Consider the following 70,402-nt stretch of genomic DNA (forward strand, 5'->3'; position numbering starts at 1 on the left):
CTCATTCTTGTTTCAGGTTTGCTTAGTTTTTGCATCACCTTTTAGCCGTTTATTCTTTTATCGATCATAATACTCGTTATTATTTCGGGTTGAATAGCTAATCCTGCATAATTAAGTTTTAAACCACACACTGCTGAGCGCATTTCATGAACTGGGACTCCAACCCAGGTTCTACGGCGACATGCAATTGCGGCACCTAGCTAACTGGGCGAGTTTGCACTTAATAATATTTGATAATTGATTTTGATCCCCAAGATTTACCAGTGAAATTAATATTGTGAACACGATTCATATGTAGATGTAAATAAAAGATTGATGCAATTCGACTTGCTATGTAGAAGCCCAATTCAGCAATTGTTAGGCTTAGAGCATCATGTTTGAGATGCGCGACATCATTTCATGAGCTTTCTTTCCCTTGCATAGCTGCATACGAAGTTACCTTTTGCTGGTCAGTTGAATTGTACACATTTAATATTTTTATTCAACACCTTACTCATCTTTTCTATACCCTGGGATGCGCCCTCTTGGTCTACCTTCCTACATAGGTGGGATCTCCTAGATTGCGGGTTTCAACACTGGATCCATTTTTTTGTGTGCATCGAATCCTTTTTATCCCTCTATCTCACACCCTCCGCATTTGCCAGTTGCCACATCCATTTTGAGTCATTATTTATTATTACTTGCCCAAATGGGGTTGATTTTTATGTATAAATATATATTTGTAGTTGTTGCCGAAACTACCCTTAGGGCGTGTATGGTATGATGGTATGTGGGTATGTGGGAACGGGAGAATGAATATTTTATTTCAATCCTTATTCTTTCTTAAATAGGAATTACTTTAGTGATTCTAATTCTTATGTTTGATTACAATAATAATTTGTTTTCATTTCAACGACAAATAAAAATGGAAATGAAAATTAAAAATATCCATACATGAGGTTTGAAATATTTTTTTTTATTAAAAAAAATCCCATGCAGCACATGGTTTGAATTAATTTTTTTTTTTTTAAAAAAAAAAAGTTCCTTGAGAGTTTTTTTTGGTTAAATGATAAAATTGTATTTGGGGGTGTGATTTAAAAATAAAACTATTTTAAAAAATTTATAGTAGTTGTTTTTTAGAAATAATTTTTAAAATAAAGTAAAATAGAGTATTGTTCTTTAGACTTTTTTTAATAAGAGAAAATGAATTTCAAATTAAGTGAGATTTTATATTGAATTTATTAATAAGTTTAATAATTTTTAAAAATAATTTAAAACTTCAAAAATATATTCAATGACTATAAAATATAATAATCACAATTAATGCTTTAAATTATTTAATAAATATTATAATTTTAAACGATTATTTGAAATTCAAAAAACCAATTAATTGATTATAGATTAAATAAAATAATTAAGAATATTATCTTTGCAAATAAATAATAAATATATACATATAATGAAAATTTTTGCTCACTTATACCTTAAAAATTAAATTTTATTTGTTTTTATATTTAATTAAAATAGAATACTATTAACAATGATTAATTTTGAATAATTATCCATTATTTTCAACAAAATAAATTAATTAATGTTAATATCTATATTTTTATAATATTTATAAAAGTATATAAGTTATGATTTTATTATATTATTAATATTCATATATTTATTAAAAACTATTTACTTTTAATTAAAAATTATTTTTATTTTTAATAAGACATGAATTAAATTTAGTTTACGTTATATAATTGAATTTACAATTTGTATTTTTTACAAATTCCTAGGACCAAAATATTAGTTTTTATAGATATTTTGATAGCTTAATTTTATGGATATATTCAAAAAATATTAGTACAAATATCGATAAGACAAAATTAATCAAAATTAATATTAATATATATATATATAGGAAAAAATAAATAAAAAATGATAGAAAAAAATAATACACTTATTGAGGTTGTTTATATATATATATATATATATCAAATTTAATGATATTAATAAGCCTAAAAATATTAATATGAAAAAAAAAATCTATTTCATTGAAAATATATTGTATTTTAATATTTTAAAATTAAAATATATTATTATGGACCCCACATTTGGCTCCATGCATTCCTACTCAATCGCACAACTTACTTTTTATTTATTAAAAAATATGATTTTTTAAAAAAGACTTGGAGTCATTACTTATTTTTGTTTTTTTTTTAAGGGAAAAACAAAATAAGAAGAAAAAAAAAAAAAAAAAAAACCCTAAGTGTAACTCCTGAAAGAAAAATAGATCTGTGAAAAACCAAAGTTGGGTCCGAGGATCAGGTTACTTATTGGGAATGTACGGTAAAAGACTATAACACCCCTCTAAGTCCCTAAAAACAGGTCTTTACTAAATAAAGTGAGGTAAGTGTGACAATTGACAAGAAAATCAATGAATACTAAGGAATAATCATACACTGGAAGCTAATCATGCATAGAGAATAAATAAACAAAGTAGCAGCGAGAGCATACCTTAATGAGAAAATAAAGGTTATGCTTAATTAAGAAAAACACCCAAAAGGGAGGGTGAATTGAGTTTTTTAAAAATTTTTCAAACACAACAAGTTCAAGCACAATATAAACAAAATAAAGAAATGGAGTTAAAGAATTCAAACTTGGGTTTTATAGTGGTTTGACGCTTCCTTACCTACATCCACTTTCCTCAATCTCCTAATCGAGTGAGGGTTCCACTAACTTGAAGATTCAACCAAGCTTCCAATATTCTTACACTTGGATTCCAGCTCCAATGGGTTCTTACACAATCTCTTCAAGATTCAAATATCTTAAAGGTTTTAACACTCAGCTTTTACAAGAATGAATCCCTTAACCTAGCTTAAGGATAGCTTAAAATATAAGACAAAGCTAGGATGACACACAAGAGTGCACTAAAGGATATACAAGTGACGATTTAATGCATTAAGAAAGAAATGAGAGCTTTTTGGTCAAGAACGGATAGGTAGACAATTGAATGCCAATTTTAAAACATTTTGCCTAACGTACATTTGTTAAAACTCGGGTTTTAATGAAATCGAAGTTTTAAAGGATAAACCGAGTTTTCTAAGTTGCATGAAACGGTATGAAAATCCTAAATGTACTCATGCATTCATCTTACATTTGTTTCCTATGATCACAAGTCTTCCAAAAGTCTCGATCTTGTATCCATTTGGTCATTTGATGAATTTTCGGGTTTATGCTTGAGATTCTTAACTATTAAACCAATTGGTCACTTAACCATGGTTTGTCATCATCAAAACCCGATTAGGAAAACCATTGGGCTAACAATCTCTCAATTTTTTATGATGACAAACATTGGTTATCTATGAGAAAAAAAAATCTCCCCCTCAAACCAATCATGGATCAAACAATCAATTTTCAATAGGAAACAAATGTAAAACATGAAAATTTGAATAGGAAACAATGGATCATGAAAATAACATATCATATATATATGGTAATATCACATGTACACAAAAACATAACATATATGCTAATCAAGATAGATATGACAATGATATGCATGAGAGTCTCCTAGATCTTAGATATTTCTCCTCCTTTGGCAACATAAAAAAGAGACTGAAGGGGAACTTTAGATAAACTCAAGGCTGAGGAGGTGGAAGTGGAAACACGGAGCAGAGGTAAGCCATTATCTCTTCATGCTGACTCTCTTGGCGACTCTCAATGTGCTTAATACTCTGCTGGAGATGCTCGAATATAGCCTGCTGCTGATCCATACGCTCCTCTATATGCTCAAATCTCTGCTGGAAGTGCTCAAACTGAGAAGTGAAGCCAGTTTGATACTGATCTATGTGATCCTCCATGGAATAGAATTGAGTATCACTGACTAAGGCAAGCTCCTCCATATGAGTCCCAAGCGAGCTAATCTGAGCTGATAAATCCATCCAAGGCGCATGATCAAGAGCGTGAGGTGCTTGAAATGGTATCTTTGTGTGAGGAAGCTCGGTGAATGATGATTGAGAGGATGGTCCCGCTGTGTAAGACGGCTCAGTCATCATAGGCTTTGAGAAAGTGACCTTAAAATGAATACCTTCTAATTGAGGTAGAGGAGGAATGTCAAGCTCGGGCTCTCTCTGCTCAAAATCCCTCTGAGGGTCTAACCCACCCTTCATCTCTCTGATCTCGGCCTCCTCCTTTACTCCGGGATGCATCTGTCCCTGTCCTCGAGCTTGTACCGGAGGTCGCTCAGCTCTCCTAATCCAGGAGCCATCGAGGGCCTTCTCGAACTTCATCCGCCCCAAGGACTGCTCATCGTAAGTATCATAACTAGTAGGGGCCTAGTTTTTCTTATACATTTGAGCCTAAAGTTTTGTACTAGGATTTTGTGAGAATATTTTCTATATTTATTGGTAAATCTTTGAAAATAAAAATCTAAGTGTGAGGTATAATTTAGGGAGTCTCAAGTGTGGGGTATCACTTGAAAATTTGTTCAAGAGCAAAATATCTCTTAGAAATTGTAAAGGATGCTTGAAGCCAAAAGTCCAATAAGGTTGATTTGAACCATAATCCAATTGTATTACTTGAAAGTTTGGGTTGGAAACCTTAAATTAATGAAACCTCAAGCTTGGGATTGAAGTTAAAGGAGAGTGAACGTAAGTCGGGTTGTGTTAAACCACTATAAAAATCTTGTATTTGCATTATTTTTTCCCTATTCTCTTACTTTATATGCAATTGTTTTATTATATATTTGCATATAATTGTCTTTTGCATTCACATAATTTAAATTTATAAAAAAAGACTATCACCCTATTCACCCCCTTCTAAGGTGATTATCTTAGGTTAGATTAGCCTAATTTTTCTAACAGGTTTTATCTTCATCAATTTAAAAAAAAATTACAATTCATCAATTTAATTTTTTTTTTTACAATATGTGCATTTCTTTTATAACTCAAATAATTATTTCTTGGAATACCCTTTTACTTTATCATATTAAATAAAATTATTAAAAAATTTAATTTATCCTTTTAATTTGATAAAAAATATCTTATAAATAAATATATTGTAAAGTTTTTATCATTAATATGAGATACAAATCATTGTGAAAAATTTCTCTAGGATCTCAAGTGATAAATAAAATCTTTTTAATTCCCTAATTAATAATAATTTTATATTCTGATTATATAAATCCATTCATCTTCTCATCTAGTTTTAATAAAATTGAATAAAATTTTCTTAATTGACATCAACAATAAAATAAAAAAATTAAAATATAATTAAAACTAAAATACTTAAAAATTAAATACAATTAAAACCAAAAAGCATAAAAATTTTAAAAAATAAAATATTCAATTCTCATTATATTTCCAACACTTTGTCAATATTTATATTTTCTACTAGTGAAATAAAAGTTAATATTTTATTTTATATTTTTAACTTCAATTTTTTTTTTTAAATTTTACTTTTATTTTAATTTTTAAAATTTCTTATTTTATTGATCCCAAATCAATTTTCACGATATAAAAAAAAATTTTAGTTGATATTATTAACGTGACAAGTAAAAAGGTATTCTAGGAAATAATTGTTTGATTTATGAAAAAAAATATATGTATTTTAAAATATTTTTAAATGGAGGAAGATAGATCTAAAATTTGAAATTCTTTTTGCTTAATTATTTTATGTTAGTGAGTGAAAACCCATTTTTGCTTATTTTATTTGAGATTTAATTTCTAAAATTTTATTACAAAAAGTGACAACTTTTTGTTGTTGATATTAATTTGTTTAAATAATAAAATTTATTAAAAATTATATTTATAATTTATCTTATTAAGTTAATTTTAACTTGTAAAATATTAAAAATTCATTAATTTTTTTATATGTCATCAAATTTGGAATAAATTTATATTTTTAATATTTAAAAAAAACATTCAAAATTAAATAAAATTAAAAGGATAAATATGAAAAAAAAATTAAGACTGAAATGTTGTAATTTTTAAAAATAAGATTAATGATATAAATATGAAAAATAATTTAAAATAAAAGTATAGTTTAAAATAAAAGACAATATAAATTTAATATAAAAGATATATTAATAAAAAAATAAAAAAACACGAAATGCCTTTTTAAAAACACAAGCTGGGCATTGGACCAACTTGGGATCAAGATTAGACCGAATTTTGACCCTTATCTAATTTATTTTTTTTTTGACCGTTAGATCATGTTTACAAAACACGGGTGCAAATCTAGCCATTGGATCACTCGGTCCAAATCCAGGCTATTGGCATATGGTCAAATCTCTTCCTATTTTTTCCTAAATCGTCATGCAAGCTTCAAGAGATTTACCAATACATTGCCAATTTATCAGCCATTTTTTTGAAAAATCGCTCATTCAAAATTTTTGCCGTGTTTCATGTTGCTTCCCGAAGACACACTATACATCTCCAATATATTGTCAATATATATTTAAATTTTCATACTTGGCTAAAAATTAGTACTCTTTTAAAGAAGAGTTTTGAACGTGATAGAAGAGATGTTTTTTCAATTCAATGTCATTATTCTCTTATTAATAAATGCAATGAAGCTTTTCAATTTATAAAAAATAAGTTTTGGCATTCAAAAAAACACAAAACACCCTAGATTGAAAGAATTCCAATTTCATCGATTGACTAGGACCATTGGGGTCTCTAAGCTTAGCTAAATGTTTGACCAACCCTTGATCAATTGACCTAAAACCTCAATTGGCTATATCCTTGGTAATGGAAGAGAGAGAAGAAAATTTGGACACCTTTAACTGATTGATTCAATTCTCTAATCGATTCAAGTTACCTTTATATAGTTGCGTCTAAAAGTGCATAAAACTTTCAAATATGAGGTTTGAATATTAGAAAACATGTATGACTTTTCTTAAAACCTTTTAAAATTAACTTAGAAACAAAAATTCATCGAAGTTTATGATAAAAATATCGTTTTTAAGCTTAACTGATGATGAAAATTGGTTTTTAAGTGCATGAGAAAAGTTTTAGATCAAAGTGCAAAATTAAATACCATCTTACCAATTTTCTAAAGTACTTTAAGTTTTGAAAAAATTCAAATCTTCGACTTTCTTTCAAAGTTGCTTGAATTTTCTTTTAAAATTTTTTATTTAAACTTGAAAATTTAACTTGATTGATCTTGTTAATTACATTAACCTTATTTGATAATCATAGAAGGTTGATTGGGAGAATACACTGGCTAACTAATACACAAGAAGTTAAAGAAATCAAGGTGGGTGTCTTTGTACAAGATTCAAAGGACATAATCTATAGGACCATGTTGGTACATTTGGATTTTGTCGTAAAATAAAATTTTAGCCAATAAATTAGTTTTAATTATTTTACTTTTAAATTTAATTCAACTTATCATTTATTGTTTTATATAAAATAATTTTAATATATGTATTATTACTTATTTTATCATTTTTTTTAAAAATTTTAAAGATGTTGTTACGAGTTTTGATGAATTTTCATCATAAAGATAAATTTTGATTAAATTTTTATTCTATATTTTTTGATATTTTTGTAAAGTTTAATTATTGGTATTAGCACAGTTTTGATATTTGAATATGTGATTCCGACTTTCTTTTAAATGTATTTTGAAATTTTATGTGTTTTTTTTTTTGGTATGAAATTTCTGGAAATTGAGAAGATGTTTATAAGATAAGACATATATTTTTATATAGCCATGTAAAATTTGAAGTAATTTTTAAAGGAGTTACACATTAGAAGGATAATAAAATCAGGTTGCAGTTTCTAAGAGATATATAAATTATAGATGCATGACGTTTTGAAAGGCAACGGTGGGAGGGATTTATTGAAAAAGCGCTAAACTTTTATATTAAGGTAGAAAGCTTATATAGATTTGGTGGTAGGGTCTGCCAGTCATAGCCCTTATTTTTAGATGGTAATTAATATGGTGCGAAATCAGGATTTCTTGTATGTCGCCAAAATTGACTGCTAATTGTTGGAAATGGTCATGGTCCAGAGTTGCATCTTCGCTTCATAAATTTCGCTCAATCCCTTCATATTATCTTGAATTAATAGAATCGTAATCTTATCGCTAACTGCGAAAATTTCCAAAAAAGGGGAATTCCTGCCAACCCAACCCCACCACTCCTGTGTGCTTTCAGATTTCCCTCGAGTCGGATCTGGGCCAACTTCGAGCTGGCTTTCAACCCATTTTTTAAAAATTTGTTTGGATGGAACGACAGCTTTGATTATTATTGTTATTATTTAGTTTAGTGGCTGATGCGATGAGATGAGCAGGAGGAAGTGGGGCCTATCTGGCTCACGGGTACAAGCTGTCGCATCAGTATCTTAGATCGGACGGTGCAAGATGAGCCCCATGGGAGAATGAGGCTGGGTAATTAGTTAAGTAAAACAAAAAGGAAATATGAAAATGAAAAGGTGGAGCCGAGGCTAGGTAGGGAAGTTGGTGAGGTAAGGTGGATCTCAGATGCCGTCAACTTCGGTCCGACTGGCATTAAGACAGCCTGTACACAGCTGTAGTCCAACCAGCGTGCAACTAATGCCTCCTAACCCTCTCTTTCTCTCTCCGTACCCCTTAGAGTGAGAAGAAAGTTTTTCAGAGTGGGGAAGAGAGAGAGAGAGTGTTTTCGGTTACCAAAAGAGACATCCTTCCATCCATCCATCCGCTCTACATAAAACGACTTTGGAATTTACGAGCAGAGGAAGGGAGTGGGAGACAGGAGAGCCTAGAGAGCAGATGGAGATAGAGGTGGATGGTGGCAGTGCGCAATGCGCACCAGTTCATCCATTATCGGCGCTCGCATCCCTATGGAACCTTGCCCACCTATGCCAGCCTGTTGCAGCCTAGGATATTTAGGTGTACTATACGCATCCCAGGCGCATTTTGTTTGTGCTACGCCACATGTTCTTGACACTTCCTTAAACCTTATACCCCTCCTTTCTCTCTCCTGGTGTATCTCACATACAATCGACTGCTGTTGACCGGTCGCCGGAGGGAGTGGGAGTGCTCCAATGGATCCCTGTCCTTTCGTGCGCCTTCTCGTCGGGAATCTTGCTCTCAAGGTTCCGGTTGCCTCCAAACCTGCTCGCTCCGTCGTGCATCCTTCTTCCTCCCCTTGCTTCTGCAAAATAAAACTAAAGAACTTTCCTCTTCAAACCGCTGTCGTCCCCTTCATTCCTCCGGAGAATCAGTTCCCGGACGGTCAGGTCCAAACTCTAGCTGCCAGCTTTCATTTGAGCAAGGCCGATCTGGAGAAACTCGCCGCCAAATCCATCTTCGCGGGGAAACTTTGCCTGAAGATTGCGGTATACACTGGGCGGAGAGGGACTACTTGCGGTGTAAATTCTGGGAGACTATTGGGGAGAGTTACAGTTCCGTTGGATCTGGCGGGAACAGAAACTAGGCCTTGTGTGTTTCACAATGGGTGGATTTCGGTTGGAAAGGGCACCAAGGGTTCGTCTGCGCAGTTCCATTTGAATGTAAAATCCGAGCCCGATCCCAGATTCGTATTTCAGTTCGATGGAGAACCCGAATGCAACCCACAAGTCTTTCAGATTCAAGGGAGCATTCGACAACCCGTGTTTACTTGCAAGTTCAGTTTCAGGAACACCGGAGGCCCAAATCAGAGATCCAGGTTAGTTAATCTCAGTCTGGTGGTTGAGAAAATGTAGAAAATTTTGCGTGAATCTTGCACCTTTTGCTTTGATATCGGGATAGGAAGAATTCGAGTCAACCAAGTCTGAAATGTGCCCATTTTTGTTATGCGTTTAATTTTTCAGAAGCAAAGACAACATAATATGAAGACTTTCTTGGCCACCAAACAAGAACTAGGATATCATTCATTTAATTCCTTTTTGACCGTTTTAATTAGCAATTCGTCCCTCGGCTGTTTAAACGATGGATCGAATCTCTTTCCTTACCCGTTTTATGTCTAAAAATTAAATGTCTGAAGAGTAAAGCTCTGCCGGCCATTCTCTTTAGTCGAAGGTGGTTCGTTTCACTTTACTCCTTTGAAACGAAATATAAAGCTAAAGTGGCGCGGATTATATTTGTAATTGTAAACGTAACGTCTTCGTTGTAAGTGCCGCAAAGATGAAGGCAGAACTGTGTACGGTGTCGGCACTTTTCACTTTGGTCGATTTAGGAGGATTTGATTCAAATTTTAAGGAATCAAAGCGTTCGATTTTCGAACTATCAGAAAGCTTTACGAAAGCTATGGGGTTACTTTTCGAGTATTTGTTCTTTGCTTGTCACAACTAATTTGTTTCATTCCTTGCCTTGCCTTGCAGATCATTACAGTCCGAAACCATTAGTTCAAGGACCTGGTTGAGTTCATTCGGCAGCGAGAGGGAAAGGCCCGGAAGGGAGCGTAAGGGATGGTCCATCACGGTTCACGACCTCTCTGGCTCTCCAGTAGCCGCTGCTTCAATGGTTACACCCTTTGTAGCCTCACCTGGTTCTGACCGAGTCAGCCGATCGAACCCTGGTTCTTGGCTCATTCTGCGTCCCGGGGATGGAACATGGAAGCCCTGGGGACGCCTTGAGGCCTGGCGCGAGCGAGGTTCCAGTGACGGGCTGGGTTACAGGTTCGAATTAATTCCAGATACTAATGGAGGAATGGGTGCGGCAGGCATAGTTTTATCGGAGTCTACTCTTGGTAGCAACAAGGGCGGGAAATTCGTAATAGACTTGGGCGGTGGGAGCAACGGACGTGCGACTCCTGGTAGCGCAACGTCGCCGGCTTGCAGCCCTAGAAGCAGCGGAGATTTCGGGTACGGGTTGTGGCCATACTGCAGCTACAGAGGGTTTGTGATGTCTGCGACGGTTGAAGGTGAGGGAAAATGCAGTAAGCCATCAGTGGAGATCAGTGTGCAGCACGTGAACTGCACAGAAGATGCAGCTGCATTCGTGGCGCTGGCCGCAGCCGTTGATCTTAGCATGGATGCTTGCAGGCTTTTCTCTCACAAGCTCAGAAAGGAGTTGTGCCAGCACCAGGATTTGCTAGGCTGATTCAGAGTTGTTTGTTCTGATGGCTTTTTTTTTTCTTCCAACCGTTTTTTAAGTGGATTTTTTTTTATTTCCATCCTCGTGAGAGTTATTACTACTAACAAATCACTAGAGACTGTACAGCCGGTGGGGGGAGAGATTGACAGGGCACGCTTTGTTTTTATTTGTGTGGCTTGTGTTCATTTTTATTTTTATTTTTGGGTTCTAATATTGTAGTCGCTGACTCAATATTTTAAATTTTAGATGTAAGAAGAGGATTGTTATTATGGTTTGTCAATTTATTAGTTGGCATCTGGAGGCCTCGTTCATTATCCTTGTTCTCCATTATGTTTTCAATATGCAGTGGAATCTACAACACTCACAAGGAAAAAGCGGGGGTTGTTGAGCGAGCACGTCGGACCTGATCGCAGCAGATACCTGTGTTTTACTTAATTACGATAAATGTGGATGATAGCTGTAATGCGCTATGGGGGACCTTGAATTTAGCGTGGGTTGCATAGAATCAAGCATCATTAAAGTGCTGAGCATGTGTAATTAAATAAGGGATTAGCTGACTTCCAAACTAAAAAGAGTGCTTTTTGAACATGGATTTTAGGTGTGTTTGGCAACAAGATCGGATCCTCATCTGTGCACGAGCAAACTTAGGAAATTAAAAAAAACCAACAAAAAAAGTTATGGTAATAGCCTGGTGGGTATGTGTTGTAGGTTGTGCGTGCGCTGAGCGGCGGTCCCCTCCCCTGCTCCTAGCTTTGTTGTCGTGCATAAGGAGGGTTATTGAGAGGCCCAAGTGGTTACTGACTTTCTGACAAGGAAAATAATAGTAAAAACAAAGTGTGGGGTTGTCAAAATCAGAAGGTGAGAGACGAGTCAGTAAGGCATGTGGGTGTGTGGTGGGGGGATGGGATTGGACAATGGCTGTACGAGCGTGTGACAGGGAGAGGTAAAATTTTACAGTTGAAACAGTTGAGAGGTCACACGCAGTTGAGTGTTGAGCAGAGGTTGTGGCCTTGTGGGCAGTGGGGTTGGCGCTGCGTCGGAACTCGCGGTCAGGAGCCACTTACCTTGCTGTGGGTCTTACAAGGCATGTCTCAGCTTTTATTGGAAAGTGGAAACTGCAGTGGTATGGGCCTCCACAGCTTCTCTTTTTCCAGGTGCCACCTCCCAATAATATTATTTATCAACATTACCTTCTCATTCAGCGTCTTAGATTTGATACAGTTTTACTCAACCTATATAATTTGTACTTACTGTTCCCATAAGATTTCATATTTAAAGGAAGTGCAAAAATTTCTCCCACGACCTCAACTTAAATCTAATCTCTCTCGTCAATTCATCTCTTTATCTAACCACGTTATAATCTTGTCAAAATCGGTTAGCTTAGCCATCAGTGGCATTGACTATTATTAATAGTATAAATTAGAAGGTTAAGAGTTTATTTTCATTGAATTTGTATATTAATTTGATTATTTTTATTTTTTATCTTAGTCATACTAGCAATTTTTTATGTTTTAATTCTACATCTTTATATAAAGTATTTTATAAATAATTTGTATATAAGGGGTGTCAGATGAGGTGAGAGGCACATGGTACTTGGGGGCTGTGCCAATGCTTCAATTGCTGGGATTGATAACGAATGGTTTCTGTACTGTAAAAGAAATATATATGGCTGTTGAGAGAGAGCGCGGAGGAGTGCAGAATCACGGGTGGGAAAGACCAGGGCGTCCAGGCTTCTTAATGACCTGTGCTCCAGCCTCCATCTACAGGGCCATGCCTGTTCTGAGGAGTAAGGTCTCACCACATATGGACCCACTTCCAGATTTAGGGTTGGGGTGGGACCCTGGAATTGTAATCGGAGTTCAAGGAAAGCACAAAGCTTCTTTGCCCATTCCACGCATTTTCATTTTTCAACATTTTCTTCTCATATTTTACAACGATCGCAGCTTTATTCCCCTTTCCCATCTAAACCTTTGGGAATCAGATTACCGTGTGATGACGCTGAAAAGTAAACTCTATCGGGTCCTAACTCCTGAGTTAATTAATTAAATTAGGCTCAACAAATACTGACAAGTGGTGAGTGTATTTTGTGGTCCTCCTAATAATGAATTGGCAACCACTGCAGTGTACCACGTGTCTAACTCTCTCACTAACGTTTTTTAATTTTTATTGAAGCATCAATTTATTATATTTCAAAAGCAATGTCGTCACTTGCCAGTTGTCAAATGAAGGCAAACCATTCCGATTATTTCTACATATTTTTATTTATGAGGGCACAAAACAAATTGTGGTGATGCAAAAATCCAAAACGACGTAGTTTCGTAGCAGTTGCCTACCTGACCTTACAGACTACACTGAAGGAAGAGGAGGGGAAGGGAAAATGAGGGCGTTGGGATGGTGGCTGATGCTAGTGGGCTCCCTTAGATTGGCTTCCGTTTGGTTCGGTTTCTTCGACATATGGGCTCTTCGACTCGCCGTCTTCTCCAAATCCCCCAGTGAGCTTGCTTACCTTCCCCTCTCCATTAAATTTGTTCATCCATTTTCCCTTTTCTCCATTCAACTATCTCTGATTTTATTCCTTTTCTTTTTCCTTTTTACGCTATTCTTTCCCTATTGTAGATTTGATATCTTATGCAAAATTTTCCAAAACCCCATAAAACATGAAATTAAAAAAGAAAAGTTTGAAACCCTTCTTACACAGTAAAACTAAAGTATTATCCACTGATTGACTGAGGAATAATGTAGCTGGCAAGATTCGATCTGGTGTTCTTGTGGCGCTTGAGAGATGAGGTTTTCAACCCACTACTCAATTGCCAATTAGAAGGATAATATGTATTGGATGATCTATCTCCTTGGCACATTTGTCCTCATCCTAAAATGACGCCAGATGAAACTATAATCCTACAGGGATAATGTGAAATAGAGTGATCAAAATGAAATAGCCATCAGAAGTAGTGAATTTACTCTTGATAGATGAACCAAAGATCCATGTACCATCTCCTTTAGTGCTAAATCAATTTTCTTCATTTTAGCACTGCAAGCTTAGTTATTGGAATTGGTTCGTTCTCTTAAAGGTTGCCCATTTTAATGATTTTGTAGTGACTGAAGTTCATGGAAGGACATTTGGAGTTTGGACACTTTTGACTTGTACTCTTTGCTTTCTTTGTGCATTTAACCTCGACAACAAGCAACTCTACTTGGCTACCTTTTTATCATTCATCTATGCCCTTGGTCATTTTTTGACGGAATACCTAATATATCAGACAATGGCCATCGCAAATTTGACAACTGTAAGCATTTTTGCAGGTATGAGTGTTTCTCATATAATGTTACATCATTTTCGACCTCATCTTATATTTTCATTCCTTTTGCTTCGACTCATGTGCTTCCTTGATTTGTTGTTTCCTATACTCTGTTAGTGGTGCTAAATGTTGATTTAAACTGGGAATATGATCCATTTTAAATTTGCAACAGTAAGAATTCAGTCAATTATTGATATGTGATTGCATATTGCATAGATCATTTTTTTCCCTTCTGTTTTAAATTTTGCTTCAGTTCACTATATCTATATAGGATGTGTTAGATGTGCCCATTTATAAGATTTTTATCCAATTGATATACCCAGCAAAGGAAGGACGAACACTAAATTCCTATTTCATAATGAGTAACCTTGGACTCATGTTGGAGATTCTATCTTGCTTAAGACACCTCAATTGGGCCCAAGGATTTGAAAGATAAATTAGATTGTTTATTCGAAACCCATGTCCTAAGATTTGATGCTTAGGTACACACCTGCACCCAAGTCCATGTAACATAGTTTATAAGTGATTATTTCTTCTTTAGACTCCACTTCTACAGCTGCCGTCTTTCATGTTGTTAGAATCTTGTGTTCATTGTGCTGGTTAATACCTCCTAGATTCTAAGGATGGACCAAACAAGATTCTGAAATAGGATGGAAAAATATTTGACCTCCAGCTCATACCTTTATATTTTCTTGAACTTCAGTGATATTGCAGAAGATAAAGGAAAAAAGCAACCATGGGAAAAATCAATATGTGAATCTGTTTGTTATTTATCCTCACATGTAAATCTTCATTCTTCTTGTTGGAAGCTTGATCTCACTACATTTTGGTGTATACAGAATATTTCACCTAAAGTTGGTTTCTATCCATACTGCAGCAAGTCATGTTTAAATCTGCTTTTTGATGTTATCTTGTTTCTTTGTTTAGAAGTTGCTTCCAAAAATTTTTTCCCTTTATTTACACCTAGTTATAAATAGGTCGCTTCATTTTCTTTAACATTTAACTTGGGGTTGAGCCTCCATCAATTCCTAAGTTATCCCAGAATGTTCAAACAGAGGATACCAGGTTCAAACTCTGAGTGTTCTCCTGGTCAACATTTTTATGCATCATTTATCATCATCACCATTGTGGCCATTGGCCTAGTGTTACCACTAATTTTTGTTTGTTTTTTTTCCCAATTCTATTCTGCCAATCCATTGTGTTCTTTGTTGGTTATGTGCTTTTAGGCCTTCCTTTCTAATTTCGTCAACAACTCTTTTTCACCTTTTTCCTTTTCTTTTCCAATGCTTCATTTATCTGTTTAGAACCTTTCACTTCTATTGCAATACTTCTGCCAGTTCTTCCAGAGACCTATGCTCAAATGTGGATACCACTCCCTTCCTTTGTTCTTCTTTTTTTTGTTTTTAATTATTCTCAGTTGGAGATGAAGAAACTGCTTGGTTTTTTCGAAGTTTTACTGAGCTGCAAAATAGATTATGCCTTTTTATCACCAGTTTGTGTGGATGTTCATGTAGATTGCAGCAGTCTGTTGTCCCAGTTCTTGTGCATCTATTTCCTTATATACATTGGTAACATAGATCAATCTATTCATGAACTTTAGTATTGAATATCCATGAACTGTTAGCTTATCTATGAAGCCTGAATCAGTTGCGTCCAATCAAGTTTTGTTCTTACCAAATATGCTACATTTTAAGGTTTCTTGTCCAATATTGTCATAGTTAGAGGCTTAGTTATTATATTATTAAGTAGATGTCAATTCCAGACCTGTATGGTTGGGAAGTAACCTTGCAGTTTCAGTCTTATGAGTGAAGAGACCTTTGCCTTTGCAAGGTTGTGTAGGCTTTCCAGAGGCCAAGACTGATGTAAAATGGCCTTCAAAGATTTGCATGGTTTGAGCTACGGTAGCTTTGGCTTGACTATGATGCATATCGACTTTAACTATGCTTGAGCTAGGTTGAATAATCTTTAAATCTGATTTTTCATGTGCTTACTTTCTTGTTTAAGTGTGCACATTGAAAATGACTACACTTATCTTTCAAACTATTAAAGCATTTTATTCCTATTCAGGCACCTCAATAGTATGGATGCTGTTGCAATGGAATGCACATCAACGTCAACAGGTCAACCTAAAGCATTCTTGAATATGCTCTACTTTTTCAGCATGCAGAGATTTGCGGGATTTGTTTCTCATTCACATTTTTCCCATCCTGTACATGCCTGAGGGCTATGTTTACAGGTGAAAACACTTGCTAAGAATTTCTGGGTGATCAAGTGCTGACTGTTGGCATCTTTGACTATATATGTCTCTTTTTCTGAACTTTCTCAAGGGCCCTTGTTGTCATTAGAAAATTTGAGAAAAAGGAAATTAAATTTGAATCTTTTAACATTTTCTTGAATTTTTTAAGAATGCGCTTTCCTTCCCTTCCCTTCCCTTTACTATTTTTTTTTTCTTATATTTTTCCATGATATCAAAATATAAGAAAATTATTTTATTTTATATTTTTTGTTTTATTGCTTTTCAAGAACTAAACATGAACTTGATGTTTGTATGAACTTTTATTTTACTGGCTCAATACATGTTGTGTTTTATTATCTTTACCTCTTCGGGTTACTGAAGAAAATTTTCAAAAACAGGATTAAGGCTATATGGATTCTGACTTCCTAGTGATGGCAAATCCCAAGTTTATGATTAAGTGTAAATAGGAGAAGGCCAGAGCTCCTGAAAACACTGCTCGCAAAACTTGATCCATCTTGCCAACCACAACTATATATTGAATCAACTAGTTCGGGCTTCAGATTGGCAATCGCAGGAACCTTCAATATGCCAACCTGTGGGGGTAACATCCGGTGCTGATCTCAACTCTGATCAATTTTCTGCTGTATGTTACAGCAGTCCTGGAGTGTTCCATTTTCTAAATGAAATAACCAATGGTTCAATGCCTGAAATGTTTCTAACCATATCACCCGTCAACTGTTCATCAAAAATTTGGAGCTAGGATCTAATGAAAAATATCTCGATAGCACAAGCTTATAAAGGGGGGTTTGTCTTGACTTTTGCTTTATAAAGATGATATTGTGCTGAAAGCCAAGGAGTAATTCATTCTGTGAATTGAAGTTATTCAATTTCATTAACATCCCATTAGTGGTGTCGCAAAGCATTATCTACTAATAAAATTTTGTTTGTGAAATGGTAAATCATTTTGTGTTTTCCTCCACGGAGGTTCGATTGTATTCTGTTGGGCTCAATATTTGACAAAACCTCTAACCCAAGCCTAATATGCCCGCCCCTAGATTGAAGTGTTGAACCAGTCATCATGTCTAGCCGTCAAGCTGATGGATGTTTTTAGGCTTCAGGTATCTTCAACTTGAAATCAGGCTTTATGCCATTCCAATAGGTTGGTCCACCATTTGTCTTTGCAGGAATTTGCTTTATTGGTCATATAAATCCCCATTTGATTATGTATGTGAGGAAATCTGTTTTGAGTCTGTTTTTCTTCGTGTTCTTTTTTGAAATTTTATAGAATGCAGGCCCAGAGAACTGAGAAGATCCTTTCTTATTATTGATGCTCCGTTTCTACATCTCCTCATCCTGTTTCAATGTGGAAAGAGTTTGGAATCTATTACTTCATTAGAACTTCCATTTGAAGTTACATCATGATCTTGAATTGACTACAGAGATTATATGTTTCAATTAAGAAAAAGAAAAAAGAAAAAATAGGGTTCCTACTTGCATTGATGTTAAATTATTGTTCACTTTTGGTTGTCCACTTCATCTTCTTTGATAAGAGACAGCTTCTGTAATGAAGTAAAATATGAGATATCATCAGAATAGGCCAAGTTGCACAGGATTTCCAGAACCAGAAGCACTGTTTCCAGCTGTTTTCCTTGTGGTTTTGGGCATGAGTTATTGTCATCAAAATTAACTTCTGACCTTTTCTGGTGCCATTACTTTTATTTACCTGCTCCAATTCTTCTTTCCAGCATCTTCAACTCTCAAAATGCTATTCCTTCTTTTGAGTAGTCCCTTCAACCAGTTTGACTGCCTTCAACATCCTACCTTTCACTCCCATCTTCCCGATCCTTATCTTCTTCTTCATCTACAAAATCCTCTCCTTGATCAGATTCTTCTTCTTCCAGTCTGTCTTGATCACGCCCATCCATCTCATCATCTCCAGCCCCTCTCGCCTCATCCCCATTCTCTTCGGCTCTGCTTTCCTCTTCCTCGTCTTCTGGGTCTTCTTTTCCCTCTCCATGTCTCTCATTCTCTAAACCTTCCTCTACCAGTTCAGGATGCAGGTCCTTCCTCCCGAGTCTCCTGATTTCATGCCCACTCCCTACCTTTTCTGATATCCTTTTGGTGCTCCCCTTGTATGCCATTTTATCGCCGAAGTGCTTGACTTGATAAAGCAACCATATGCAAATGACAAGCAACACACATATCTGAAGAACAGGCTTCAACTTAAAGCCTTTTGACCTCTGATTTCTACTAGGTGACTGCCTCAACATGATGGATTTCCCCAATTCAATCTGTGAAGGAGGATTTGAATTAGTAATTGCAAGAAAATATTCAGAAAACAACAGTAATGAATTCAAAGCAAATATTTATACTTTGTTTAGAATTCGACATAATCAGTTCAAGAAATCAATATTCCTGAAAACTCAATATCCTCAACCCAAACCAGTTATTATTCTACATATGCAGACAGATGAGTTGAACGTCCCATCTAAATTGATTACCATCTTTTAGTATTTGGATAGGAACAAATTAAAAGGACGCACAAAAAGGGTAGTCGATTTCACTTTCCAGGAAAATTCCATTCATCAACAGCTCAAAATAGCCCAATTCTCCTATATTGAACTAAGAATAACTCAATATTAGACACGTTAACAAGATAGTAGATTGGTCAGTGACAGAAAGGAAATGGCAAACAACAAACCTTTCAGTACCAGAACCAAAAACCAATTATCAAACCCTAAACCTCCAGAAAACTCAGGTCGTATTGATCTCATCCACCTGAAAATCCGAGCAACCATCCATCACAGCGAGGAAGTGGAAGAAACGTACCTGAAGGAAAGTGGGTTATAGATCCGTGAAAAGGGAAAAGAACTGAGGGAAGGTTTGATAGCGCGGAATTGGATGTATGGCGTATGCGTGTAGGTATGAAGCAAGTGAAATTGGGAGAGCAGTGGAGCAAACAGAGGCACCGAAAGCAGTAGCCAGAAAAGGTAGTGAGAGTGAGTGGGTGGTGGAAGGGTTGTGGATGTTGCGAGTTCCCCCCAAACAACACTCACTCCCAGCAACTCCCACACTCTCAAGGAGATTGAGACGCCAGCGAGATGAGACAACATGGCGCTTCCCCGCCTGCTAATATTTTATCCATTTGCTGGTTCCTACACAGGGACAGTCTAAACGACGACGTTTTATAACAAAGTGACAAACCTTGTGTCGGCCCTCCTGCTTCCCCTATGGCTCTTCCCCCAATGGGAATTGGAATTGCACGGCTCCCATTATTACCTCCATGCTAATATTATAGATAAAGAATTATTAAGACAAATATAGAGAAAACATATACTTGTAGAAAAAAAAATTGTGCTGAACTACAATACGCCAACTTGCGAACATCACCTCTACTTCCAAAGCTCTTGTACTAATAAAAGCATGTACAACCTCCAACATTTACAAACATAGCCACCGACCTTTACTATATGATAGATTAGTAAAAGAGATCCAGCTTGACCATTGACATATGGCACTGGATTTATTTCAAAATGGGCAAGACAAGATGTAGAATGAGTCAACCAAAAAGCCCATAGAAGTAGACTACGCAAACAGCCTATAGACCTAGAGAATGTGGATTGAGTTGTCGGAAATAAGCCAAGTGTTCATCAATCTCAAACTAATAATCAAACACATCGGACAACTTTGAGTGCCCCCTAAAGAGTGGAGTTGTGGAGAAACCACTCCTCTTATTCACTGAAAATATAGATGAGGAAATGTCAAATACTAAAAAAGAGCCTCATAATAAAACCACCAGTACCATCTCAATTCAACCCTAAGCAAGGTTGATATTAATTGGAGAATCATTTTAAATAGAAGGAAAAGTCATAAAGAAACTTTCCATAATTCCCAATGATATTAATAATAGTAAAAAGATAAGTCAAGTTCAAAATAATATTAGAAAAGATAACAACCATTTGATAAGGAGTTGGGAAACATATTGGGATCATAACATGACCTACAACTCCACAGCCCATGCAAGATATCTGCATTTAGCACCTTGCATTTGACACATGTAAAAGAAAAACTCTATACATGCGCCCTCTCTGAATTAAAGAACTAATTCCTACTAAATGTTTCATCTTATATTGAAGGGTTTTTGCTTCTTTAAAAATAAATTTTAAAATTTTTACATGATTTTACAATTTAATGACAATGATATAGTACATCCAATGGGGAAAGGAATTTCAAATAATGTAAAGCCAACATATTGAAATCAATCTTCAATATCAATATATGAGTTTATTTGGTATTATAAGGAATATCTATTTGTATAATTATCATGTGGGGTACTATAAAGACATAATAAGGTTTTTAACATTATATATATATATATATATATAAATATATAAGCTTTTAAATCTATATAAAGGACTTTTAAATCGATGATAGTTTAGTGGACTCAAAATAAACAATACTTCTTCAAGGTGGATAATATTTGAAATAAGTCATTATAACTGAAATAATATTTTATTATAAATTTCTCTACTGCCACCACACTCTCGAGATCATTCTTGGAATGTCACAATAGATAGTGAGAATGAGAATTCAATATTAGTTGCATATCAAATAACCATTTTACTGCGCAATTTAACTTATTTCGAAGTCAAAAGAACAACCGGACATCATCACATTTTCAATAATAAGAGTTGACTAAGGATTCAAAGTTCCACTTAAGAGAACGAACTTTCAAGCCATTTCACGCTAGTGTGTTTGAAAGTAGAAGGTCCACTTAATTTTACAGCCCTTTGAACACGACAACTTACCTTTTTCCTTTATCAATTTTTTATATAGGAAAATAGACATATATTATTACTTTCGACTTTGTCTCTTCATTTTTTTTCTCTTTGGCCAGCAATTGAGAATTATTTATTAATTTTTATGTTTCTACATAATATAAAATAAAACTACCATCATTAATTTTTTGAACCTTTTAATTTTTGATAATTGAAGTTCTAAATGATTTTTAACACCCTCCACGCATACCGATAAGCTGTGAAATTACCATTCACTTTCCACTAGCGTCCGCCCAATCTTTTTAATACTTTGAGATATGTCGTCACCCCTTCGTAAAACCAAATCATATAAATTGGAAGGCTGTTATGGAAGCAATAATAATGGTAAAAGAGAATAAGAATATATAAATTTACATGAAAATTCCTATATCCCACACCAAAGTCTTATCGCCTATCGGCCTGATCCTTTGGCCTACCATAGACTGATAGACTTCCTAAAAAATTTTATAATTTTTCTTCATTATATGTGTCACTTGCAAACTTTTTGGATTAAACCAAATATAATTGAAGTCATCAAAATCTAACAATGGCTTATGATATGATTCAGGAATTCAGAAGAGATTTTTTTTTCTTTCTTTCTTTCTGAAGTGCTTGTGGGAAAGCACAGCTATACTACTGCCTTTAAATATATATTATATTAACTGGAAGAGCTTGAAGGGCAGTGGTCACGTCAGACAGCCAAATGGATTTGGGTTTGAGAAAGGAAGTAACCAGGAAAAGAGTTACCATAAAAGATGGCATCATTCTGATTGAAAGAGAGTGAAGAGAAGACAAATGTTGAAATGATGACAATGGATAGTCGGTCCTTCTCCACTTTTATGTATCTGGTATTTTCAGTGCCACATTCATGAGCTCATTTATTGTTGTTTCCTCACCAGTACAAGGTCCAAGGACGCTCCTGAGATTCAAACACCCACAACCATGGCTCAAGGCATTCGTTGTTTAACCATTAGCCTTTTCCCTTCACGGCTGCTAGTGAACTTAAACATTAACTTTTGACGATGAATTTATGCGTCTACTTATAATAATCGAAAAGAAAATACACTTTCCGTTAAATTGAGGGGGTGAAGATAGTAGCCTTGTTTTGTGTTAAAGCAGAATTAATCCGTGGGGCTTGCTAGATTGAATGGTGAATGTGGAAGATTACAGAAGGAAACAGTATGATATCATGAGCTACGTATGGTGTTTTATCCCTTCGAGGAGCTAGGCCATCTGTAGCACAAATCTTGTAAGATACGAAAACAGAACTGTCTGAAATGGTACATCTTTATCTCATTAAAATAAGCATGTCGTCATGTACCTTTCATATTAACCCTGCAAAACACATATTCAAACCAACCCTGTTGTTTTTTTTTTTCTGTTGGGTAACCAAAAATTGAAAAACTAGGCAGCAAAATAATGCAGAAGATAATTTGACCGTTCAATGTGATTTACGAAGAGAAGAAATTGAAGAGAGAGAGAGAGAAAAAAAAAAACAACTCTACATATCATTTCTCTGCCATGGAGTAGGAGAGGGAGGGTGTTGAATTGATCATGTCATATACACAGTTCAAAAAAAGTGATTTTTTCTTGTTCTCAAACACGTTGCTTGTTTGTTTTATACATCAATCAAGGATTGAATATGGCGTTGCCGCACTTGCACTTCCAAGTCATGGGCTTGTAGTTGGATATGTAGTCGCCTCTGGAGTATTCAACCGTAGGGGCTGCATAGAAATGACTTGTTCTGTGGCTGTGAAGCTGCGGAACAATAGGCACCTGAACTGCCTCGCAATGTCCACAAGAGCTGCATCTTCTCTGGCATCTTGGTGGCCTTGAGCCTATCTGATTTCTCATCACCACCATCTCCTCCCTCCCCTTATACGTCTACGGAAAGACAATAATAAAAATAAGAAAAATTAGCTGTATAATTAGCATGGAATTTTTTTTTTTTTTTTTTGCGCAAACCAAAGCTAATGGGTAAAGGGGATAGAGGAGGTTATTGATATAGAATTACAATCTCTCTCACCTGAGCTACTACCCCAACCAGCTTGGACACTAGTCTACCTGCAACACATAATACAGGAAGGTGCAGTTGAGAAAAATGTTTCTTAATGAAACTGCATGAATTTTAACTAGCACCCACATACATACCTTCAGCCATGAACCTTTCTTGGGTGAAGTTGGAAGCCAAGAGAATGAGCAGGGAAATGATTAGTTGCCGATTCCTGTGGCAACAAACCCAATTTTGAACGCAGCTCATTTTTGGACAGGGAGAGAGATTCCTCCGAGTGTAGAACCTTGAGTGGAAGGGAGAGAAGTGGGAGCAGGGATAAAGTAAATAGAGGGGGAGAGAGAGAAGAAAACAAAATCTGAAAAGCGTCCAAAAGAGAGGTTCAGTGATTGAATGCCAGCTCCATTACGCGATAAGATAACTCCTTTTTAATCTTCCAATTCTCAATCAGTGATGGAACTTGGAAGGCAAAAAGACTTGTCCAGAGGCTTAAAAGAAAGAAACTAAAGGAAGTCCGAAAAGGGAAGGACCTCAACCTCGTTTGATGGGCCCCCAAAAAACCAAGGTGGCCAGCAGAAAAGGAACTGCAGTAGCAGGAGAAAGGAGGACAGCAGCAATAAGAGTAGGGCTGTGGTATGGTACAAAGGAGATGTGGATGGAAGAAGTGAATAGAAGAAGGAAATGACCAAAAACAACAAAAAAAACAGCAGAAATGCTAGATGATAGATTGTTTCCCAGAAAAAGCAATCGCAAATCACAGGTGGGGGTTGTGGGGCTTCGTTTCCCTTCTTTCCCCGTCATTTCGTTCCTCCCCTTTGCTGTTGGATTGGGCTTTGGGCACTTGCATCTTTTGTTTTTCCGGTATTGTTTAAATTTCGGAAAGCGAGCATGCATGCAGTTCCATTTCAACACGCCAATCTCTCTACCAAAAGAGCATATTTATTTCCCTAGGGAAGATGTAGACGAGGGTAGGTATCTACAGCGACTATGAGGTTGTTTCATGAACAGTGACACGGAAACTGCACGTGACCAAGAGAGAATGTGGTGGTGGCACTGTGGATGTGGTATTATCTGCCGACCCACACGCAAACTCTTGTGAAAAGGAAGGCTCTCTCCAAAAATCATCTCCACAGAAAGAGCAGTGAACCCATTTTTTTTTATTTAAATAAATTAATAATCAAGTTAATTATATTAAAGTCCATAAATAAATCAATCATAATGACCACAGATATTTTCAACTATTTACTAAATTATAACTAGAAGCATGAGATGAACAAAATGAGGTGATGATCTTCTTGAACGCCTGATTATACTAGACAAGATATATTGTACATTCTTACTGGCCAAAGTTTTAGTACAGTCACAACTTGCAGAAACATAAAATTTATATCTAAAATAGAAACTGAATACTATAAGAATTATTAAACTTGAACAATTTTAAGCATAGCAAATAGAAGAACACCCTCCAATATAAAGTGTTAAGTTATTTACTGAAGGAATCCTGCTTCAACTTTCTAACCAATGCAAGAATTCAAGTGTCAAACCTACTACCAGCAGTGGTATGCAAGATTTTAGGATTTATTTTTACTTCATAGGATGTTGGCCGAGCCTCTAATAGGTGTTGGGACAATAAATAAGACAATCAACATGAATCTAAATAAAAAGCCAAAAAATAACTGGCACAGTTTCCATCTACGTGAAATGTTATTGATCCTGTGCTCCGGTTAACCTTGATTGATAGACCTCTATATCCTTTCTCGCAACTCTACACCCAAACTGAATATGAAGCTTATATTTATTTGAAGGTATGCACTGCATAAAAATTACATGCAAGCATTTGTAGATGCTTCCATTCAACAAACCCCTTTCCTTGGGGTACCCTTTTCCTGGAAAACCTGCATTCTTCGGGAAGCGCCTATTCTGCCTCTTAGATTCTCATTACACAGGCAAAGTACTTGTTTCAAATAATGCAAGCTTTTTAGTGGATTCTCCACCATAAAAACACTTTCACAGCATCCGAGAGACAGCAAAGAGGTAAGGAGTACATGCATAGCACATGCCAAGCCCATCTCGGAAATAAAGAATAATTAGGCTCCTTCATAAGAGAAAATTGTCAACCATGTGTAGGATCACATCCTTCCCATCAGAATTGATACAATAGTTTTTAACCTGAACACAGAAAAAGGAAAATGTCACCTATACCAGCATATTTTCTATATTATGTTCAGGCTACCAGCTTAAGATAGTGATTTTTGCAAGCCCTTCTAGTAAATTCAATAAGCATGAATCTAGTAGAAACTATTATGAATGCTTGATTACATGGAAAGGCACAAGAGTCGACCTCTAGACTGAAATCAATTTGCATTGTGAAAACAAAGGAGGCAATGAATTTTCTTGTTGGTGGCATCCAACAGGACAAGAAAAGGAATTAGATATATATGTAGTGTATGATTTTGAGAGAAAGCAGAACTTACCTGAATGGTATTGTGTGCAAGAAATCTTTGTGTACTTCGTTTGAAGTTGACATCAATCCGTTCCCAGCTCACTTTCATTAAACCTCTGATCATTTCCTCTGCAATTGTTGTAAACAATGATGAAAACAGTGACAAGAGTGTTTGAGGAGCTGGAATAATCAAGTCATTCATTATCTTAACTATTGCTGAGAACACTTGTGCAATCAAGGGCACAGAACTCTTATAAAAGAGTTCTGAGAAATAAGTAACCTACACAGTTCCATTAACTGGCATGAAAGGAAAAATCAGAAGAAAACTTCTCCCAGCATCCAATAAATTGAAAACAGACTTGCAGAGGGTTCTTCAAAATCGAGGAAACTCATGATTTATGGACTCTTTAGAACCCGTTTCTAAAATGCTAAGAATTCATGAATGCATCGTAAAAAAGTTAGATATTTTTCATTTAATACCATATTCAGTGGAAAACTAACTCATAATCAAGGAGAATGAGACATAAAGCAAGGAAAGAAAGCTTAGAAAATCTCACAAATGCTCTCTTAAAGTGTGTATACCTTATTCTGAAGCACATGATGAGCACATCATAATGCTGTCAAGTTGCTATTAAGGTGGATCTCACTGACAAGGTTCTGACAGTGTAATCCTCTTTAATGGCAGGACAAACGGAAAGCTAATGTATATTACACATATGAAGTTCATGAACAACAGTCTAAGCTACTGAAGGGAATCCTCAATTCAAAAATTCATCTAAATTTCTTCACTATGAGAATTGTATTTTCAGTGTAGTTCAAGTACTGAAGAAACACGAAAATTGTGCAAAGGATAGCAATGGTCACAAAGAACACATGAAGAAGCGCGATGCTAACCCAAAAGAGATCACTCTCACATGATGAGAGATCCTTGCTTGACTCTCTTTTAATGACTCCTACCTAAAAGAATTGCAGTTTCAACCCATGCAAAGACATAACACAAACTTACTCCGAAAAGTAAATGGTTTCTCAATTCTGATCCTAAACTCAACTTATGCCTTACCTAAGGGCAAAAATTCTATTAAAAGAATGGTTCTGAAAGCATTGCCTGAATCTGGCTCCCTTCCAGACTTCCTTCACAACCTCCAAATCCCATATGCTATATAATAATGCTGTTGTCTAAAGTTTGTAATTTATCAATAACTCATAAAATATTTCTTACCAAAATCCAGCTGCTTAATTAAAGTATTTCAAGGCCCACAAGTAAATTTTCACATCCTATGCCATATAATAATGCTCGTCTAAAGTTTATAATTTATCAATAACTCAAAATATTTCTTACCAAAATCCAGTTGCTTAATTAAAGTATTTCAAAGCTCACAAGTTAATTTTCACATCCTTCAAACAAGAAGTGTTTTTGAGCCCAAATACTACATCCATCAAGAATCAACCACTAAAGTTTCCCTTATCAAAATCCTATACTGTTACTAATTTTTATCCAATAATAATGTGCCTATTTGGAAAGAGATAGGAACCATATTGCTAAAAAAATATGAATGTTTCAAATACTTAGTCTTGTTTAGAATCTTCTGGCAATTATCCCTCAATATTCACTCATTTGCATGAATTATTAGGCCAAGAGCTACAGTTGGATCTAACTAGGTTGCACAAGTGCAATTTTTATTTTTATTTTTTATGCATGCTGTGTGATTTAGAGCAACAAGACTAGCTACCGGTTTTTTGGCTCAGCATACACTCCAGAAGCTTTGAGTAGGTATTGCCTGAAGTAGACTTTCATTTTATGCATTATTTATGCACCTCTAGCTTTTAAAATCTTCAATATGTAATCTTCTTGTATTCTAGACCAACCTGTTTAAACACTGAAGATTTTACCCTGAGTATTTTTTTATTCCCAAAACAGTACACATGAAACATTAATTTCAACAAGACCTTATGAGCTTGTGATAAAGAATAGCCTGGAACAACTTGTCAAAGAGACAAATAGGTAACAAACCTTCCATGTCGATCGATTTGCGTCCATTGCCTTTGACCTTCAAAGGGACTTCTTGTTGAGGACTTGAAATTTTAGTTACCTCCTCATTTACAATATGTGGGTATTTCTCATTTCGCGCAAAATGTTGACGCTGGAAAAGAAAACACGGTGAGATGAACTCAACATGTAATTCAGCACTTTTATAAGGTTTAAGAATTACCTTTGGGAGCTCATTTCGATGCCGTATTGATGATGTACTCCATCCCACAATGTCTATAAAAGGTGTAAAGGTCTCCCAATTAGCAAGTGGGTATGTAACAAAAAATTAGTTCAGTACACCTAAATGATTAAGCAGTCTCCCTGACTCAAGTTTTCATTCTTGCAGTATTATCTAGGCATGTCAAGATCAGGTCTAGAAGTTGAGATATCCAATATTTTCTATTAAACAAATAGACATCAACATTGAACCATATAACAGATAAATCAGTGTAACAGGATACGGTCAAAACGAGCATTTGCATATGCAACACGGCGCCTGAAGGATTGCAAAGCAGACCTGCAGAAATAAGATGAGATGTGATGCCACGTTTAACCATTTGCTGTCACAGGATGCACTCATATGTTGTTATAGTTAGTTTATGATTATGAGGGCTTACATAAATTTAAGATCCTCACAATCACCAGCCATCTGAAGAAGAAGAGGAGGTTTTCCATTATCACAGTCGGTTAAAAACAGATGTTTCCCACTTCTACCAAAAAGCCATGATGTATGAGATGCTGCTTTTTCCAGGGTGTAAAAGCCACAGAAAACTGGGACCTGAAAAAATAAACTGGTTAAAAATACATGAACCACATGAAGATGAGCTATAGTCGTAATTTAAAAAGCATATCAGCAGTTGGACATGAGTATGTTCTTTATTTTCATGTTGCTCAACTGGCACTGTTATTATAGATAACTATCTCCGTAAAGGAGAAAACATTCCCTATATTGTTGTGTTTTCAGAAGTACTATAATAAACAGAAAAAAGAAGAAGAAAAAAAAACTTAGTTGCAATTGAAGAAACAACTATAAGTAGAGAAAAAACTGATTATAAGCCAAACATTTGATGTAGGGAACCGCATGGTCAGGATGTGGAGTTGAAAGTCTTTCACCACAAAAGAGATCTTGACCTCCCTGAATCTTTCTCATGAGCCCTTTCCAAATCTTTAATGACTAAAGCAGAGTAATCGCAGATGTATTTTTTTTTTATGGTATAGATACTATCTCTCATTGATATCAATCAGAAAAACTTCAAAAACACAAGGAAAATTAATTGATGTCTCACAAGGAAACTAGCAGAAGTTCACTTTTGACTGATTATTATGAAATTCAGAGAATAGAAGTTGACAAACAAGTTATTTCCAGTTAATTCATCAAAATTAAATCATTTACTTAGTTTTCCCATAAGAGTCTCATAGGAAAGTCCATGAACAAGTTAATCAATGAAGCATAACAAGATAGAATAGTGAATCCTAAAAAGGTTTCTTGACAGAGAAGCCATACCTCACATAAGGACAAATTTCAAAATTTCTACACACAAATTTCCACAGATCGATCACAGATAACATCAATAAGGAAAACTCTTGAGTGAATAATATCTCAAAGGAACTTCACATAAGAAAATAAAAGTGGAAGAGCATGCAGAGGATAAATGAATCACCTGTTTATGTCCCCTTGAACCAAGGTGTGGCGTTGCAGAGGTAATAAAATTCATGGGTTCCAATCCAGCAATTTTGCCCTTTAATTTCTCTTGGAGATATGAATCACCAGATCTATCATTTTTTTTATCTCCATTTTCTTGAGAAAGTTCTCCTGTGGCATCTCTTTCATAAAGCCTAGCTATAGCATATCTTGCTACCAGCCCACCTAATGAATGGCCTATAAATGAAATCTTCTGAACATCTGGGTATCGTTTTATGACCAATAGTACCTGAAAGAAATAGTACTTTGTCATTTCTTCCCTGATGGAAGCTTCACATTGCCAATTTTAGCTTGCAAGAACGGAAACCATATATAAGACCAATATTTACTCCTGATAAGAGAAATTTTATAGGCACTTATCAGACGAAGGGAAAGTTGTTTAATGATGTGATTGACACACCTCTTCTGCTAATCGATTGCCCATTACATCAACACCATCAAATGTCGACATTGAATAATTAGCTTTGCTGCCTGCATATTTCACAGTAATCAAATGCAACCCAGATTTAGACAGAAGCCCGTGATGTAGTAAATATCAAAGTTCAGTCCAGGAATTCCCTGTACGATTAAAATATCACAAACCAGCAACATTTTATCTGAGGTCCTGGAAATAAATTATCCACTATCTAAAAGAAAATTTGTATTGATTGAAAAGATTTAAATATCCAATGCTAAAAAATATGATCCCTCCAGTGAACAATCCAAAAAATTGCAGTTTAAATCTCAAATTACAACTGATACTGAAAAAACAAGGTTCCAGGGTAATAAAACTCACAGTGAACAATAACATCTTTGGGATACTTCTTCAACAATTGCTTAGCCGCAAACTTCCAATTTTGAGCACTGCACTATGTAAAAACAAAAGAAATTTACAAATACAAGTACACACAGGGAATTGGAGTCTACTGCAATTCAAAATATAACCTATTAAAATCACTTTAGCAAAGAGGAAAATTTTCAACCAGCAACATATAAACCCTGTAACTTCAAACATAAGCATTTATTGAGCCACATTAGAATAATTCCTAAAGCTAATTAATCAGTCTGTTAATATTAGATTACTGCAGAAATCAGAGCATGGACAAGTGAACTAACCTTCCTATGAGACCGTTAACCGTTATAACAAGGTGAGTTGGATTGGAAGGCTCTCCAGTACAATCGGCCTCCATTTCCAGACCTTCATCGTGTTCTGATCTGAAACATCCAAATTTTGGCACATACTTTGCCCTTCTCTTCCTAATCTTCCTACTCTCCTTGATTTCATCTTTACCGTTGCTGGATCTTCTTCCATACCCTGCTTCATCCGCAGTTTCGGAACTCGTCCGCAACTCCAAAGACGCCATGAATTTCTGGAGAGAGAAAGCGTGTGCGCGCGTAATATATAGGAGATTGTGGTGTGTTGATAAAAGCCTGTACGATGGCAGTGCTACTGCTTCTGGAAGGACCTGTGATTGCTGCCGTGGACCTCTTCTTCCCGTCTCCCGTTTCCGTTCCAACAAACAGGACGCGACACGCAATGCTTTGCCTTCTTTATTCTTTGTTGTCCGCCTTTCCCTTTTTTTTTTCCTCTTGATTTTCTCATTATTCAGTTTTGGCGGTTGATTTAAAAACAAAATATTGATTAAATGAGCCTTCTGCGTGTTGGATTTCAAAATTTAGTCGATTCATATTTATATTATTTATAGGCTTTTAAGTGGTTGAATAATGAGGATCAAGATGTTGACCTTTCGATCTTCTAGAAATCATATTTGGAAAAAATTATTGAGTCAACGGATGTTCGCCCAACTTGAAAAAATAGAAATTGCATTGATCTATAATCGGTGATAATTGTCAGTAATTTAGGTGGCCTGAATTTCGTCTGAAAAAAGCTTGCAAATTAATAACAATTATGTACATGTACAGGTATGTCTTTTAACCAATTAAAAACATTGCTTGAAATGACTTGGTTCTTCTTTGTTACGGGGAAAACCGGTGGAGAAAAGACTCTTCCGAGGCCCATTTAATAGTCAGGAGTTGGGGACAACAGGTGTGACAGTGGGCTTGTTTCTCCCAGGCCCAATTGCACTTTAATGGTTGGACCGGACCCTGTGGCTCTCCGCTGTCCATAATCCAGGTCAGGGAGGAGAGGATTCTTTTATTATGAGAGTCACAAAAAGTTCATTAACACGACGCCGTTTCTCTTATCCTCCTCCAAAAGGGCTACTAGCCCTGTTGCTTGTTGCCGTGGAGATGGGGCTTTTTTTTTGGATTCTAAAAGGACGAAAACTGTTTCACTCAATCTCTTGCTTCAAGAACGCTGCCAAGCTTATGATCGGGAAAGGCGTCGTCTGATGATAATGTCTTTGTAAATGTTGTATCCCAAGTTCAGATTTAAGGTATCACTCTTAAAAAGGGAAAAATCAAATTGGGGTCATTTGTGTTATAGAATATTCACGCGCCGACGGTTCATGGAGACATCTCGAAGTCCTTAGAGTTTGTTACAGCATTAATTTATTTCCCGGTTATTGTTGGGTACAGTCTAGATCCATCGATTATGCACATTGGATTCATGATGATTCTATTCAGCCTCTGATGTTGGAATGTTTGTTCAAATGTGCATCTATTGATTTCCGTGTTCTTGGTCCGCTGGTATGATGTGTTCATGATCCCAAGTTGAAGTATTTTCGGATGATTTACATCAGACTTTTTGAGGAGGGCATGAGGAGAAAGTTCTAGATTGGGATTGGAATATAATCCTTCAATTGAAACCTGGCTTTAGACGTTATAGTATTGGTGCAGGTTTCTACCGGCAAGCTAATGATTTCTTCTTCACTCATTCGGTTGTTTGCTTTAGATATTCTTGGGGTGGTATGGTGGGTTGTTGGAAAAGGAAAGAAACTAGGTTAGATTAGGCACCAAACGATGATGCTGGGTAGAATTTGAATGGAGGGGTTCATGATTCTTAAGCTCAAATCCACTGTCTTGAATCCTTTGTTGTTGTAGGGGAAAGGTGCCGATGAATCGAGTGTATACGAGTCGATTATATATGGATTGTGGGCATCTTTGGAGCGTGATATTTCCCTTTTACGATAGGTTGAACAACTTTTGACAAAATTGTGATGCTTCCCCAAAAATTAAATCCTCGTGCACTTGGCAAATTTACCCGGACACTGTTTGGATAGCCTTTTGAGACATGGTTCCTGCTTTGTATGAGCAAAATTTTAATCAAATGCATTTGAATTTCAGTGCCGGCTTGGACGTTTTGGCATTTTGTCTCTATGCAAGTATTTTTATGTTTTGGCTCGACATTGCAAAACCGAAATATGATGTGAGAATTGTTACTTCAGATTCCTGGACGTTACAAACTCCCACATTGCTGCTCTCTCTCGTGTCTTCGCACCTGCCTGAATGGAAAAGCCGCAAGTGTGGAGCATCTCAGTCGTAACAACACACTTTTCAGGCACATTATCTTGCATCTTTAACTAACTCTTTCCCAATTTTGGACGGATATGAGAATAGATTAGTTTCAACTGAATTCAATTTTGGCTTATTCTTACTCGTAGATCCTTTACCTTTTCAACATGTTTTCAGCAACTTTTCATGAGCTGATCTTGGAGTGTTTATTTCACTTTCATAGTCACCTTATGATTATAATCAGGACTGTTCTTTTGACTATACACAGTATTGTTCATTGTTTTCAATGGGCCCAAATGTAGCAGTGAAGAATTTGGATAAACTACATCTGAAATTAAATTTTTTGCATAAAATACAATCAGTAGCCGTCATATCGCCAACCAATTAAGGTTGGCGAAATGTTACTTCAGATGCTCCTACCATCCGTGTGATTAGACTCGAAATAAAAATGATCTTTTTTAGTGCGTCAGGGATGGCAAGGTGGGATGGTAGATCTAAATAGCAGAGAATGTTGGCACAGCTACAAATGAATCAATTGGATTCATTGGGAATTTGGGATGAACCCAAATATTGGTGGTAGAACAAGTTTGTTCTCTTAGTTTATGTGCATTCCCTGTTGTTGAGGTCAGGATTGGATTGTTCTATGACATGGAAAGTTCCTTTAGAATGGATTGAGAGCCATGGAACGTTCTCCCCATGGGTCATAAAATCCAGGATATCATGGCATCAGCTGAAAGCTCATTTTCACCTAACCAATGAATTTGCAGGGATCCAAGGACATTTGCCTTGTAATCAAAGACTTAAATAGAAAATTATCAAGAGGTAGTAAACTAAGGAAAACAGCGCACCACGATCTTTAACCTTCCATTTCAATTCAAGCTTGCAGAGGGCAAGTGGGCGACAATGGTTGCCCCAACCTGCAAGACAAAGTAAAGTAATAAACAAAAGCAAAGGAAGAGAAGGCTTAGAGCTTTATCCATACAGAGACCTAGAAGGAAAAAACAAATAAACGTTTTTCTTGGTATTATGAGAAGAGTGGATACGTGCTAAAAGAAAATATTGATCGCAGTTTGGACTCTGGATTACCCAGAAAAAATAAAACCCAAAGGACTGAAAAGCTAACGGCTTTGTCGGGAGACCTTTGATTGGTTGGTTGGATGGTCCCGCGCTTTCCGTAGACTTCACTTGAAAACTTCAATACGGACGTATATAATGAGGAGGATCTGGCCCTGCTGCTTCACAAGACGAGTCTCTAACACCCATCAGAAAGCAGAAGATATTCAGGTACTCTTTTGCTCTGTTCTGCATATAAAAGCACTGTTTGTGTTGATACCCATCTCAGAATTTCTCTAATTGGAGCTGTTTTGCTTGATCTTGTTTTGTGCTAGAGGTCCATCGGGACTATGGAGAACCCAAAAGAGGGTAATGCCGACCATGGTGTCTCAGAGGTATGGGTCTATTCATTTGTTCATCCTTGTAAAAGATTATTCTCTTTTGCAGTTCTATTTCTTATTTACATTTTTTTGGATTACTGGGTATTGCGTGCATCGTTCTGTTCGGGTACCTTACTTCTGTGCTCAGCAGAATAAACCACTTTCAAAGGTCATTTGATTAAAATAGCTCTAGTTGAGGCAATGGACTGCCTGTGGGTTTGGCATTTGTATGTTTTAATCCCCAAATTTGCAAAATACAAATCCTATAAGAAGTGGTTTGATTTGTTTAAGTGTTGGAAATAATGCTAGTGGTGGAGTTTGTGGATTCATATTTTGTATAAAGAATTAGAAGAAAAATGGAAATTACATAACATAGAGGCATGAAAACAATTGATGGAGTTAAATGGCTGAGTGTTCAGCAGTAAAGTTTTTGAACCCTAATAAGAATTTTGTGACTCTTTAGCACCTTTGACTTTGAATTTATTTGGTATTCCATAATTTTCTTCTTATTTTTTTGTAAAAATATATTATGTGCATGTACATTGCTATTACATACCCAGCCAACAAGACCATAAGCAGATTTGCATATGGAAATCTGTATAATTTAGTACACAAAGAGTTCTACCTCTCAGAGCTGAGAATTTGAGATAATTCAATTTGGTGTTTCATTGAATCATTGAAGTAGCTTGATGGTTATATCATTCCCAACTAATGTTTATGGACTTTTGTTTTTTGCCTGACAGAAACAAAATGAAAGCACAATCAAATCAAGGGACAGTTTGTCTTCTAATATCATACTGAACCATGATTTCTCTAGAGGTCTGCATTCATGGAACCTCAATTGCTGCAATGGTTCTGTAGTTTCAGCTGAGTCTGGCTTTTTGGAAGGAATATCAGTAAAATCTGGAGGTAATTATGCTGTAATTACAAATCGCAAGGAATGCTGGCAGGGTTTGGAACAAGATATTACAAGCAGAGTTTCCCTGGGTTCTACTTATTCTGTTTCCGCTTGTGTTGGAGTATCGGGCTCTCTTCAGGGATCTGCCGTAGTCCAGGCCACATTGAAGCTAGAATACCAAGGTTCAGCAACTAGTTATTTATTCATTGGAAGGTGATGAATTCTCTTTCTCCTATGGTTTCCCACCAAAAAGCTAAAAATAAAAAAATTAAAACATTATAAAAAGAACCACAGGAGAAAAAAAACCCAGAAAAGGGAATGGAGAAAATTTGTTTTAACAGCAGTTACAACCTACCACTTGCAGAACCTCTGTATCAAGAGAGCAGTGGAAGAAATTGGAAGGGACATTCTCATTGTCAACTATGCCTGACCGAGTTGTATTTTACTTGGAAGGCCCTTCTCCTGGACTGGACCTTCTCATAGAATCAGTTGTTATCTTCTGTTCTAGCCCCACTGAGGAGGAGGTGAGTATTTCCTGTAACCCTGTTTCCAATTTAATATACTAAAAACCACTTCTATATCAAATTCGCAAATTTGTCTGATTTGTTGGTAATATGGAATGGTAGAAAGAGTTCCATAAGAGTAGTGATCAAGTGTTAAAGAAAAGGTTAAGAAGTTTATTTGGTTTGTTCAATCTAGTTTGACTAGCTTGTTACTGATTCATTTCTGATACATGTCTTCCTATCTATTTTGGAAGAGTTCAAGTACAAGATGTGCTGCAGCAGGAGATGAAAACATCATACTAAACCCCATATTTGAGGATGGTGTTAACAATTGGTCTGGAAGGGGCTGCAAGATTCTATTACATGACTCTATGGGAGGTGGAAAAATTGTTCCACAGTCTGGAAAGTTCTTTGCATCTGCAACTGAACGCACACAGAGCTGGAACGGAATTCAGCAGGAGATCACTGGAAGAGTGCAGAGAAAACTCGCTTACGAGGTTGCTGCTGTGGTTCGGATATTTGGTAACAATGTCACTAGTGCTGATGTACGGGTTACTTTATGGGTCCAAACACCAAATCTCCGTGAACAGTATATAGGTGTTGCCAAGTTAGTTTCTTTTTCCCTTTCTGCTTTTTCAAATTTTTAATTTAGTGTATGGATTTGAATGTTGTATGGAGTAATGAGTCAGAATGGGTTTACACTATGCAGAGAACGGTTCTAGTTTGTTTTCATCATTCATTTGTCAAATTTATAACACATACACAAATTAACATCCACCTTATATTTAGAATCCATGACATCCTATAAAAACTTCTAGCTAGCAACTGTGAGACCTTTTTTGTGGCCCTATGTACAGGTAAATGAAATGATTAAAATATTCATATAATTTTCCAATTGTATAGCCCAGTTCCATAATTAATAATGTCCAGAAGGCAAGGATTCCTACTTGCACGACCTAATTATATTGTTTTCTGCAGTTCTTGGCATAATGGGAAAACTAAATCTAGGCATTCAATGTTTTAGGTTTTGCTCAATCTACTACTCACTTCCTTGTCAGCTTCTTACACTCATGCCCCATATATCAATGCAGCACTATATATGCATATGGACTTAGTTCCGGTCTTTACATTTTTTTTCCCTTGATTCAGCACGGAATGCATTTGTTGTTTTAATCATGCTTGCACCATAACAGTTCCTCCATGTTTCTTTAAATTGCTGAAAGGAATTTGGTTTGTTCTGAAGTTCGCAGGCAACAGACAAGGATTGGATTCAGTTGCAGGGAAAGTTCCTTCTCAATGCCTCCCCATCAAGAGTAGTCATTTATTTGGAAGGTCCACCTCCAGGCACTGACATACTTGTCAATAGCTTAGTAGTAAAACATGCAGAAAAAATCCCTCCTTCACCACCACCAGTTATCGAGGTTGGTTGAATAAATGATTTGGATTTAGAAATGTTTTCAATGTGTTTCTCTCAATACCTTTGCCCTAGATATTTGATAGGTGCATTCTTGGACTCAAATTCTGAGTGTCTTAAGGATTCAAAGTTGGTTCTTATTTTGTAGGATCCAGCTTTTGGAATTAATACAATCCAGAACAGCAATCTCAATGATGGCTCCAATGGGTGGTTTCCCCTTGGTAGTTGCACTTTAAGTGTTGCAACAGGTTCACCACGTATACTTCCTCCAATGGCAAGAGATTCCCTTGGAGCTCATAATCCTCTAAGTGGTCACTACATCCTTGTAACCAATCGCACACAGACTTGGATGGGTCCTGCTCAGATGATCACTGATAGAGTGAAACTCTATTTGACATACCAAGTGTCTGCTTGGGTTCGAATTGGTCCAGGAGCAACTGCTCCTCAGAATGTGAATGTTGCACTCGGTGTGGATAGTCAGTGGGTAAATGGAGGTCAGGCTAACGTTAGCGATGACAGATGGTATGAAATTGGTGGATCCTTCAGAATTGAGAAGCAACCATTGAAGGTTATGGTTTATGTACAAGGTCCTGCTTCAGGTGTTGACTTAATGGTTGCTGGACTTCAAATTTTCCCTGTTGATCGACATGCAAGGTTTAGACATTTAAAGAAGGAGACTGATAAGGTAATTGGTAGACATGATTTTTGGAGATGATTAATTATGCCATAGTAGGACTTCAGAATGGGAAAAGATGGAACATTACTGCCTTAACTATTTACTTAAGTGGATAGGGGATATTAGACACTGTTTACCTCAAAATTCAAATCAGTAACATTTGAAATATAGCTTTCTGTCATTAGGAAGTTTCTTGCTCTGGGTCATGGTATGTTCCAAAAAAATCGAGTATAGCACCACTGGGCCTGTATGAGAAATCTCCCTCCTCAACAGCTTAGGCTGCAATTCATGCTGGTAAAATTAGATAATGGAAATGAATTTAGAAACTCCCTCCTATTGCCATGCCCCAGATGACAAGATACTTGATATTTGTCGAATAAATATTTCTAAACTGAAATAAAATGACTTCCCTTTTTTCTTGGGAAGTTTTAAGGACACATTTTTAAGGTACTATGTACTATTTCCAATATTTGTAGCATCCCACACGCCCCACTCCCCAGTAATTATTGGTAGTCCTAGCCTAGGTATTTTATATTGGTGAAATTTACTCCATTTTCCTTTTTAATAAACAGGTTAACCGGTTCTTTTCCATCTTTAAATTTCTTAATTCCAATTGATTTGAACATTTTTCATTTTGCTTCCATGCAGATACGTAAGCGTGATGTCATCCTAAATTTCTCAGGTTCAGGAACAGGAACTTCTATAGGCACATTTGTTAAAGTCAGACAAACACAGAACAGTTTCGGGTTTGGTTCCTGTGTCAGCCGAACAAACATAGACAATGAAGATTTTGTTGATTTCTTTGTAAAAAATTTCAACTGGGCTGTGTTTGGAAATGAGTTGAAGTGGTATTGGACAGAGTCACAACAAGGAAACTTCAACTACAGAGATGCTGATGAGCTCTTGGACTTGTGCAAGAGCCACAACATGGAAACGCGAGGTCATTGTATCTTCTGGGAAGTGGAGGGCACAGTCCAGCCATGGGTCAAATCACTAAACAAAAATGACTTGATGACGGCTGTTCAGAACCGTCTGACAGGCCTTCTCACCCGCTACAAGGGGAAGTTCAGGCATTATGATGTGAACAACGAGATGCTGCATGGATCATTCTATCAAGATCGATTGGGTAAAGACATTCGAGCAAACATGTTCAAGACTGCAAATCAACTAGATTCATCTGCCGCCCTGTTTGTGAATGATTATCATGTTGAGGATGGATGCGACACCAGATCATCTCCAGAGAAGTACATTGAACAGGTTATTGACCTGCAAAAGCAAGGTGCACCTGTGGGAGGAATTGGAATCCAGGGACATATAGATAGTCCAGTTGGGCCAATTGTTTGTTCTGCCCTAGATAAATTGGGTGTTCTTGGCCTTCCAATCTGGTTCACAGAGCTTGATGTGTCTTCCATTAATGAATGTATCAGAGCAGATGATTTGGAAGTCATGCTTCGGGAAGCTTTTGCCCATCCTGCAGTAGATGGTATTATGCTCTGGGGCTTCTGGGAGTTGTTTATGAGCCGAAACAATGCACATTTAGTGAATGCAGAGGGCGAAATCAATGAAACTGGTTGGAGGTACCTCGCTCTTAGAAAAGAGTGGCTGTCCCATGCTCATGGGCACATCGACGAGCAGGGAGAATTCATGTTTAGGGGCTTCCATGGATCATATGTCGTGGAAATCGGTACTGGCTCAAAGAAAATTTCCAAGACATTTGTCGTTGACAATGGTGAGTCACCTCTGGTGGTTTCCATTGGCTTATAGACACCAAGTAACGACTGCTACTTGACAATAAATAGAGAACTCTTCACGGGTTCCATATCATTAAAGACGTTCAGCAATAAAAAGTGATGTGTCGGTTGGCTTCATATGTATCCCCTTGAGTTGTGTGTACACACAAACTTCGTTGTAACTGCCAGGCAAATAATAAAAGAGATGGTCTTGTTGGTTGTGATACTTTGTGGTTTCAACTTGTTTTGCTTGACATCAAATGTGAATGATAATGTTGGACACCCTTATCCTCCCTTGCATTCTTCTCTAAAGTCTCAAGATGCAGGGTGGGTGGCAGGTCACGGACTCATGGCAAATGCATATATGGAACCAGATTGGATCTTTCAGCAGTTCAACTCATTAGTCATTGGTCATGACTAGAAGCCAATGACAAGTCCTGGATAGAAGCCCTGTTCACTACAGCTCTAGGACATGAGGGCCACGCCAAGTCCAAACCACTACTTTTGTATTTCGATCAAGATGGGGCAGGCCCATCTGGTAAAAGTCCGTGTAAGACCCAACTTCACTTTAATGATTGGGTCCATTAGACCCGGACCAGGGTCGTCAAGTTCCAACATTTACCTTGTTGAAATAGACGAACGTATGCTCATGGGCTTTACCAAATTAGCCCAAACCAATATGGAAAAGGCAAAGTCTAGCTTACGCTTGGTCCCTAATAGAGTAGCTTAGACAGGCCCTACTCCATAACAACCGACAGCAAAATACGGGCGGCCTACTTGATAAAAAGTGAAGCTCAACGCCCAGCTACTTGCACAAAATGGCTGAGACATCGAGTTGCGCTCCTTGGCTCAGGCTGTCTTTTATGTCCTTAACCTTTTTAAAATTATTTAGGGTTTATATTATCAGTATCATCCCCACCTACTAGGGTTCAGAAGGCTTTAGGGAATAGCAGTTTCACTCTTCTTTTCCCCTTTCGAACAGCCCCATTACAGGCATGGATGTTTCTGCATGGAAAAGATGTCACGAAGCCCAAAATAACTATCCCCAGCCAAGCCCATCCCAGCCCAGCCCATTAAGGGAGATAGCGAAAGATAACAATAAACATATAAAGAAAGAATAAATCCACGTGGATGGCGAAAAATGTCGGGGAAAACTGAAAAGATGGGCCTGTCAACTATCCAGACGTCTTTGACCTGGCCCACTAAGGGAGAAGATCGTGGGCTGGCAGGAAACAATAATTGAAAAGAGACCGGTACTACACCCATGTCGAAGTCAAGAACAAGGTTAGGTGTGGTTTAGAATTGGTGGGCAGAAAGCTGGTCCGATGAATTTTTCAGCACCGATGCTTACATTGGCATAATAATAGTCGCAAAATGCAGAGGTGGATAGAAGGCGTGTTAGATAAACATCAATGCATAAGAAATAAATCGAGGGCCATTCCTCCAAGTAGTGAAATTGAGTTTAATGTGGAGTTTACCATATAGAGAAGGGCATATCAGGTTAGCAACAATCATTTGAGGCTCTTAAATTATGGGAGGAGGGAGGGACCCACCAAGGCTTTTTTGCAACTTAAGGCCCACAAATCACATCAGCTGAAAGACTCCCACCATCTACTTCTCTAACTATGAAAGGGCCAACGGTGGGGCCCCCACCCACACAGTCTCATCTCTGTCTCAAATTACCTGGTTGCAGTGGACCCACAACCCACATGGGTGTATAGGAACCCTGCCGGGACCCAAGGCGCATAATAGACCAAGCTGAGCTGACGGGCTGAGAAGGAGAGATGGGCGTCAACATCAGAGGAGTTAACATTTGATATGATACAAGGTGGGTCCCAACGAGGTGCATGAAAAATTAAATAAAGAAATGGGGCAGTGGTTGGGACTTGGGAGGGTGAGGGTGAGGGTGAGGGTGAGGGGGAGTGCGAGTGCGAGTGAAGTGAAGTTGGGACTGACAAGGCTATGATGTCTACTGCATCGGGAAACAGCTCTCGCGCTGTTTCCGCGCGCTCCCAACCCCACCCCGAGCCACGTCCTTAAAGGTGCCAAACCACTGCCGCTGCCAGCCTCCACCCAGCTTTTATGATTACTTGATTCCGCTAATTCGCATCCCAACTTCGGCTTCAAACTCTGAGATGGTATTTCTACGGTTGCTGGTAGTTTTGGCACTGCCGCTCTGTTCTCCCTGTATGTCTAGTCCCTGGTTGATGGATGTGGGGGGTCCCCATTCAAACCCTCCCTCAGTCCCTCATCCTCTATTCTTCTGCTCATCTCTCCCTCTCACTTTCTCAGACTACTACAGGGTTGACTCGGTAACAGGCTACTAGAATATAGAGTTCACTTGGTAACACACTAACACACCGATCATATAGTAAATTGCGATGTTCGTTTCCTTATGTAAACACTAAAAATAAAAATAAACCTTTCAGGATGAAAATAAATAAATAATTAAAGAAGAAAATACTACTTTCCATTATTTTTAAATACATAAAACAATTTAAAAAACATAATTCTTATTAAAAAAAATTCATATTAAATTAAATAATCCTAATAAACTAACTAACATAATCTTGATTTATGGAGGACTTCCACAATTCCTTAAACCAAGTTCTTCTACGTTACTTATGCTTATCACCTTTATAAAAATGTCTACAATTTGATTTTTAGAAGAACAAAATTTAAGGATAGTTTTTTTTTATCTTTTACTAACTCATGAATACAATGAAATTCGATCTTAATATGTTTGTTTGTTTTATGAAAATTTGAATTCTTGATGAAAGTGGTTGCTGATTTATTATTGTCATTTTTTTTACCAACTCATGAATATAATGAAATTTTATTATTTCATAAAAAATATTGGATTCTTAACCAATGTAATTGTTGGTTTACCATCAAGAAAAATCTTTATAACAACTTATTGAGTATGTTTTAAATCAAAGAACATTTGACCCAATAAAATCATTTAAGCAGCATCACTAGTAGTCGTGGAACCTAAAATATACTCAATTTCTACATTCAATTACAAAGCGGCTTCTTATTTTTTATTTGATGATTAAAAAAAAAACTTTTGAACTAAGATTAATTGTATAACCTCAAGTGTTAATATGCTTCTCTAGATCTCATTATCCATGCATCCATTAAGTTCAATTTTATTATCATATCTGCAAAGAATACGATTGTGTTGCATACCTTTGATGTACTTTATGATTTGTTTTACTATTTGCAAGTGAGACTCGAGTGAAAACTTCATAAATTTCCTTATAAGCCAAACTCCATATGCAAATTCGATATTAGAAAGTTGAATAATGCGTACTCTTAACCATTCTTAAAAAATTTTATAAGATTAATAAAGTTACATAAGTTATTTTCCCCTAATTTCATCTTGAATTTTTTAAGAATATTACTTGCACAATTCTTTTAAAAAATAAATATTTATCTACTTCAATTAAATTGTCCATATATAAACACATAATAAGAATGTAATAAATTAAATTTGAAAATAAAGTTCGTTCATAATATCTTTGAAATCATTTCTTAAAAAAAAAAAAAAAAAAAAAGGTATTTACGTGTGTTTGTCATACTCTTAGAGTTTGTTCACTAAAAGCATTTTTTTTAGTTTATAAACTTTTTCTTCACTTTTTTTGTTCATATATCTTGCAAATTGCTCAACATGTTTCCCTTCTTCTAATTTGTCATTCATAAAAGCTCATTTGACATTGATTTGAATGATTTTCTAATGATTTTATGTAGCAAGCAATAGAATTATGCCATTAATCATATCAAATCTAGCAATATGCACAAATACTTCAAAATAATCTTTAGTTTGGTTCTTGCTTTGAAGTGATAGCCTCCTTCATTTGACTTGTACTTGATTGTGTACACTCATTTAATATCAATCAACTTCTTACCATTGGGGCGATTTCTAAGCTCGTGTTTATTTCTTGTTTTAATTGCACGAATTTCTTCACTCATAGCTTTAAGTAAACAATCATCACTAACAGCTTCCTCATAGCTTAATGAATCATAGTATACAAAGAAAACAAAATTCATTAATTCTTCACCTATTGGGTTCTTATCATCACTAGCAATGTAATATGATAAGTATATAGGCAAGACACATTGACATTTTGGATGCCTTGATAATTCTAAAAGATAAGGAGTCATGATTGGCGCACTAATAGGCTACAAATTTTGGTATTTACTCTGTTCTTCAAGATAAATGTAAATACTTGATGATATTTTTTCATTATAAGATCAATTTCATACTTCTTTGCTCATCAAAGATTATATCATCATTAACAATCATTTTTTTTTTATTCTTGAATTATATAATTTATAATCTTTCGTTACCTTCTTGTAGCCAATAAACATCACTTTTCACCTTGATCATCAAGTCTCTTTCTTTTGCAATATATCAAATATATGTTTATGTCATGCAACCACACACCTTTAAATAATCAATATGAAGTTTTTTTTTATCACTCCAAGCTTTTTGTAGGATCCTGTCATAAACAATTTAAGTAGGACATTTATTGAATAAATAAACTTCATAAGAAAATGCTTCCACCAAAAAATATTTAGGTGATTGCTTTAAGTACAACATGCATATCACCATATTCATATTTTAAGTAGTAGTCCTAACTATTTTCAAAATTTTAATGGAATGTTCTCTTCATTTTCTCACACAAGCTTTAAAATTTTTATATACATCTACATATATATTTTTTACTTTAAAAAATAAACTCAAACATTTAAACTAAAATCATCAATAAAAGCAATGATATCCATTTAGAAAAACTTCCACCTAACACAAATATTGAATGAATCAAGTCAAGAGACTTCATTGTTCTTCATGATTCTCCTCTAGGAGAAGGGTCCCTATCCTACTTTTTCAAAACACATGTTTTACAACTTCATTTGTTTGTAGAATTAATAAAGAATGACTAAAAAAACTACTTTATCTGCAGTAAGTATACTGGGATTTCTAAACTTTAAATGTCTCAAATATAAATATCATACCCGGATTCTTATCTTTACTTATAGAATTGAAGTAATGTAAATTTCTATACTTAATATTTAATGAAAATAAGTGATGCTTCACTGTCATTTTTATCTTTACTATTAATCACTTGTAGTGATTGTTAATTGTACGAACGCTCTTATAAAACATCCAAATGTTATACCTTATTTTTGAAAGTTGTCCCATAATCAATAGATTTTGGTCTTGGATGAATAATACATTATAAATAATTTTTTTGTGTTCTATACTTCAATTTGATAGAAATCTCATCTTTACATTTAATCGATACTATTGCATCATTCCTAAACTTCACTTCTAAATCTCATTTAACTAAAAGAAACATTTTTTCTTATTGTAGGTATGATTACTCTAATTTGTATCAAAAAATCATGTGCTTTTATTTTCTTTCTTTTGAAATACCTAGTTACTAATAAGTTTTTTGAATTTTCACCTTTTATTTTCTTTAGTAATAGCCTAAAAATTCCTCATACTTGATCTTCTAGCTCTGCATTCAAATTTGTAATGATCATATTTTTGCAATAATCAATTGAATATGATATTTATTATTTGTTTAAATTGAAGTATCATTTTTTCCTTTTTAACCCAATATAAAGTTTCTAACATTTTTTACTTGATTTAGAATTATCTAGGAACTTTTTTTTAAATAAGATTTAGTTGGCTTTGATTAGATTTCATTTTATAGACCTGAGTTAATGTTTGTGAAAAATAATAATAAAAAAAACCCTTTCTATTTTCTTAATTTAAATAAACTCAAATTGTCTTTTTAAAATCTGTAGTAAAGTATGTTTTACCTTCTATACTTTGTAGGTATTTATCAAAATGTTCATTCACCTTTTATTATGGTTGCATTTGTAATTTTTAAAATATTAGGCAATGATATCAATCAATAGATGCAAAGATAATCATTCGTAACTTTTTTCTTTTAAAATTTCATTGTATTATCTTTTTATATTTGTGTGAGCTTTGCTTGATTTATTCTGTGATGTCCTACATCGAATAGAAAAGAAAAAAATTTGTATTATATATTTATGAGTCCCTTTTAATTATGTAAACGTATTTTAAAGTCATGAAAATCTCTTTTATTTGAACACGTCATTAGTATTTGTTGTTCATTTTTTATTTTTTCTATTTTTTAATGTATAAAGAATTTTAAAAATAAAAAATTTAAAGTAATTAATACACTTCCCACCTTACTTTTTATAATAATAAAATAAGAAGAGTTGAAAATTCCTACTTTTTTTTTTATGTCATCTATATGAATTTTAAAAATTAATCATGTAATAAAAAATAATTAAAATCATTTATGGACCTTAGAAATCCAATACCAAAAGTAAAATAAATAAATAAATAAAAACTCTTTACATGGCTTTCTATCAACTCTATAAATTTTCCAAAATTTAATTTTGTAACACATTTAAATATTTATTTAATGCATGCACATATCATATCATTGTTTAATTCTCTTTTAAACATTTTCAAAATTTAACTTTGATAAGATATTCAAAATTTGGATGCATGTGTCACATCATCCATTAAAGATATTGTATGTAAGTTCCACTTTAGTCGTAAGTTCATACATAAAATAAGAAAATATTAGAAATTTAATTGTTATGAAAATATTGAAAATTAACTTGGAAATTAGCAAGGATAAGAAATATAATATTTTGAAAATTAATTATTTTTTAAAATTAACTTGGAAGAATATATTAATAAGTTATTAACCCAATGTTCCATTTGAATATATTTTTTATATTTATTTTTAAAAATTTTAAATAGTAGTATTTCTTAAATAAAATATGACAAAATTTACATACTTACCTTGAAAAATAATAGTTTTAAAATTTATTTAAATTTTTTTGAGGTATTAAAAAAAATGAAAAACATTTAAGATATATATAAAAAAAATTATTATCTTAAATTTTAAAAATTTTAAAAGTGATTTATAAAAAATCTATAACTTTTTATATAAGATGTTCCACTTTAATATAATTTTTTTTTAATTTTAAAAATAAAAAATATATCCAAAAATAATCCTAATTAATCATTTTTAAAAAATCTTAAAGAAATTCGAAACAATATATGTATTATGTTTATTTATTATGGATAAAAATCTTACACGAGAATTTGGAGTTGGTCTTTTATATAAAATAATAAAAAAAAAAACCCCAAAGGACATTTTATTATAAGAAAGATAGAGCATAATACCAAGATTTGCTTGTTTTGGTTTCATCACTCATCCATTTCTTGGAATTTTCTTTCCTTTTAAAGGTTTGTACTATAGTGACACTTTTTGATTGGTTTCAATGATAGTCGAAAAGATATCAAAAGGTTTGAAAAAATCATATTCTCGTGAATGCTATTACGTCGTATTTGTGAAGACACGGATTATTTATTTAATTTAGGTTATACTTGAAAGTAAATGACTAATTCGTCGTATTTGTGAAGACACGGATTACTTATTTAATTTAGGTTATGCTTGAAAGTAAATGACTAACTCTAATTACTTAGACTATGTGAGTAAATGAGACAAAACATTTTATTATATTTTGTCTATTTCATTGCCATCTAGACCAATCCAAAGAAAACGTAAATAAATTAGAAATAAAATGAAAGTAAAACCTAAACAAGACCCTTTATTCTAGTTCTAATTTTGATGAAACTGTACACAAATTTAAAGGGATAAATTCAAGGCTATCAAAGATTTGTTTTGAATAACTTCTTTTAGAAGAAATGCTAATTGGATGACTGATGTCAAGAAGAATATTTTATCAAATATAATTGATCTTTTTAATCTCATTGAATCACAACTTGCTATGTATTGACATGTAGTGATAAATTAATTAAACAGATACCAAACGTGGCAACATATACGAAAAGAGAGGATCAAAAATGGCGTGCTGCCTTTATGGCCTCACATTCAAACTTTGTGGTGGCTACACGTGTCAGCGAGTAGAATTTTACGCACCAGTGACATGGCAAACATGCAAGGGGATTAAGGGGAAAATTCAGATCAAGTGGGCCACTAGAGAATGGAATTAATAAAACAGCAATGAATAAAACTGGGTAGAAAGGTGAGACTCAGATTCTCTTGGTTGTGACTTTGGAGATCAGTAGGGTTGCGTGTGTTATGATGGTGCGGTCTCTAAGTGCATGTGGAATAGAAGTAGATTCTCTGTCTCTAATCTTTTTTATAATTTTTAAGTTCGGTTGGTCTCTGTGATCTTTTCCTTTTAAGTGTGCTATGTAATCTTTTCCTTTTAAGTGTGTTATGCATGGGCATGGGCAGATTCAACAATTTTAAAAGCCCGCCATGCATGTTTGATAAAATTTGACATCTATAATTTATACTTTATCAAAGCATTCAATTGCAGAGACCATGATATTAAGAATTGACGTAAAGTTAATCACAAAGTGCCGAAAAGGGTAAGCTGGTGATTCGCTTCCGTAAGTAAATGTGAGAAACAGAAAGAAAAAGGGAGGTGAGAAGACCAAACTAGAATCAGTTCCTATGATTCACGCTTTAAATAATTGCAGAAGGGAAATGGAGGCCCGGACAATGGCATTTTCTGAAAAGAATGGTTGATTCTGCAATTTGATTTTTGACACGGACGTAAGTTTCTGGATACATGTATTAGTTTTATATGCCTGGCACTGTGTGGCTGCTAAATCTAATGATAAGAAGCATGGATAAAGGAGGCATCAACACCAATTATAGCTGGTTTCCTTTGCATTAGTTGAATTTTAAAATGACCAGAAATGTTTGTCAGTCAAAAATAAATTGGCTTACTCACTGAAAAGTTGGTAACAGTGGAAGTGTTGTTGGGTGACATCTGCTTGGCAGTTGGCAGCAACAAGGAAGGGGAAAAATAAAGGAAAACCTCCCAGGCCAAGTGAGCGCTTCTCTTCAAAAATCGCAACAATCAACGTCATGCTAGCGGGATGCCCATGGCATTTTGCCAAAAAGCTGCTTTCCAATTGAAATGATCGGGGTGCCTCTGTTCAATGACACAAAAGGATAGGAAACTTGGTACTATCCCATATATAATCGTCCTTGTGTGTTCCTTGATTTCTTTACCTCTCACCATCAAATCAACCTCGTGATGGACCTTTAATCACAATTCCCATCTAATCTTCTGACGGAGTCTAGTGCCCCGTTGATGCGTTTCCATATTCAACCATTGATTTTCCTCTTTATGAAAAGGGGCCTTTATTGACTGACTTGCTAATTACCCCCCTCAACCTCCTTTCGCGTTCACTAATAAGGCACAAAAGCCGAATATTTTACCTAAAAAAAGGTAATTGAGAATTGTGTTAGCTTTGCCTTTATCATGTTTTAAAATGCTAAGCAGCTGGAGGGAGGATCAATGACCAATTATGTCAACCATATTGGCCTCGAGAACCTAATTACGTGAACCATACGAGTCCACGTGGCTTGATCTTTATTGCGTGAATTATAATCCAAAGATTATGTCATTGGATTCCCCTCATTAAGTTTGATTGGTTGCTTAAACAAGTGTTAACTAAGAGACAATGGATAGGATACATAGCTGTATGGGATCTACTTTCCACTCGGCTGCACACTCCAAAATTGTAATGTGGAAGTTGACCATTAAAATAATAGCAGAGGCCTGTTGAATAACGCGTGGAAGCAACCAAAAGGAATGTAAAAGGATGTTTCATTCATATTTGATATTACTCGCCCATTAAAAAATGGTACCCAGGTGAAACAGGACGTACGTGCAAATTTGGTGGGCACTTGTGGGCTAACGTGAAACCATTCATTTATGTACCTCAAGTTATCTAGATTATGCATCGCACGATGTCCTTTTGAGTTTGAAATCTTAATTCGTTGGCATCTCCTACAGGCTCAGCTTTCAAACGGTATGGTAAACAAGATTCTAACACTGGGATTTTGCCACGAAACTTGTGGGGAGCATCCTTGAATTTTCACTCCAAATTACTTGGGTCCCCGGCACAACAACTAAGAGTAGGTTCTCGAAATTTTATTTTAACAAATGAATTTTATATAACGATTGCAGCGGCATCACCCCTTCAGTCTCTCTTTTTCTTCGTTCTGAAATCTGCTCTCACTTCATGAAATGACAGGAAAAGCTTCTTTAATAAGTCGGTGATGATGATGATGATGATGGGATGGGCAAAAGTTTTGGAGCAACAATAACGTTAGAAGAGAAAGAAAAAAAAAAGGGAGAAGAAACACAACCACACAACTAAGGAGAGCTGTATTCAAGGCCACAATATGAGCTAGTTAATTAGGACCAGGAATGATTGTGTTACTCGCTCTGACTATTCATTAAAGAGCATGATAAATACATTTATTTATTTATGCTTTGAAAAGGCTTATTATTATTATATTCATGGATAGGTGATGGGTGAAAATATTTGCAAATAAAATGGGTTAAGTGGAGTGGACGCTGTAGGCACATGCGTAATCCCATTGGCAAGGGGAGGGGGAGGGGGGATAAGGAGAATGAAAAGGGGAAATTTTTAGGGGATTGGGAAGTGAGCGTAGGAATTGAAAAAAATAAAAATGAAGGAAAGAGGAGGGTTGGGAGCATTGAATGACAAATGAAGGTGGGTACTCTGAGCAGCTGTGTTGGAAACGTCCAATCCCCCCTTCAGAGAAAGAAAGCAAAGGAGCGGTCGGGGTGGCCCCCACTATTTTAGTAGCGCGGCACATCCGGGAGTATTAGGGATCGTGAGTCCCACCTCTGTTAAACAGTAGCACTGCTAGTGGCAGCTGGTGAGCTTTTGCGTAGGTCTTGTTGACTACTTCCCTGAGCTGAGCTCTGGGTTCTCTTTTTCTCTCTTTTTATCAGTCTTTGCGAAGAGTGGAGAGAACTCAGAGAAATGGTGGACGCCGCCAGCTATTCCTCGTTGCAAATGCAACTCGGCCACAGCTCCACCCATTTTCATTTATGTCTCGCTTTGTCTCTTTCCTCTTCGTGTCTCTTTCTATGCACGTGGTAATCCTGCAACTGGTTATCAGAAACAGTACAACATTACTCCCATAGAATCAGGCCCTTTATCACTGTTTACCGTTGAAATTTCGTACCATAAAGATCTGTCCCTAGCCCATACCCATCGCCCACCGGTACAAACAGAGATGAGGCATGAGGTCCTCCCCCACCCTAATCCAACTTTTTGGGTTTTTAATCCTCGATTTACATTTAATTTTTACAATCAAAACACAGCAGAATAATTAGGTGGTGTCATTGGCGAATGACGAGGATTTGGACACCTCCAACACCATGAAACTAGGTGGAGAATGGAGATGTCCATGACGAGAATCTGGAAACCTCCTAAGACCCTGAACCTAGGTCCTAGGTGAGCTCAACATCCCTCCCTTATTTCAAATGAAGCCATTCAATCATTGGCACGTATGTGGGGCAAAAATCACATGTCAAACTCTTCTCCTGATAATTTCTACGCCTTGAATGCCAGGGACCATGGTGGGTCGGTTTAGATCACGCAGTATTTTCTTTGCTTTGCATTCTTTTTTCCGAGTAAAACTAAGTTGGACAAAAATTCTTAAAATGGTGGATGCAATCAAACAAGTAACCACACAAAAGCAGAAATTGAAGGATAATTGGATCCAACATGGTAACCCCCATTTATAGACTGTCCATAATGGGCAATTTAGCTCACCACACCGACCAAATTAAACCCTAAATTAATGGGGACACGTTTTGCCACCATTACTTTTCATAATTGTACCACGGATGGCATTGGCTTATTTTTTTATTTTTTATTTTTAATGATAATGGTTTCCCCCCTGGACTTGTTGGCAACTTTCTATTATAATAATAAAATTTCTCCCACACTTTCAGACAACTAAATTAGAACTTGATGATGGATTTTTGTCAACTGAATATTTCAAAATCCATGCTTACCCAATTATCAGGAAATACAGTTGATTAATTTTAATTTTGAGTATGATCTATATCATAAAAACATTTGAGTGGAGTATTATTACTAAGGCTCTTAATTTTTGTCGCTTTAATGGTTTTCTAGTATATCTAAAATCAACCAACTACTTTCAATGGATATACGACTTGTGAAAGCATCGTTTTATCAATTTAGTATTGGAAAATAAACTTAGTACACCCATTCTATGTAACCAATGCCACATCCTCTTAATAATACTAAAATAAAAAAAACTAATTAAAAGATTCGACAATCTTTCGAATCATTCATTTAGATGGCAATTCTTGAAATTAGATTACGATGTCGTAGCTTTGCTAAAGATTTAATTATTTTTGAACTGGGAATGGGGTTCCCACTTCCAAATTCACAGTTCATTTGACTTTTGGAATTGCAACTTGCTTGACCTCAAATCCACGTGAACAAATCCAGAATAAAAGTTAGATTTTCGACATCCCAGATAGAGAATTCCACAATAAAATTCAGTCACGCACAACAAAGGACAGCTCTAATTAATTGACAACAGGAAAAAAGCAAGGATATGGTTAGGATGGATGGTTTCCAGGAGCAGTAGTAGGAGGCTGCCCATTCACAAGTTCTGCCCAATAGTTGGATTTCTCAGATTTGCATGAACAGCTCCACCCTATCTCCACAAGGGGATCGCAAATATAAAGGATATAATATCAATTTGGAAAACGAAAAGGCAACCAAAACGGTGAAAATAAAAGCGTCCGTGAGAGAAAAGGAACCAATAAAAGAAAAAAAAATTCTACCTTGTTGCCTTATCTCCTGTCCTGCTTTGCTTTTAATTATCAAGTATTTCTTTTTTCTTCAACAAAGTCAGTCTTGTCAGCCACCATATACACGGGGCCGTTGCCGGTTCCGGCTGAGCTGCTTTCATCCCCACATCATGTGAGTTTGGCCCTCTCCGACATGCCAAAGTGCCGGTGCAACTTCGTTTCCGCCTTCTCTCATACCACAATAATTTTTTGTCTTCAAATTTCTATAGCCATTTATTTTGTCTCTCGCAATTAAAGAATGAGTTTCTCACCCATTTGATTCCACATGGGAATGAAAACACTGTCGTGGTTTCTATTTGGTCGTTTTGAGATGTTTTCAATGGTAACAGACGGCTAGTTGTGCCCATTCCCTAGGGTTTCTGAGTCTTTCTCTGACTATACCTTCGGTTATAGTTTAGGGTTTTGGGTTTTTTTTCCTTACAAATTTTTCTACGAGTAGTGCTCATCTGGATTTGTTGAGAAATGGAGGATTATAATCAACTGGGGGAGAATACGACCTCTAGAGCTAGTTTCTTGTACACTTCTTCGGTTCTTGCACCGAATTCCTCAGTGTATGGGAGAACGAGCAGCGGCTCTAATGCGAATAATCAACAGACCCAGGTGCCCATCAACACCTTTCATCTTCAATCGGGCGAGTGTTTTCAATCTGAAGCACATCCGGTAGTGAAGACCGAAGCGAGCACTTCTCAACATGCTCAGAAATTTCACTACCCTATAATTAGAGGGCACCAAACAGTTGATCATCAGCAACAGCAACAAGGGAACGAAAGCTTCAGTGAAGTTGAAGCCATTAAAGCCAAGATCATCGCCCATCCTCAATATTCCAACCTTTTGGAAGCTTACATGGATTGTCAAAAGGTAATCCCTTCTCCAAAACCCAATATATATATATATATATACATACGCAGAAGAAAATTACAAGCACCAGGGAGAATTCGTCTTAAAGATTTAACTCTCTCTTGCTGGGATTAGGTGGGAGCCCCACCCGAAGTAGTAGAGCGACTTGCGGCTGTTCGCCAGGAGTTCGAGTCACGGCAGCGATCTTCAGTCACTTGCAGAGATGCTTCAAAGGACCCAGAACTGGACCAGTTCATGGTGAATCCATAACCCGTCCCAGTAATTTTACCTAATCGAATTGAAGCTTTGTCTTCAAAGTTTCTCGAGGTTTAGTTGGTTAATTTTGATGTTTGATATTTGAATCAATATGTAGGAAGCTTACTACGACATGCTGGTAAAATATCGGGAAGAACTAACAAGGCCACTACAAGAGGCAACGGATTTCATGCGTAGGATCGAATCACAGCTAAATATGCTTAGCAATGGTCCCGTGCGGATCTTCACCTCCGGTACTCCCTCTTTCCATATATATGTATATATGTATGCCACGTTCTCAAGAATGACAGAAAGAGAGAGAATGCCGGAAGCCAAAGAATAAAAGTTACACAATCGCTGTTGCAGAGATGGCTTTGGTTTGGTTGGGTTTGGTTTTGCTTTTACTGTGTGGAACTGATAGTTCTATTGACCGGACTCCTAGAACTCTCTGGATTTCCATCCACTACCTATTTCTACTCCTACTTCCTCGTGAAGGAAACTTTGACCCGCTAAAGAGAGTGAGGCATCTGATTATAGAATCGCCAGTAGTAAACCCTAATCACGAGTCTATATAGTAAATCATTTGATTTGGGTTTTATATACATAGTACTTACCACCAAAACACACATGAGTGAAGCAAAGACAAAAGGCTATTATTCTATAAACAACGATGAAGTCACACGTTCGCTTCTCTAATCCGATAGCTTTATTGGTTCTGAGCCTCTGACAGGTCATTATTATAAGGGTTCCTCCCTGAAATCTAAACCCTCTCGGTCTTTGATCTCTTTGATTCCATAGCCTCGAGATGGACGGCGTCATCATTGTCGTCATTTCCAGGAGCGTTCTTCGTTTCGATTAAAAAAAAAAACTCAAAATCAATGTGTTCTTGGTTTTCATCATGGCTTAGGAAAATGGAGATGAAGACATAGGATGCTGTTCAAACCAGTGCTACTCCATGTAGCCTGTACGGATGTGTCAGGATTCTTTCCACATCTGATAATTTTTTAACTTCTTTAAATATATTCTCACTTTTGTTTTTGTTTACGCCCCTTCACCACACGAGAGATGCATAAATCAAACAATGTGTTTCCTCATTATTTTATAATACTACACAATTTTGAGGGAAAAACACCTCAATTCTTCCGCGGTATGCTTCGCTGGTTTTTGCTGTTTGATACCAAGAAATAAGAAATGCCTTAAAATACTTCTGAAAGAGAGTAAGCTGTTCTTCATACGCTGATAGATGTAGAGTTGCGGTTGCCGGCTTTAAGTAATTCTTGCTCATTACAGGGTCACATGCTTGGTAAATCCCTCTTGTTTTGTTTCATCTTTTATTTCATCTTTCCTCAGACAGGCCAGCTTGCTTTGTGCAGCAAAATATTACTTCTTTTGATTGGTGGTTACTTAAGTGCGTCCAACCTTGTTAAGTCTGGTTATTTTGTTTTTTTAATGTTTTTCATGATGTGTTTTTTGTCGACCTATACTTACTGGGTTTTTCTTCTTCTTCTTCTTTTTTTCAATTAAACCAGGAATTCACCAAATGAGTATCTTTTTCCCATGCTAATGAACTTGTTCAGGTCTATAGGTATTTGCAGGAGAACCAAATCTACACTAGCAGCAGTTGCTTATTGGCTTGAATTCTTTGGTTGGTTGTGCTATATTACTTTTCATCAGAATTTCTTCGTGGGTTTTATAGTATTGTTGTTTGTAAGTGGAAGCGGTGGACTTTCAAATTGTTCTCTTGCAGTGTCATCTCGTCTTTTTTATGTAGTTCTCCTATTTATCATGTTTGTCGTTGGTAATTGGAAGTTAGATGTCAATGGACCTAACATAGATGATGTTCAGGTAGTGTTCCTTTCTGTACATTTCCAAATTAGTTATAGGTTCGAATTAGGCCATTTTTTATGCCTTGAATCAATTGCATCAAGAGAAAGTCAGAAACGATCGTTCAAGTAACTGCTGTGAATTTCTGGATATAGCCTTATTATTTTAATTTGGCAATTGAAAGAAAAGAATGACAATTTCCTTTTCTTCTATTTCTTTTATTTTTTTGGCTCCAATCTGGAATGACCATGAACATTTTCCTCTCTCAAATTCATTATTAAGTTTCTCCTCCAGTTTTCCAGCTTTTCTCTCTCTTACAAATTGCCTAGAAGTTCGGTCAATTGGCTAACATTAGCATTTCCAATTTGTCGAACCTCGCTGACCTGGTGAGTACCCTCAACTCTTTTCAGGAAAAAGTGCCATTCTCTACTGAGGGAATATGATCCTATAATGGCTGCTGTAAATATTACAGGATTGTAAAATATGTTGAAGGAACCTCATACAAACACTTGTCAATGATCTTCAGGGAGTTAATTATAAGTGAGGGATTGACCCAATTTGAATTTTCATCAATTCACATCTAGAAGTACGTGTATCTTCATGTACATCCTTTCCTTGTATTGTTATCTCTGTCTAGACTTCAAGCTATATTCCAGTGCCTTCTCTATTTTGGTTATACTAAGGTTGAAGCTTCCTCTTTTAGATGGGAAGTGCTCGTAGAGATCACTACATTCTATTGCAAAGCGAGTTTTAAACAAAGTTTTGTGGATCGCATTGTTTGATTTATATGGTGATGTGGTTCTATGAAACTATAGTGGATTATGATTGAATTACCATTGTTATTCATGATATGAAACACGTAGAATCAATCTCGATGTATCTTATTACCTTATTTTTTTTCTTTGGAAAGTCAGAAATTTCATCTTATGCACAGAACACTTACGTATATTATTGGATTATATTAGGGAATCAATATATTTGAATTTTAATTGTAACTTTTCTCATATTATAGTTTCTAAATAACTGCAACTTGGTTCATTTCATTAAGCAATTGCTAATGGAAGCCTTGTGCTTCTTCCTCGTTTTCTCAACCCTTAGCTTTAAGCACAGGACCAAGGAAAAATTTTAACAAGACAATCTACCATAATTTGGACATGTAAAACAAAATGAGTGAGAACACTAGTAAGAAGTAAACGCCCAAGCATGAAGATGCTAAAAAGATAAGGTGAAAGCCAAAGGGAATGTGTTTTACCCTGAGGGCACACTCTTGTCATGGTGAAATCTTTGAAGGTTTATTTGAGCAAGTGAGAGTCACTTTGGTTGCAGGCATTGTCGCATATAAATAAGCAATTTTGATGCCTTGGGATTGTGAGTTTGGGAGGTTCTAGATGTTATTTGAATCTCATTATGGTCAAGCATAAAATGTTCATATTTACTTTTAATATGATTTATGGCACAAAAAGTAGAAGTCCCATTTACGCAAATATCATTTAATGATAGTCTTTTGTAAAATTTGTCTAAAATAACAATGCTTGCAAGCTAATCATTGTGCTCATTACAACATAGGTCTAGCAAGTGTTTTCTAGATTTGAGAATCACTCATGATTTGATTCATATTTTGATTTAGCAGTCAATATGACTGCTTGGAAAGCTGTAGGTCTAGCGAGTGTTTTCTACATTGTAGGATCACTCATGATTTGATGCAAATTCTGATTTGATAATCAATAGGATTGCTCAGTAATATCTTTGGTGATAAAGATCCATACGCAAACAACCTTGCATAATGATGGAAAATATAAGTAGGACATTATTTTCAGTAGATCAGTGCGCTAGACTAGCAGAAGAAAAGGGTTGGCTAGTCTATTTTACTTGGATGAACTTACTACCAAACTGAATGTACTTGTTAACCTTTTTGGTTGAGTATATTTGGTAAATAACTTATACTGCAGCTAGTGAAGAAGATGCATATCCTCTGTTACCTATTGATATGACTAATGAGCATATGATGATAGAAGATGACTTCAATGCATATCCTTTATTGCCTACTGAAATCACATGTGAACTTATAATGTTAGAAGATGATCTTATTTTCAGTAAAAATATATGTTCTTTTAATGGAATGTTTTTTCGTACCCAATAAGGAAAAAAAAATGAAAATCCATTTGGACCTTTTCTTTTTCGTTGGGAGTGTGAACGAAATAGAAAAGGAAAGAAAGTCAAGTAACTGTTCCATGTGATCAAATAATTTGAAGTGCCCTTTACTGTTAAATTTCTATTTGTGTGGCATCAAAAGTACATATCATCAAAGTGCATAAATGGTGAATGTAATGTTGCTATGAAATATCATGCCTTGTGTTTGCCAGTTGTTTAAGACTCTATTAATGCATTTCCAACCAATGAATGTACAGATGAGAAGTGCGAGGGTGTTGGTTCCTCAGAAGAGGATCAAGACAACAGTGGTGGGGAAACTGAACTTCCTGAGATTGATCCACGGGCGGAAGATAGAGAACTTAAGAACCACCTGTTGAGGAAGTATAGTGGTTACTTAAGTAGTCTCAAGCAAGAGCTTTCCAAGAAAAAGAAGAAAGGGAAACTACCCAAAGACGCCAGGCAGAAGCTACTCAATTGGTGGGAGTTACACTACAAATGGCCATACCCCTCAGTATGCATATCCTCTTTGACCTGTATCCTACACTTGGTCAAACTGTTAGAATGATCTTTACATAAAATTCTAAATTGGAACAAAGTATATATGTTACTAAAAAATATTTATTGTTTTTCTTGTTCCTTGTTCTTGAGATATTAATGCAGTGACACTTCTGATGATTTCACAGGAGACAGAGAAGGTGGCCTTGGCTGAAACTACTGGTTTGGACCAGAAACAAATTAATAATTGGTTCATAAACCAAAGGAAAAGACACTGGAAACCTTCTGAAGATATGCAATTCATGGTGATGGATGGCCTCCATCCCCAGAATGCAGCCCTCTATATGGAAAGTCACTATATGGGCGATGGTGCTTATCGTTTGGGGCCATGAATGAACAAGCAGCAGGGAGGAATAGGTTGAATCCACTACTTAAGCAGGGTGGCTATAGAGGACGTCAGCCTAGTTGCATGGTCAGGTGAAGCAGGAAAGCTGTTAGTCATGCTGCCTGATTGTAATTGTAAGAGTCGGGTATAATGTTCTTGACAACCCAGTCTGTCATTTATAAGAACACAAGTGACCCATTATAGTTCTATGTATCTTGTTTATATGTTTTTTGAGATCATTCAAGATGGATTGTTGTGGCCTTTCATGGTGCAACTTACATCAGTCTTGTGACATTGCCATTTGTTTCCTGTTCTCTTAGAAGATGGTGTACTAGTTTTCTGGAGTATGTAAGCAGGTGAGAGTATATATCTCCAGGAGCAGTTTGGAATTCCTAGCATGTGTAATATATTTAAGCTCTTCAAGTTGATGCATGTAAGATCGTTTCTAGCTCTTAGTTGTATATTGTGATCTGAAGGAGAGTCCATATAAAGTTTTACTGAGTAGTTGTTTTCCAGAGAAGTAGTCTGACCATTGGTTTTTACACTTGTGGTGAACCTCAAACATCCAAATGCAAGTCAATCCCTCTTAGAAATGCCTGTTTGATATTGAAAGTGCATATTATAACAGCACATGCATAGCACCTTTGTTAGACATTACCGAAATTTATGGATTTTCAGTTTGCCATGACAATTATGCAAAAGGCATATGTAGGTTTCATTCCACCTACAAGCTCTCTTCCCTTTGGAGCCTTGTTTTAAGATCAGTTGAGGCAATTCTAGCAAGCGCCACCGAGAGATGTCATTTGAAAGGTGTGTGTGACCTCATGCGACCAGTCCAACTCTCCAACTACATACAATGCATACATATATATATATATACATATATATATACACCATGTGGCAAAGAAAGAGTGTTTAATGGCTATGGTGGTGATTGAAGAAAGGCCTCCGGGCCCTCCACAAGGATTTTAAGGTGTAGTCGAATGAATAAACATAATTGGAAATGTAAAAGCTTAATTATAGAGAGGTCCCTGGGAGTGAAAAAGGCTAGTTCAAGAGTTGGTGATATTTGGCTGAGTTCTCACATGCTTTCCTCGATCCTTCTCACAAGTGGCGTTGTTACATCAATTGTCTGATCAGAGTGGCCTATAGGCTTCGACAACTAGCCATGGAATCTGTAACACAACCTCACAGACTCGCAGGCTCACAGCGTCCCTTTCCTAATTTAGAATTGGGCCGTTTCGTCGTGGACCTCCCCACTAGTCTAATGGCGTGGACACCCGTTACCATTTGTCGGCATTGCTGCCGTTGGTTGTCTTGTCAAATGAGTCGATGGTTGAAAATAGGGTGGGCCTAGCAATCAGTTTGATGGGCACCCGAACTGCATTTCGGGACCCACATGGATTCGTGGATCCATAACTTTCTACCCAATCGTCAATTCCAGATTAGTTTCTTGTTGACCTTGCAACCATAATTGTGCTTTTACGGTTTTACCATTAACCCGGCCTGATCAGAGACACAGAGTTGCTTTCTCAAATTTTACCCCCAAAACAATCAATAAACAAGCTATCTTTCAGATGGCTTCACCAAAGTAGGCTTGGGCCAAATAATTTGTTTAATGGCCACGGCCACCTATTATGAGCCTGTGAATCAGCCCATCATATTTTCTGTTGGTCACGCTCCTATTCTACTTTGCTATGCCTGAAGTATGTGCTAGCAGCCTAGCACTGACCACTGTTATAGTTGATAACACAGTATGTTTTATATATACATATAGTGGTGCATGGGAGTATAACCCAATTCGTCACCAGTCACGACATAAAATAGGAAAACACAAACCCTTACATATTAAGTGGGTTGCAGACTTGCAGTGGATGATGCGATGATGAATGCAACCACGTAAAAAATCATCATTTTTAGCACCATTATATTCTGTTACGACTTTAGTCCACTGTAAATAAGATATTATATATATATAGTTGGCCCATTATCTCAGAACCTAAAAGTTTTTAAGTCAATAAACATCTGATCATAATATTAGAATAATATTGTTCTATGGAGAGAGAGTCATGAGTCTGAACCCATTCTGTGAGGCAGAAAGTGAATTAGAAGCAGTAACATAGCCATTCGTATGTCACCATAGACGTGGTTAATTTTGCTTCCTCCATTACGGCATAGGAGGACACCATTAATATCGCCAAATTATTACAAGCCTTGAAAATCTATTAGGATCAGGTAGACCCTGCCGGTGGCATTGGCCCATCAGATAAAAGGCTTGAACACGATTGCCAAGTGGAGACACGGCCACTGATATCTTTATTTCTTAGCCGAAATGATTAATGGCCATCTTCTACCCATTGGGTCCCTGGATCCCCGCAATTTCGTTTACTTTTCTTTCATTTCGATTAAGGGTCGCGAAGGAAAGATAATTTACCTGGACTGACTTTTCAAATAGGCCAGGTGTGGTAATATTCTTTATCTTGTAATTATTTTTAAATTGTATAATTAAATCCCAAGAAACAGTCAGCAAAACATTTAAGGTGACATATAAAAACTTAATTGTTACTGCTCATAAATTGTAGGACTTAGAATAAGCAGCAATGATTAAGGTTTCAGATAAGATATTTACGCCATGGTATATGAAAAGTTTTAAAAAAGAGAAACAATATTAGAAGATTTTTTTTTGTTTTTTTTAATATGTGGATGACATGAAATAAAATACAACAAAAAGTTTAAGGCTATATTTGTTTCTCATAAAATTTGAGGGAAAATATAAGAAAAAAAAAAATTAGAGGAGAAAAGTGGAAGAAAAGAAGAAATAAAGAAAAATAAAAAATATATTAAAAATCAATAAATTATTTTTATATATTTTTTCATATTCATTCCATTTATTTTCCTTCGTTGTATAAAGATTAAATAATTTTAAAATGTATAAATTTTTAACTAATTTTAATTATATTTGATTTTTTTTTTTTCATTTTGAAATCAAATATAAGAAAACCATTTTCTTTAACATTTTTTTCTTTTCTTGATACTTTCCAAAATCAAACATAACCTTAAGAAAAAATGGGGAAAATATTTTAAGTATTATTAAACTAAAAATGAACATGGAAAAGAAGATAATTGTAGAGAGACAAAGAGTGGAAAAGGGATAATTATAAGAAGAAGACTTGGAATGAATCCTTTACAAATAAAACTTTATGAACCAAACTATCCTATTTATAAGCCTTAAGTAAACTTGTACAATTAATTTTTGTAAACATAAAAATCATCATGTGGATTTGTATGATCATCCACAAAGTCTCATGTAAATTTATAACTGTCTTTAATTTAGATGATCATCACAAATTATGTTTTATTAAAAAATCTTACTAGAAAATGCCTTAAGGGAAGAAAAAAAAAGTATAATATTTTTTAAATTCTTTTAGACTAGTGAGACAAAATCCAACAAAAAAAAAGTATAATATGATATCATTCATATTATTCAATTTCTTTTCATATCAACATGATTATGTTTTCTTAAATATTTCATTTTAGAGCTATTTGAATCCTTACATTCGATGAATGTGTATGAGCTTTATGTTGCAATAGACAAGACTTTTATGAATAACCCTATTAAATATCATTTGATTTTATTAATTGAATACCGATTTCACCACTTCTTTTAAACTCATTGTATACGCAAAAAAAGGTAAAATGTATTTAATTAATTTGATTGTTTTATACTCTTTTGACATGTACAATAAATGTAATATTTTTTTTCATACGATAGTATTGATTTATCTTTGGTAGAGGACAATTTATACAACTATCTAATACGTTAAAATCATATATATTAATTATAAATATTCACGACTTACTTCGTAAATTATGGGTGTTTTTGAATGATCTAATGATGTGGATGCCAATTTTTTGCATAACCAATCTCCATAATATCGTGGCAGTACCATCACAATAAATATATATCCAAATTTCCATAATATTGTAATAATACTAGCACAAGTAAATACATATCCTACTTGATATCAAACTTTACATATAACATTGTCTTTATATAATATCATTGGTTTATCTTTGATGGAGGACAAAATTTATATGACTATTAAATATGTTGGATTATAAATTTTAATCATACACGACTTTATATAGATATGAAAAGTATCCAACATTTACATATTTAAACAATATCAATTTTGATTCTTTTGAATAAAATAGATTCATGTCAATTATTCCACAAAGATATTATAGAATGAGTTTGACCTTGTTCTAATGCTTTCGAGTTGAGATGAAACTATATCTTATTAGCAAATTGATTGAAAACTAATATAATGAGTAGGAATACATCAAAACATCTTGAGTTTTCATTTTCTTCTTTAAAATGAAATGAGCTTTTATTTTTCTCACTCATGGCAAACCCTTTTGCTCCACTTGTTGTTTCTCGTTTTACAATTCTATTAATCGATACAATCTTCACAAATTCAAATACTTTTCATAATTTTTTCTTCTCATAGTCTAAAATATCCATGGAGATACTCTTTTTATCTTTCTTTATTTTATAAAGAATTTAATAATAATCATATATAAATTTAGGAAGTATTTTATATAATATTATTTTTGTAAAAAGAAATATAAATCAACTAGGAATTTAAGAAATTTTCAACATATGTGGTCACGAAATCCCATATAATTTTATAAAAATAAGAATTTTTTTTCCAAAAAAACAATAAAGAAAGTTTGGTGAAAGTCCATTCGTTATTAACCCACCCCCTATTAGGTTAATCTTTTTCCTACTTTTTTTTCCATTGCTACCGCGGGCTTTACGCAATCGATCGGATCATATAGATATCCCTTCAACACAACATAGGTCATCGAAAGGGTCTCGGAGACCCACCAAATGACGAAAGTTAGGATCTTTCAGAAAATGGATTCCTATTTGAAGAATGCATAACCGCATGGATAAGCTCACACTAATCCGTCAATTTGGAATCCACTTCAGGATTTTCCTTGGGAGGTATCAGGAAGGAATTGGAATGTAATAATATCGATTCATACAGATACAGAAGAAAATGTTCTCTATTGATTCAAACGTTGTACCTATGGGATTGGGATAGAGGAAGAGGAAAAAACTGAAGATTTCACATAGTACTTTTGATCGAAAAATCAATCTGATATATTTCGTACCCTTCACTCAATGAGACAATGGGTCAAATTCTACAGAATCAAATCTATGGGATTTAAGGAATGATGGAAGGGAATAAAAAAAGAAAAGAAAGGGAAATAAAAATGAAGTATAATAACCCATATTCCAAATGAATAAATTCAAACTTGAAAAGGATCTTTCTTATTCTCGGGCAAAGGGATTGATCGAGAAAGATCTCTACAAGATGCCATTGGCACCTAAACTTGCACAGTACTTCCGAAGCAGGTTAAAGAAAAAACCAACAGTACTTTTCCCGAACATATCAGCAACGAGGCATTATTGGTTTAATACGTGGAAATGTGTTCTGCCGACTTTCCTTGCTACGATTACGAATGCGCACTAAGACGAACAAATGGACCAACAACAATAAATTGCTCCCAAGCAAGACCACAACCTTCGGCATAATCATAACCCTCCAAACAACCATATAAAAATTAAAGTCTTAGTACTAAAGTCAGTACGGATTAAGGTGCCTCACGCATCTTCATCCACTTTTCTTAACTAAATTAAATGACTGTCTTTGCCACATTTAATGGTGTGGCCTTCTCACAACTAACTCGTCAAGATTTATGTTTCTCATGCTTTTTCCTCGAATCCAAACAAACAAGTGAAAACTAAGATTGCCGGATGAATAAAAATCAGTTATTGCTTTTGCCGAACAAACAAAAGGAAATGAAGATCCCTACTACGTGAAAATATTTGCAAACATGTGTACACTAGGAGATTCTCTACAAATTAATTTCAGTAATTGTTCTTAAGCGATCAGGGGAAGGCCTGAACACGGATAATGGTGTTGTGGCCTTGCCTTGTAGGTTACCTTATCTAGCAAGCTGGAGATGGATGCGTGAAGGGATTACAGAAGCGAGGCTTTGCTCCGATCGTGAAAGAAGTCTTAGACGAGGCGTCGCCACCACTCCCAATTCTCTCACAAGAAGGGCACATGGTTAGGGTAGCTGCAGGCAGCTGCATATATAAAGGGGTCGCTAGTTTTAGTGCTTTCAGCTCTTGCAGCTCCTTCTGCAGCCTTTGATTCTCATCTGTCAGTGTTTCGCAACGCTTTCTCAACAACTCGCAGTCCACTTCAGTTTGCTTCAGCTTTGTCCTGAGCAAATGAAAAAAAGAAAAAGGAAAAGGAAAAGCATTACATAATTCGTTCATACTCACATCAAACACTTTGAACAAGAATTACTAATTATAGAGGTTCTATTATGAATGGTAGGGAATCTAGTGTAACTGATACCTGGCCCTCCTGTTTTGGAACCACACTTCTACTTGTCGTGGCCGAAGATTCAACTGTTTGGCTAAGACTTGCTTTTGTCTCTGATAAATCAAGAAAGAAAAACATAAATTCAGAAAGGAGATTAAAAAAAATTCAAAACAGAAGAAGAAGAAGAAGACTGATCTCTGATCATTCGATTTAAATCTTAAATTTTGGAATTAAAAAGCAAAATAGAAATACCCATCAGAGAGAATAAGATAGAGAAAGATAACATACAGGATTGAGAGTGCTGTGTTGTTTGAAGCTGTCTTCTAAAATGACAGCTTGTTCCTTGGTAAGTCTAAGTTTCTTCCTCGAATTACCCTCTTCGTCTTCATCACTTGCCCTTGAAGAGACTCTCTCTATTTCTACCTCTACCTCTACCTCACCACATAAGTCTCTCTCCTTTTTAATACTAGAGTTAGAAAATGATGACACTGCACTAAGAGAAGAGGCCTGTCTGTGCAAATCGGTTGATTCACCATACCCTTTACCAGCATCATTAATCTTTGCAGCCAATTGATACGTATCTTCCGATGGGCCTAGCGTAAGACACGGGAAGGAGTTATCATATTTCAAGCATAGCTTCTTCTTCTTCTCTTGATGATCGGACTGCAAACGACTCTGAGGGCGATCCTGGCGGCCTAAACCAAGACCAAGGCCTGTGCAACAAACATCTTCAAAACCCATTGCGTGAAAGCGATTGAAGCAGCAGCATACATAAAATCTTAAAACCAAGAGCTTCTTAATAAAAGAAGGGAGAGGAGAGAGTGGAGAGGTTTTATGGGAAGCAAGGCTTGGGGTCGATTATTAATCAAAGAAACGATGAGCAAAGAGACGAATCTGGTCTGTGGAATGATGAAATCCCCCTCTCTCTCTTTATCCCCACAGTTTGACCATAACAAGGCTCTCTTGTGGAAATGTATAGAATAGAAGAAATACGTGGAATCACGTACATAGGAAGTGGGTATACAAGAGAGCACATAAAGAGGATGATTCGTCCTTTTTACCCTTTTCCGCTTCTGAATTCCACTTTACATGCAGAGTCTCGCCCGATTATACAACCACTTTTCCTTTGCTTGTAGTATATATGTGTCGTGCCAATTTCTGAAGTTTTATGTAGTGGGTTTTGAGGTATAATACGTAGAGAGAGTCGAAATTTCCCGAAGTATAGATTTTCGTCGGTTGCGTATATGTGTCATCATTCTCCCATCAATGAAATGGGGCCCCAAAGTAATTGATTTACTCTTGTACGGTGGCGATTGAATTGTTGGCCGAGTAAATGATATTTTGTTTAATTCTCAATCAATCATACTTGTAAAACATAGAATCATGAGAGAAAACCTTAAAGAAAGGCTGGAATATTGGAGCCCCAATATCATCGGTGTGTCTGTGTGTACCCACCCAGTCGCCCTCCACCCACTTAACATGCCTTTACTCACAAGGCATATATAGCTTCTTGTAACTTGTAAGCTCTATTTTTAATATTTAAAATTTTTTTTTATACTACATTTTATTTTAGTTTCTGAAGGGTCCAATCTGAGATGATTCAAAAGTAATGGTGAGTCGGAGTTAATTTTTAAAAGCAATTTTGGGACAAACCATGCAGCATTTGCCCCCCTGCAACATCTGAATCTAGTCAGATATCCTGCTGTAAAGTGTAACTTAGAAATCAGCATAATCCTTTTTTTTTTACTATTATAGTATTACTATATCCTTATCCATCCTTTTTCCGGGGACAAATTTTGGACCGTGCTTGCTGCAGTTTGATAATGCTGCAATGATGGAATTTGTAATGCAATAATTTTAGAGATTTTTTTTTGTCTTTGTGGTTTTGAGGTTTCCTGTGTAGTGTCTTCTCGTCCAATTAAATAGGGTTTTTTGCAATGTTTGATGCACTTAAAGCCACTGCCAGATAACAATTCTCATCAAAATTTTCATACGATGCTTGGCACTTAAAAGCACTTCTCAACTTCCCTGGTAAGAAAATGAAATTACAGAAGTACAGAAATAGAACAAAATGGGAGGAAGCTCATAAAAAGAGATGTTTTGCAATGAGAAAATCAATGTCACGGAAATTATTTCCAAGCATTGATCTCGTGTACTTCAATTTATGTATACTATGAATCCATTTCTTGCAACCTAAGTTTGTCAAGCAAATAATTAATTAACACTTCCCACAATTGATTGCAAAAATCAAGAATTTGTAATGCTTCTCCCCTAATATTTCAATTCCCATATCCCATACTTTTCTAAATCGGGAGAGACAGCATCTCGTTGCTTCCAATTGTGTCACTGACTGCAATGTGAAACATAACATAAGGCTTTCCGTTTTGGTGAACTTGGAGGAGATGCACTGCACATCTAGGCCTCCACTAATCGTAGAAGATTTGATAGAGAGGAAGACACCATGTGAATTTCAAAAGTGGTTTGATGGTTCCGGAGAAACAAAAATCATCGGTGAGAATCCGGATTCTCTTTGCTCAAGAAAGTTGATGCTTAATGTCAAAACAATCACTACCCATTTGGAAACAAATTCTATATTATTGTTGTGTGGCTTGTGCTAGCTATTTTATTTAGTAATCAATTCACGGATATGTGTTTCCATTAGTTGAAACCACCCTTTATGATATGTGAACCATGACGATCCCGCTAAGTCATATCATAGATTAGATGCACACCGATCTAACCTGGACGAAACCATCTGATCAAAAAGAAGAAAAACCTAGCATCATTAAAAGGCCAGGAAAAGTTGTTTAGAAGGAGATTATGATAGGATTATCCACACCTTCATTGCTAAGCTTGCAAGGAAAGATAGTCATTGACTTTGACACAGTGGAGAACATTATATAAGACCAAGTGCATGTAGGAGGATGATTGGGAATAATTGTGTTTGCAATAAACTAATCCTCTGCCTAATCAAACACTAACCCGAACGACAAAGAAAATAAAAAGGGTAGGCAATAAATAAATGAAGCTAAATGGCACTAGTGCATGTACCCCACCTCTCATTTGTAAACTAGTGGATATAAAAGCATGACTAACACTATTGCTGATTCTGATTTATGGGCGTCCACATGTAGGTTGATGGAGAGGGACACGTGGACCAATGACATGAGGGGCGGCTGGAAAAGTAGGGCTCGGTAGACCCCACCAATGATTTGGTATGATGGGGCATTGATTCTTTAGGGGGAGAGAGGAGGATTGTGGAGCGTAGAAGTTGGCAAATGATGAAAATTGGGAGAGGTGGTGTTGGAGATAAGGTTTCAGATGTGTTCCGTCCTTTGCGGCCACCCGACCAGTGGTAGTGTGAGGTTGTGCTCTTTGTTTGGCTTTTCTACGCCCCCTTTTCCAAGCCAACCCTCCGTGTCGTAGGGAAGCTACATCTGACTTTAGTCTGCAATTTACTTCACTGTAATTAATTATGTTGTTTTGATTTTAATTTAAGTTATCACTATACATAATTAATCATTACTATTAACATCACTCTCTCTTCCTGTTTACATACGACGGAGAGTCAGTAAGGGAAGTTGTTTTCTATTTTGCACATGATGTCAAGATAATCTTGTACAGGAAGAGTAGAATAATGCAAATCCTAGATTTTTCAATTTGATTTTCAACCATACTCTCCAACAACAAACCTGAATGCCTTCGATGCTCTAAAGATATAAATAATAATAATTTACGACATGCTGCGTGCACATACCAAGTATTGCATTTGTGAAGAGTTCAATTAATTTAAGTTACAATTAATATTATAATATCATGTGTGCGTATGGAGAAAAGGATGACTAAATAAATGGTTCTTTCCAAAACTTTATCTTAGCTTGAAGCTGAGAACTCAATTTTGTATCCAACCAAGTTGAGCTTTAATAATTAATCTAGTTTTTGGGCTTGGATTGGCTTGGCTTGTTACGATTGGCACTTAAGAAATAACATTTTTGGTATAAATAAATTCAAGCCAAGTGGCAAAAAAAGTGTATGTCAATTCCTTGTTTCTTTATTCGAAAGTTGAGAGAATCGATCAATAGTTGGAAAACAACCGCCGAGCCTACGCAATCAGACACATTTCCCATATGACTACCCAACTTGTCCTAAAAAATATGCGCTAGTCATGACTCAAAATTTGAAACTGCGCATTCCAAAAGAAAATAAAAATGGTTAAAGTAGTTGGGGGGGATTTTGTTGAATACAGTTGAGGCTTCATAGATTAAGGTGTACTCAAAACTTAATAATAATAATTGGGATGTCTTACATGTAACTTTGAGGAGGCATAGGACAAGTTGGCAGTGGGACAAGAAGAGTCTAGTCAGAGTACCATATCCACTTTGATTTGATGAGATGAGAGAATCAGCAAGGCACCGACTTCCCAAAAGCAAACTCTTTAGCTTACCCCACCCAGATTGTATTCTCTCTTACTTGTGTGGGACTGAACTTTCAGACACAGCATCATGCTTGTGCTTGAAATATTAGAGTAGGAGATTGAGAGGAGGATAGAGAGTGACCTATGTCACCCACTCAACCCCCCACAAAGGTGACTGATTTTCTGTCACATTTACAAAGTCTACAAACATTTAAAAATAATATTTATTAATTATAGGGGGAATATGGCAATTGGCAAAGCTATATATATAGATGTATATGTGACACGACTTGTTGGTTGGGCTGTAGATGTAAACAGTTAGAAGCCCTGCAGGTCGGCTACCTTGCGCCTTAAAGATATGACAGGAATTGGGCGTAGGTCCATCTTTGAGACTGGTAGGAGTGGGATGGAACACCCAACACATATGGGTTGTTTGAAGCAACATGCCTTGGCTTCTATGTGCATGTGCTTCTGCATTTCACTCTCATGTGCATTTGGTGACCCACACTCTCAACATAATTGAAGACATGTTAAGGCATGACCGCATGGGAGCTTAGATTTCAAGCGGCTGCTTTTGGTTTTTTTTGAAGGTTTTTTGGTAGGGGATGTACCGTGGGATTGAGATGGGGTTGGCTTGGATACGCACAATTAATAATATCCAGGTGACACCTGTACTTCTGTGGGCTAAAGCCCAACCCAGGTGACACTGACGAGACCAAGAGGGCCCAATAAGAACTTGGTATTATTCAGCTCAAGCTAACCCAGGCCATCATGACTATCAAAATCTGGCTTCTCTATTGTTTTCATTGAAATTGGAATTGGACTGCCGCGAATTCTCACTCTTCTTTTCTTTTGCCAAATTTCAGCGATGGTTCGTTGAATCCAGCCTTTTAATAAGTATATGATCCTTAGCCAAGTCCAACAAACTGAAGGTCCAAAGATGAGAGGCCCAAAACTTGAGATTGGGCTTGGAGGAGTGACCCAGGCCAGCCCATCGTGAATTATTTATTACCCATTCTGGGTGCTGCCGTCCTTTTCTGGTCTCCTATTGTGGAAGACAAATGGATAAAGCCACTGACCAATGTTGACCGTAATCAATGAAGAGATGCGCCGGTCATACACGCTCAGAAAATTTCTGCATCGAACATTATCAAAATTTTCAATTGGATTGGCTTACCATTGACAGTGCGCCACGTCATAACTTCTAGAAGCCGACTCCGTCGTTGGCGTTGAATGGAACAGAAGTACTGGCCACCGTTTCAACGATGCATC

The 70,402-nt window shown here is 35.9% G+C and overlaps 8 protein-coding genes across 9 annotated transcripts in view; 5 read left to right on the forward strand and 3 right to left on the reverse strand.

Annotated features, from left to right (window-relative positions):
• LOC100267838 (inositol-tetrakisphosphate 1-kinase 3) overlaps positions 1 to 15 on the forward strand; it is a 7,864-nt gene extending 7,849 nt beyond the window's left edge. The window contains exon 10 of the mRNA XM_002285514.5: positions 1 to 15. This exon is cut by the window's left edge and continues 325 nt beyond it. The gene's annotated coding sequence lies outside the window, so the exon portion shown is untranslated.
• An 8,461-nt stretch (positions 16 to 8,476) lies between these two features.
• Positions 8,477 to 11,309, forward strand: LOC100245533 (uncharacterized). Its single transcript, XM_002285506.2, has 2 exons — positions 8,477 to 9,625; positions 10,281 to 11,309. Exons 1-2 carry the CDS (start codon positions 9,003 to 9,005, stop codon positions 10,999 to 11,001), a joined length of 1,344 nt encoding a protein of 447 aa, XP_002285542.1. The 5' UTR covers positions 8,477 to 9,002; the 3' UTR covers positions 11,002 to 11,309.
• A 1,901-nt stretch (positions 11,310 to 13,210) lies between these two features.
• Positions 13,211 to 16,680, forward strand: LOC100250651 (ergosterol biosynthetic protein 28). The gene is made up of 3 exons (XM_002285496.5): positions 13,211 to 13,487; positions 14,092 to 14,298; positions 16,362 to 16,680. Exons 1-3 carry the CDS (start codon positions 13,373 to 13,375, stop codon positions 16,433 to 16,435), a joined length of 396 nt encoding a protein of 131 aa, XP_002285532.1. The 5' UTR covers positions 13,211 to 13,372; the 3' UTR covers positions 16,436 to 16,680.
• A 6,084-nt stretch (positions 16,681 to 22,764) lies between these two features.
• LOC109121451 (EPIDERMAL PATTERNING FACTOR-like protein 2) lies at positions 22,765 to 24,706 on the reverse strand. Its single transcript, XM_019216311.2, has 3 exons — positions 23,499 to 24,706; positions 23,374 to 23,411; positions 22,765 to 23,231 (listed from the first exon to the last, which is right to left on the reverse strand). The coding sequence occupies exons 1-3, from the start codon at positions 23,605 to 23,607 to the stop codon at positions 22,977 to 22,979; spliced, it is 402 nt and encodes a 133-aa protein (XP_019071856.2). The 5' UTR covers positions 23,608 to 24,706; the 3' UTR covers positions 22,765 to 22,976.
• A 103-nt stretch (positions 24,707 to 24,809) lies between these two features.
• On the reverse strand, positions 24,810 to 31,144 carry LOC104882510 (putative lipase ROG1). The gene is made up of 10 exons (XM_002283524.4): positions 30,628 to 31,144; positions 30,308 to 30,375; positions 29,933 to 30,003; positions 29,492 to 29,761; positions 28,448 to 28,608; positions 28,292 to 28,347; positions 28,012 to 28,064; positions 27,813 to 27,942; positions 25,833 to 25,930; positions 24,810 to 25,527 (listed from the first exon to the last, which is right to left on the reverse strand). The coding sequence occupies exons 1-10, from the start codon at positions 30,873 to 30,875 to the stop codon at positions 25,456 to 25,458; spliced, it is 1,227 nt and encodes a 408-aa protein (XP_002283560.1). The 5' UTR covers positions 30,876 to 31,144; the 3' UTR covers positions 24,810 to 25,455.
• A 525-nt stretch (positions 31,145 to 31,669) lies between these two features.
• LOC100253904 (endo-1,4-beta-xylanase 1) lies at positions 31,670 to 39,805 on the forward strand. Of its 2 annotated transcripts, XM_059734867.1 has the most exons (10): positions 31,670 to 31,907; positions 32,859 to 32,971; positions 33,995 to 34,209; positions 34,314 to 34,373; positions 35,102 to 35,469; positions 35,621 to 35,780; positions 36,014 to 36,366; positions 37,003 to 37,180; positions 37,322 to 37,858; positions 38,498 to 39,805. In XM_059734867.1, exons 3-10 carry the CDS (start codon positions 34,138 to 34,140, stop codon positions 39,611 to 39,613), a joined length of 2,844 nt encoding a protein of 947 aa, XP_059590850.1. In that variant the 5' UTR covers positions 31,670 to 31,907; positions 32,859 to 32,971; positions 33,995 to 34,137; the 3' UTR covers positions 39,614 to 39,805. The 2 variants fall into 2 exon arrangements, with proteins under 2 accessions (XP_059590850.1, XP_010664470.1); XM_010666168.3 differs by having other exon boundaries at positions 31,675 to 31,907; positions 32,859 to 34,209.
• Positions 39,806 to 52,260: 12,455 nt separating this feature from the next.
• On the forward strand, positions 52,261 to 58,741 carry LOC100255834 (homeobox protein knotted-1-like 2). Its single transcript, XM_002285485.5, has 5 exons — positions 52,261 to 53,220; positions 53,335 to 53,457; positions 53,573 to 53,708; positions 57,687 to 57,940; positions 58,113 to 58,741. Exons 1-5 carry the CDS (start codon positions 52,825 to 52,827, stop codon positions 58,314 to 58,316), a joined length of 1,113 nt encoding a protein of 370 aa, XP_002285521.1. The 5' UTR covers positions 52,261 to 52,824; the 3' UTR covers positions 58,317 to 58,741.
• A 5,388-nt stretch (positions 58,742 to 64,129) lies between these two features.
• LOC100259040 (homeobox-leucine zipper protein HAT22) lies at positions 64,130 to 65,774 on the reverse strand. The gene is made up of 3 exons (XM_002283511.4): positions 65,005 to 65,774; positions 64,750 to 64,829; positions 64,130 to 64,611 (listed from the first exon to the last, which is right to left on the reverse strand). The coding sequence occupies exons 1-3, from the start codon at positions 65,455 to 65,457 to the stop codon at positions 64,332 to 64,334; spliced, it is 813 nt and encodes a 270-aa protein (XP_002283547.1). The 5' UTR covers positions 65,458 to 65,774; the 3' UTR covers positions 64,130 to 64,331.
• Positions 65,775 to 70,402: the final 4,628 nt, after the last annotated feature.

The sequence above is a fragment of the Vitis vinifera genome, chromosome 18 (assembly GCF_030704535.1).
Source record: "Vitis vinifera cultivar Pinot Noir 40024 chromosome 18, ASM3070453v1".
In the NCBI taxonomy this organism is placed as follows: Eukaryota; Viridiplantae; Streptophyta; class Magnoliopsida; order Vitales; family Vitaceae; genus Vitis; species Vitis vinifera.

Coding starts and splice junctions, on each gene's coding strand:
- LOC100245533 (XM_002285506.2), top strand. CDS start 9,003: ATGGATCCCTGTCCTTTCGTGCGCCTTCTCGTCGGGAATCTTGCTCTC. Junction 9,626..10,280: donor GGCCCAAATCAGAGATCCAG/GTTAGTTAATCT, acceptor CTTGCCTTGCAG/ATCATTACAGTCCGAAACCA.
- LOC100250651 (XM_002285496.5), top strand. CDS start 13,373: ATGAGGGCGTTGGGATGGTGGCTGATGCTAGTGGGCTCCCTTAGATTG. Junction 13,488..14,091: donor CGTCTTCTCCAAATCCCCCA/GTGAGCTTGCTT, acceptor ATGATTTTGTAG/TGACTGAAGTTCATGGAAGG. Junction 14,299..16,361: donor AACTGTAAGCATTTTTGCAG/GTATGAGTGTTT, acceptor ATTCCTATTCAG/GCACCTCAATAGTATGGATG.
- LOC109121451 (XM_019216311.2), bottom strand. CDS start 23,607: ATGAGCTGCGTTCAAAATTGGGTTTGTTGCCACAGGAATCGGCAACTA. Junction 23,412..23,498: donor AGAAAGGTTCATGGCTGAAG/GTATGTATGTGG, acceptor TATGTGTTGCAG/GTAGACTAGTGTCCAAGCTG. Junction 23,232..23,373: donor TGGTTGGGGTAGTAGCTCAG/GTGAGAGAGATT, acceptor GTCTTTCCGTAG/ACGTATAAGGGGAGGGAGGA.
- LOC104882510 (XM_002283524.4), bottom strand. CDS start 30,875: ATGGCGTCTTTGGAGTTGCGGACGAGTTCCGAAACTGCGGATGAAGCA. Junction 30,004..30,307: donor CAAAGATGTTATTGTTCACT/GTGAGTTTTATT, acceptor TGAAATATGCAG/GCAGCAAAGCTAATTATTCA. Junction 28,348..28,447: donor TGTGAGGATCTTAAATTTAT/GTAAGCCCTCAT, acceptor TTATTTCTGCAG/GTCTGCTTTGCAATCCTTCA.
- LOC100253904 (XM_059734867.1), top strand. CDS start 34,138: ATGAGGAGGATCTGGCCCTGCTGCTTCACAAGACGAGTCTCTAACACC. Junction 35,781..36,013: donor CTAGCCCCACTGAGGAGGAG/GTGAGTATTTCC, acceptor CTATTTTGGAAG/AGTTCAAGTACAAGATGTGC. Junction 36,367..37,002: donor CAGTATATAGGTGTTGCCAA/GTTAGTTTCTTT, acceptor TTTGTTCTGAAG/TTCGCAGGCAACAGACAAGG.
- LOC100255834 (XM_002285485.5), top strand. CDS start 52,825: ATGGAGGATTATAATCAACTGGGGGAGAATACGACCTCTAGAGCTAGT. Junction 53,458..53,572: donor CAGAACTGGACCAGTTCATG/GTGAATCCATAA, acceptor ATCAATATGTAG/GAAGCTTACTACGACATGCT. Junction 53,709..57,686: donor CGTGCGGATCTTCACCTCCG/GTACTCCCTCTT, acceptor ATGAATGTACAG/ATGAGAAGTGCGAGGGTGTT.
- LOC100259040 (XM_002283511.4), bottom strand. CDS start 65,457: ATGGGTTTTGAAGATGTTTGTTGCACAGGCCTTGGTCTTGGTTTAGGC. Junction 64,830..65,004: donor AACACAGCACTCTCAATCCT/GTATGTTATCTT, acceptor TTGATTTATCAG/AGACAAAAGCAAGTCTTAGC. Junction 64,612..64,749: donor TTCCAAAACAGGAGGGCCAG/GTATCAGTTACA, acceptor TCATTTGCTCAG/GACAAAGCTGAAGCAAACTG.